This window comes from Nicotiana tabacum, chromosome 12, assembly GCF_000715075.1.
Source record: "Nicotiana tabacum cultivar K326 chromosome 12, ASM71507v2, whole genome shotgun sequence".
In the NCBI taxonomy this organism is placed as follows: Eukaryota; Viridiplantae; Streptophyta; class Magnoliopsida; order Solanales; family Solanaceae; genus Nicotiana; species Nicotiana tabacum.
In genome coordinates, this window is record NC_134091.1 from 54,347,707 (window position 1) to 54,419,795 (window position 72,089).

Below are 72,089 nucleotides of genomic sequence, written 5' to 3' on the forward strand. Positions count from 1 at the left end.
TCATAATTTGAGAGTTATGCAGAGGAATTGATTTATACTTAGCCTAATTAACAGAAGTAAAATTTAAGGACAAGTGAAAACATGTAGAAAAGTAAGCCCCGCACCAACATTCTTTATCATATGCCAGTAATTCTTCACATATCTCCTTATTCCCAAGTTTTGCCATGTTTGCAATTTCTTTCTTGAACTTTACTTCATATGAAGACTTTGCACGTTTACAAAATTACATTCTTCTTTCTTTTCCTCTCCAATTTTTGGTCCAATTAGACCAAATATGTCTAACACATATTCTGTGCTCTGCATTAGGTAAGTTCCTTAAGGGTTGGAACCAGACCCTATAAAATAAGAAAATAATAATTTTATTCAATAATAAAATGCAAAAAAATTATACTATTAAATAGGAATAGAATACCTTTTGCATGTCTGACATAATTGTTAAGCTCACTCCATCTCTTAAGTCCAAGTCTGAAATCAAAGTTTCAATGAACCATGTCCAAGAGTGTTTTGTCTCCTGGTCAACAACAGTCCAAGCTATAGGAAATGTTTGATTATTCTAATTTTTACCAACAACTACTAGTAACTTACCTTTATATAACTCCTTCAAGAAACATCCATCAAATCCAATAATTTTTCTACAACCTTATAGCCATCCCCTTTTAAGAGCATCAAAACACACATAAAAATACTCAAACAAATTATTTCTAGGTATTGTATCCTTATGTATTGTGATCCAACAAGAACTCCCAGGATTTGTGCTTTCAATGATATCAACATGGTCACACAACCTGAAAAATTCCAATTTCCAGTCCCCCATGAACTGCTTGAGTACTATACAATTAGCTCTATAATAGATAGTCCCTCCCACATATAACCTCTCGTGGTCCCTAGCCCACTCCTTAAGTGTCCAAAGCTGAATATTTGGTTGGGATATAATCCTATCTTTGTATTTGTGCAATGTACTTGGAAGTGCACAACTTGTTTTTGTTTTTGGTAGTGCACTTGTGAATTGGTTGGTATTTCTTCACAATGAAGTCACCAGAATCTTTGTTAGTGCTTGCATATAACTCCCATGCACATAGAATGTTACTATTACACTTTACTCTAATCGTGTACTTCTCATTAGGCTTACGTTTGAGCTGCACTTTGTACTCTATAGCATAAGATTGTACTGATTCCCTAAATTGCAAAACATTCTTAAAGATCATACCAAGATCAAATATAGTTATTTTACAATCTGGGTAAAAACTTAATTTCTTACTTTTCCTTGTAGCTAGTAAGTCAACACCATTTTTCATCCTGAACATCCAAACTCATCTCTACTATCATCACTTCCAATATCTGATGTAGTAGTCCTCATTCCTCCCTAATCTTCCAACATACTTGTCTCTTTTGTTTGGCATATCCATGTCATCATACCCTTTGTCTGCTCCAGCCTTTCCTAACTCAACCTCTAGTGTTGGAGTAGGATTCTTCCCCTGTTTGTTTGGCTTTTGATGATTATTTCTTATTCTTTCTTGCCTTAACTCTCTACACTCGCCATCTAGCTCACTATCATCTTCCTCAAATATAACATCTAATTAAGATCCACTACTCTCTAGATCTAAAGGCAAACTAGTGTTGTCATCTCCTAGATTAGTGTTTTCTTCCTCTCCAGTCAAATATATGTTGTTTTCTGCCTATTCAATGTAAAGTTGGTTGTCTACAATAATTTGTTGAACATTAATATTTTCTAAGCCATCTATTGTTGTTGTAGACCCCTTATTTATTGAATTGTTACCAACTTAGCCGATTCGCTTTTGGGATGATATTTGACCGTGCCAAGTTAAAAAGCCAAATGGGACCCCCTCTTCCACTAAATCAACATGCCCAATAAAACAAATTAAGAAAAGTACCATGTTTAAAGTGAGATATAATATTTAAAATCTGGTTGTTATTTTCCAACAAAACAAAAACATTGAAACTATGGTTAAATACATAGAATCATAACTACTACAGCTGGTAAACCAACGAAATATACATAAAAGTCATACAAGCCCAAAATATTGCACTAATTGATAGGATATGTCTACAAGCCTCTACTGATGGATATACTGTGATCGGAATAGGACCTCGATCTACTCATATCATATATACATATATACACAATATGTGCATAAAGCTCTAGACCCGGCAACTCTAAAGGGCATGGATCTTACTGATCAAGCTGAACTCGGGCAACACCTAATGAGGAGGACTAACCGTCTGTCTGTCTGAACCTGCACGCATGAAATGCAGCGCCCCCAGAAAAGGGACGTCAGTACGAATTAATGTACTGATTATGTAAGGCAATATACTGAAAGCTAAAACTGAACTGATAATATAATAACTGAAAGTAACTGGGAGTCAAAGATAATATGAAGATATGCTTACCTGTTGATACTGACTCAACTTTCTCAATATAGTAAGTAAAATAGTTGTCCTGTCCTATAAGGCTCAGTATTGCTCTGCCGTAGTAGGCTCGCTCATAGGCGCTCGGCCATACTAGGCTCTGTATCTCGGCCAACTAGGTTCGCTCATAGGCGCTCGGCCATACTAGGCTCGGTATATAACTTACAATTTGATCAGAGGTTTCCCAAAAGGGGCCTACCCATCGATTATAGCTCGATGGTAATGAAAATACTGTAATACTGTATATATAGGCTCTCTACTCTCTTGACTGGAAGAAGACGATACTCAATTAAATATGAAGTCCCGATAAGTAGAATACTGTAATTTATGAGACTAGGATAATGTATATAAATTCGGGAGTATGAACTTATCTTTATGCCTCGTTATCAAACACATGTAATTACGAAATCATACCAAAATGAAGGAAAGGCTTAAACTTAACATACCTGAGCCGGTTCTCTTGACAATCCCTCTAATACACGTCAATTGCGACAACATGTAATCAGCAAGATCGGAGTAGGGAAGAATTCGTATGATATTCTTGAGAAATATTGCACCGTACCTCCTTAAAATTTCAACACCTCACGTTGCTAAGATGCTAAGAGATCTTGTTTTGAATTTTGTTTCAAGAACATTACGTTATTAAGATGCAAACCTTTTGTTTTAATTTGTTGAAGCCTTCATCTCTCGCGTTATAGAGACATCAACATCTCACTTACTTACTTAGGAAGATTCTCTTATAATTTTGTGGGTTGTGGTCCCCACTTATCTCGGACCGTATTTTATCCCAAATTGTCAAATTTCAACGAAACTTATTTTCTTCAATTTTCTTACCCTCTCACCTTCACGAATTTACTTATCCCTTATTTGAAATAGTATAATACTTATAATCCCAAAATAATCTCATTCCCAAGCTTACGTCGATTAACTTACGACGAAATTTAACGTACAAAAATACGGGATGTAACATCTCATTTTCGAGCTTTCATCAATTTATTTATGGCGTACTTTCACGTACAAAAAATGTGGGGTGTAACATTATTCCCCCGTTTGGAACATTTGTCCTCGAATGTTTACTGATGCACTTATCATTCTCATAACCCATATCTCTTGCGAATACTTTAATATTCTCCTTGCCATTTAGGCAACTGTTCTTTGAATAAATTCAAAGGCCATGGCATTCCCCCCTTTAGTCCTCTTTCTCATACCATGACTTTTCTCCAGCTCTTAGCCAATATCTAGGCCTCACTTTATGAATATATACAAAATTATGTCAAGATGTCCCTCTAGGCGTCATTAGCTTTACTACATCTAAGTAGGACATACTATACCATACTCTTACTTCGATTTATTGTTACTGAGGTCTGCGACCAAACTCCAAGTTACTCTCATTGCTTATCCTATATGCATAAAGCTAAGTCTTTTAATACTTCCTCATTACTGTTCATCTTAAGAATGACGACCTAATCTCAGCTCATACTTTGTGACTTTTGTCCATCCATTATGATTCGCCTCAATATTGATCTACAATATACCACTGATAACTTGAAACTTCTTACGTAATACATTGTCACTAGAGCTTATGTTGTATCGAGGAATATTTGAAGTGATTTTCCTAATCCACTTAGGGGCGATATAGTACTTCAATAATCGTATTTTATAGTATCCCAATGTGATTCACCTTATGTGGGTATTTTAATTCCGTACAATCCATGAAATCCTCTTCAAATCATTACTCAATCTAAGGCTCGACCGTCATCCTTTATCTATCACAATTACACCTTTATTCTACTACCAGGGCAACATTCCATCTCTTCCAAATGCTACTAGTCTTAGATTCCTTTGAGTTCATTCAGGCTATATTGAGCTTTCTATAACTTAGAGAATCCATCAGCTATCTTGTTTTCATGGGCTTAATCTCGAGGACTCATCCGTTCCTCGTTACCTTCTCACTCACCCTTTTTTGTCCTTACTCTTATCTTCCTAAAACCTTGTCGCTCTATCATACTTTAGCTTGCGACCCATACATATCCATTTATACTACTCGCAGCCTTCCTTCAGCTTCCTTGCACCATAGATTTCCTTGTGTTATTCTGAAACATCAAGCAAGACATCGTATCGTCTCCAACTCTTCTTTACTCTCTTGAATAGATCTCTCGGTGCCTAGAAATCATAGGCTGGAAGATATGCCACTAATGACACCGCTATCATTCCTGGATACTGAATCCCAACGCTTCTAGCCCTCTATCTAAAGTATGGATTATTCACAACCTTCTGCACCTGAGTATCTCGTACGTTGTTCATCTTTACCTTGCTTACCTTAAAATATCACATCGTATCTTCTATCTCTTTCATAACTGCACTTTTACATAGGTATGATTTACATCCACAAGTTGAAACTTTATTATAATACTTGCACCTCTAGCGCATACGCAATCCGGTGGGAGCTTCATACTGACTTCTTATGAGGTTGACACTTTTCTAATTGGCTTTATTGTAGAGTCGTTATAAAATAATGGTTGTTGTGCTATCTCTCTTGCACCTCTGATATTAAGATTGATTCCACTATGTTCTCAATCATGATTTCTATAATTCTCTGGGTCTAATAATCACATTCCTGATTTACTTATTTGATTAAACTCTTTAGTTTCCTCTTCCTTATGATCAACCTTCGTGTCTTAAGCTATCTTCCGATCTGCGGCTCCTGGTATTAGTTATTACTTTAGCCTTTTATGGGCGCTATGGAATATCCATGATAAAATCTTCTAACAATTCAATCTTTTGTCTATGCCCTGGGCTCAATTCTTACTTTTAACTTATACCGGAGTCTTCTACGGCTGTGTGAATGTCAACATATATGCTCCATGGATAATACTCCAAACTCTTAAGTGTGTTCATAACGTAACTAACTCTGGATTATTAATCAAATAATTCTTTTCGTTCCTTCTCAACTTTCTTTAAATGCAAGCAATTGCTTTTCCTAGTTGTCCTGCCACTTGTTGCATACATACTTAACTTATCTTAGTGCCCATACATATTGGAATTCCATACAACTCATATAATCTTGAATATCACTTCTGATTTTTTACTTCCCGTCCATTAGGCATGGTAGGTGTCACTTTCTTATGGAGTGCATATAACGTTGTTGTGAGACTGTTGTTATAAGATCACTTCCTCTTTAGGTCACTGAGCTTAGGTTGAAGCCTTCCTCATTACTTCCTCAGCTAGTGGGCCGGTTCAGTCCCGAGACAGCGGGCCAAACGGGCTAAACGGGCCAGGACCGTTTGGCCCGATTTTAGTAGGCCTAGGCCGGTCTCATGGGTCGGTCCTATGATTTAGGCCCGGACCATTTAGCCCGCCACGGACCGGGCCCTTAGCGGGCCAAACGGTCCCAACGGTAATATTTTTAAAAAAAATTAAAATATAGCCGTTGGCCTGTCAAAAATAGCCGTTGGCTATTTATAAAATAGCCATTTACCCTCCCCCTTCCCCACTTTATTTTAATCCTAAATTTTTTATAATTACACTTTTTCCCTATTTTTAACTATAAATACCCCCTCATTCTTTCATTTTTTCTTACAAAATCATCAATCTCTCTCTAATTTTCTTCTATTATTGCTACTATTGCTTACTTTATTGTTACAATTTGTGAAACAATTGTGAAGTTGGTGAATTGAAGTCTTCAACGATAATTAATTTTCAACAAGTTGTTCGTCAATTCGGTAAACTCGTTCCAACTCTTAAGTTTTAATATTATAATTTTATTTATTTTATTTATTTTCTATTACTTTATTAATTAAGATAACTTCCTTAAAAAAACGTTTTGGTAAAAATAATGGAAAATCCAAGAGTGACGAATCTAGTGCTCAATTTATTCCTCCTCCACTGTCTCGGGCTCCCCGAATCAAACTTTATATCCGTCCTATACCTGTTATTCTTGATAGCGATAATAGTTTATTATAATTTACTGAAAGTCAATTTTGTCATAATATTAGAGCTGGTGAACAATTAGACTATGAATTAATGAATGCTCTTTATTCTAATCCAACTATTGATGAAAATGATGACGAGGAAATAGATTTTGATGAAACTCAACCGGATGATGATACACCAACTAGTCCTGCTTCTGATGTTAACCCAACTAGTGATAACCCTGATAATCCAAATGATGACCCATCTGATACTCCTGTTACTACCCCTACTTTTTCTAGACAACCTAGCAAACAGACGGAAACATCTCCCGTTTGGCCATTTTTTACTCAACTAATTCCAGAAAATAAGGCTAAGTGTAAAACTTGTGGCACGGAGTTAGTTTTTAAATATTTTGGATCGGGAGAGGGGGGGGGGGAGGGAGGAGAAATCCGGTTAAGCACATAATGAAACACCCTCAAGATATAGTGAGATATCTTCGTCTGAAAGCTTTGGCCGAGGGGAAAAGTCTACCTACACCTAGTCAGGTTGACCCTAGTACCGGTTCAAATTAATTTCAACCGGGAATTAACACTGTTACCGGTGGTATTTTATATTATGATCCAAAAAAAGATCGGGAAGAATTGGCAAAAATGGTAACTATTATGTGTTTACCCTATAGTTTTCCTTCTGACCCTAACTTTGTGCATTATATTAGAAATTTTTTTAATCCTACTTATAAAGGTTTTCCTCGCACAACCGTAAAGAGCGATATTTATAAATATAAACATGAATATGAACAATATTTGAGCTATTTATTTACTCATATAAATTATCGTGTTGCTATTACAACTGATATTGGTAGAAGTGGTAACGACTGTGATTACCTTACTGTTACCAGTCATTGGATTGATGAGGATTGGATAATGCAAAAGCACATTATTTCTTATAGAATAATTAATTCACGTCACACAAGGCAGTTTATTGCTAGCATAGTTACAGATATTTGTAGATATTTTTGCATTAGTGATAAAATAATATCAATTTCAATGGATAATGCTACTAGTAACACAAATGCTATAGCCTTGCTTACCACTACGCTAAATCCTGCATTTAGTGATATTTTTCATGTTAGATGTATTTGTCATATTTACCATTTAATTGTGGGTGATGGTATGAGAATTTTAAATATTGAAATTGAAAAGGTTAAAATGGCTCTTAACTGGATTTTTTTATTCAACCCGTAGAAGTAGACTTAGAGAATATTTTAAAAGATGCGATGAATTTGGCCTAAGAGAAAGAAAGGTTCCTAAACCTTGTCCAACTAGATGGAATTACATGTATGAAATTTTGGTTGTTGCATATGAATATAGAAACCCCATAAACTCAATATTTAATGCACATGTAAGTGATGATGATGAGCACCTTACAAATGGGGATTGGGCTAATGTTAAAATACTTGTAGATTTTTTAAAAAAATTTTATATTGCTACAAATGAATTTTCTGGGCAATATTATCCTACTATTTCTAACTGTTTAGTTTATATTGCAGAAGTTGCAAATTTGTTTGCTCATTTTTCAGAGGGTGGGGAAATTTATAAACTTGCTATTGATTCTATGAGAAAAAAGTAAAAAAAATATTTTTTTCCCTATTCCCCCTATTTATGTTGTTTCTGTTTTGTTAAATCCTTATATGAAATTAGGATGTCCTCATTTTTGGTATGAAACTATTTATAATGGTTTAGCACTTGAAAATGAGGAATTGTCTCAACTTCCGGAAGCAATAGCCTCAATTAGAATAAATGCTCAAACTATTTTTAATACTTATCAAATTGCATTAAATCATGCTAGACCAAATATTCCAACTCCTTCTTCTTCTGATTCTCAATCATCTAAAAGAACTACGGGAGTAAGAGCACTTAGTGCTTGGGTGGGGTTTAGGGATTCTTAAGGTTCTAGTAGTAGTGATTTTTCACAACTAAATGAGCTTGAAGTTTATTTGTCGCAGGGAATTGAGGAAGTGAATCCCGACGACTCCTTTAATCTTTTGGAATGGTGGAAGGACAAAGAAAAACACTTTTCGATTCTTTCAAGGATGGCCCGAGATATTTTAACTATTCAAGCTTCAACAGCGGCATCAGAGAGCGTTTTCAGTCAAGCAAGTCTTCAACTCGGTGATTATAGAGCGTCTATGAGGGAGAGATTGGAAAAATCAGTACTTTTCAGAGATTGGATTCGGTCGGAAAAAAGAAATTTTGGACTTGCTGAATCACAACCAGATGAAGACGAAGCTTACGAAGAAATGCTAGTTGAACTTGCGGAGGATGTTGCTTCGCCCGGAAGTGGCGATGACCAAGCTACTTTTCCGCCACCACCAACAGAAATTCCTCCGGACCTTGATAGATTTATGAAGTTTGTAAGAGATACCATGTAACTTGTATGAACAAAAATTAGTATGTATTATGTAACTGATATTTTGGCACATCTTTGATTAGTTTCTTTTTCTTCTCAATGGTGGTATTAGCACCTTGTTGTGCTCATTCCATAGGGGGATGAAGACTAAGAAAGATATTGCCATATTTTTAATGCTATAATAAAATTACGAGGCATATCTCTTTACAATATTTTTGTCTTTAGACTTAGATATTATTTTTAACATCCTTTTATCTCTAATTTTTATTTAATTTTTAAAAAAAAATTGTTGGGCCCACTTAGCCCATTTAGTCCACGGGCCGGGACCGTTTAGCCCGGGATCAAATGGTCCCGGTCCCGATCTCGGTCCGGTCCCTGCAAAAAGACTGTTTAACCCGGGACCGTTTGGACCGGACCACTTAGCCCGTTTAATCCCGGGACCGGCCCGCTTGCCACCATTAATTCTTTCTTTACCATTCCATACTGATTTCTATTGCTCTGGGGTTTAACTTTTCCTTTTGGTAATCACGTTAGTGTCACAAACTTATTTCTCGAAAAGAGGATATGACTTTATGGCCTATACTCTTTTGTTGTCTTAAGGCCTATCACCTCTCGTCTTTTCCTTCACCTGACTATGGACATTGTAATAACGTCATCTTTTTTATCTAGAGTTGTCATCCATGTATCACATCTTACTCATAATGCTTCCTTATCTCTCTTATCATTTCCCTGCTAATATTTCTGCCTATCCCTTTCTTGTGAAAACTTTAACAAGACATTCTTTTACATTTAGCTCCCATTGCTTCATTCATCGGCTCTTCGGGTTGCTCAACATCCTCGCTCTACTAGGGACGGGAGCCACACTAAGGTAATATTTATCCCTTCCAAGCTTTCAGTGCCTATCTTCTGAATTTTTTTGATCATGCTAGTATTCACATCTAATTATAATATTCTAGAGTACACCATCTGGGTGTCTCATAAGGAGATCTATTAGCACATTTGTAATATCATTCGTAAATGTCAACTAACACAAACAATCCATTCACCATTTTGGATTACTCTAACCCCAGCCGGATCCTGATGTCCCGTCCTTTTCTTAAACTACACATGTTAGCCCCCATAGGGTATAACTGAGATGGGTGGGGCCAATTATACATACCTCTGTTACAATTGAAGGTAACTCAAAATGCTTATATTTCTCTGCTTGAATTTTAAATACTGATAATCTTCATTAACTGGGCACCTCGTACCCTTCTTAATCCTGTTTCTTTTACTTGTTCAAACTTGTACCTATCTTCTGAATCTCTCATTGTTTTTTTTTAACCATAAGAGTGGATATTCTTACCTTAAGGCTCCTTATCAAAAGGCTTACACACATGTTCGGCTGAAAACTTTACATTTACTCATCATAAGCATGATACAAAATCGAGTTCCTCTAACTCAATTCTTCCACATCTATCTCTCGTACCAATCTTCTTTCTGGATATAGGTATCGTTGTATTACGAATAAGATAGAGTTTAGGAAATTGCGTTCTTACAATTGAGCTCTACCACACGATCTAGAGTAAGAAGAGAGAGTGACAGTCCTAAATGCCATGTGGCCTCCTGCTTATAAGTGTGGTGCACAACACACCCATAAACAAGACTGTACTAGACACGGCTTGTAGATTCCCTAGGACAGAACTGCTCTGATACCACTTTTTGTCACGCCCCGAACTAGGGGGCGAGACCGGCACCCAGTTCCTCACCTATCCTTGCGTACTAACTTGCGACAAAGGGACTCTGAACATATAATGTCATACTTTGGCCATGGGCCACATTGTAAGACAATTGCGAATGCTGACTAAATATCAACATAATGCTAGGCCGACAAGGCCGTCATAACTACTACAACTGGCAAACCAACAAAATATACATAAAAGGCCTACAATCCCAAAATACTGCACTAAGTGACACGATATGTCTACAAGCCTCTACTGATAGATATACTGTTATCGGAATAGGGCCCCGACCTACTCATATCAAATATACATATATACACAATATGTATATAAAGCTCTAGATCCGGCAACTCCGAAGGGCATGGAGCTTACAGATCCAGCTGAACTAGAGCAACACCTAATGAGGAGGTCTACCCGTCTGTCTGTCAGGACCTGTAGGCATGAAATGCAGCGTCCCCAAAAAAAAGGGACGTCAGTACGAAATAATGTACCGAGTATGTAAGGCAACAGAACTGAAAGCTGAAACTGAAATGATAATATAATAACTGAAAGTAACTGGGAGTCAAAGATAATCTGAAGATATGCTTACCTGGTGATACTGACTCAACTCTCTCAATATAGTAAGTAAAATAGATGTCCGGCCTTATAAGGCTCGGTATGTGTAACTGCTTTGTAGTAGTAGGCTCGCTCATAGGCGCTCGTCCATACTAGGTTTTGTATCTCGGCTATTCTGGTCTCGCTCATAGGCGCTTGGCCACAGTAGGCTTGGTATATAACTTACCATCTGATCAGAGGTTGCCCAATAGAGGCCCGCCCATCGATTATAGCTCGATGGTAATGAAAATACTGTAATACTATATATTTAAGCTCTCTGCTCTCTTGATTGAAAGAAGACAATACTCAATTAAATATGAAATCTCGATAAGGAGAACAGTGTAATTTATGAGACTAGGATAATGTATATAAATTCGGGAGTATGAACTTCTCTTTATGCCTCGTTATCAAACACATATAATTACGAGATCATACCAAAATGAAGGAAGGGCTTAGCCTAAATATACCTGAGCCGGTTCTCTTGACAATCCCTCTAATACACGTCAATTGCGACAACATGTAATCAGCAAGATCGGAGTAGGGAAGAATATGTATGATATTCTTGAGAAATATTGCACCGTACCCCCTTAAAATTTCAACACCTCGCGTTGCTAAGATGCTAAGAGATCTTGTTTTGAATTTTGTTTCAAGAACATTACGTTATTAAGATGCAAACCTTTTGTTTTAATTTGTTGAAGCCTTCATCTCTCACGTTATAGAGACATCAACATCTCACTTACTTACTTAGGAAGATCTCTTATAATTTTGTGGGTTGTGGGCCCCACTTATGCATGACTTGGCCACCAATAATTCCTCCAATTTTGACACCTTTCAATGTGACTTAAGAGTCACTTAAATGATTATATGTTGCTGCCACGTTGGGGCTTCTTAAGCTTATCCACTCATTTTCTTAATTAACTAGTTAATTCCCCACTAATACAATAATTATCCAATTATTCATATAATTAAGAATTATCTCAAATTACTTAAAATACTACTCACTTTTAACATACTTTGTACACCTTACTATTATGGTCATGTGGTACCTTGTATGACACTAGTCCATAAATACCGGGTATTATAGCTCGGACCGTATTTTATCCCAAATTGTCAAATTTCAACGAAACTTATTTTCTGCGATTTTCTTACCCTCTCACCTTCACGCATTTACTTATACCTTGATTGAAATAGCATAATACTTATAATCCCAAAATAATCTCATTCCCGAGCTTGCATCGATTAACTTACCACAAAACATTAACGTACAAAAATGCGGGATGTAACATCTCATTTCTGATCTTTCATCAATTTATTTATGACGTACTTTCACGTACAAAAAATATGGGGTGTAACAGTACTCGCTCAATACCTCTCGGTCATAGAGTAGTTATGCCCAAATTGGCTTTCTCAAGTCCAATTGGGTAGCAATCCAAACAATTGATACGAGTTCAAGTCAGATTTTTCTTCTCTCTAGTTCAAACCCTTTAATTAAACTAGCCAAATCCTTAACTATCTCAATTCCTTGTTAGCCAAGCTTTTCTAGACTAGGTTCATCTTTTTCAAGTAAGAACTATGTCAAATAAGCATGAATCAATATTTGCAACTATTAATTTAAGAAATAATGCGTAAACAAGGCTAAATAATAAATACCCAATCATAATCAAGTATTAAAATTAATAACCCATAAGGTTTACAGACTAGGGTTGGGTCATAACCCTAGATAAAATCTAGCTACTTATGCTAGAAAGCAAAGAGACCATAGTAGAAGAAGTAATTAATGCCATAAATTATAATTAAATGATAAAACTAATGATTCTTCAATATTTGTCACTACTTTTCCAAATGGGTAAAATATAACAGTTACAACTCTTTTGCATACAAAACTTGCCCTAAAAAAGTATTTCTCGTCTATTTATAGTGCTAAGAAATTCGCTGACAAAAATGCCCTTTGGGAGGTTTTGCGGTCGTACAATGCCATGTACGGTCTGCATTTTGCTTCTTCTCATGAGGTTGGAGGAATTCTGTAGCCGCACAATTCTATCTGTGTCTACACTTCAGCTTTTGCAGCCGTACTTTTTGATTGCGGATCGCACCTTGACGAGGCTTCGCACTTGATCTTTTTGCACCTTCTTTGAACTTTTCAAATCTTATCAATGCGACCAGCTTTTGCGTCTGCACAATTTGGTGTGCAGATCGCACTTTTAAAAGCTCCTATGAGGCTTCAGGTTTCTTTCCGTGGCCGCATATTGATTTCTGTGGTCCACACTTTCTTCTACGGTTGCAGAATTACTTGTGCGGACATCACTTTGGCCTGTAGTTCTCCTTCTTGCCTTTTTGAGCTGTAATACTCCTTTTTGAGTTAGATTTCTTCGTTTATCTCCAATCCTCCAACTTGCCTACAATTAACATGATTTTATTAGTTTTGGGAACAAAAATCAATACTTTCAGACTAAAACTAAAGCAAGAAGGTACTAATAAGTAGTTAAAATCCACACTTATCTACTTTCCCAAACTTAAGTCTTTGCCTGTCCTCAAGCAAATAGATTAGTTCCCACCTCCTCTAAGTCAAAGGTCATTTTAAAGAGTCAATTATAAGTCATTCATACTCAGTTGGGACCAACAATTACCCACAATTCTCATATATTTTCAACAAGGTGACAAAATATATGTTACGTGCATATAACTCTAGTGTGACATTTGAGCTTCAAGAATTGACTTCACTCATCAAGGACTCTTGTTATATCATGTAAATCATGGTGAACTCCAAACTTTTCCTCTTCTACTTTTCATTTGCCATGCTCACTTCAAGAATTAACACTCAATTTCTAGAGCAATGAATAATTCACTCTTCTCTCACAAAGGAATGTCACAAGTACGGCTTCAAGTACCATAGGCTTGTCCCTCATGTAGATCTCTACTAATGTAAGCTCAATCGGTTCAAAATCAAGTAGAACTTCATTCGGGTTGTAATGAAGGATTTTGGATTAGGGTAGGATACCGCATGGGATAAGTGATTACGCCCTTCCTTAAGCATTCGACTCTTTTTATTTCTTGGCTCACATTTACTAACCCTTAGAGGAATTTCTCTTTTTTAGGGGGCTAGAGAGACTTGCCATCATAATTTATTGTTCATTTCATTACTTTTCTCCCTTGATTCTCATACTACTTTTTGAATCCATCAACCCTTGCACTTATTTACTTTTCCATTTTTCTTTTTGTTCTTTTCTTTTCTTGCCTTCTCTTTTCGTAGAGATTTCTTTTATCTTTTTGTGCCTTAATACCTTTTTAAATTTCCTCATATCTCCCCCAAACTTATTCTTTAAGCCACTTATTTCACAAGAGTGTTAAGGAAAGTCCGAGTGTAAGGAGAGGGTCACAGGCAAAATGGGTAAAGGCCCATAACATGGATACCAACAGAGAAAGGCTAAAGGCTCAATGGGGTTGACTAGGGATAACAAACATCGGGCGGCAATAGAAAGCTCAAACTGACCAAGGAAAGCCTACAATCATCTTCCAAGCCAAGAAAAGCTAAAATTTTACCTTGAAACACATTCGAGGCAAGTTCTAGACTATCCACTCAAGTACTTGGACTAGCAACAAAAATCACCTCACCTCTCATGCAACTAGACCATAAAAGAGGAAAGAGTCTAAATTCTACAACGATCACAATCAAGTTAAAGATTACTATGGTCCATTCAACCACTCAATGATTATCAAAGTCAGCTCAAGAATCTCAAAGTCACTAACTAGAGTTATTTTCTTCCAAAATATCTTGTTTCAAACCACAAGCATGCAGTTAAGTGTGTTGGTGCTAAATGAAGCATGAATAACTCTTTTTAGAGAATTATTTGATTAGGAATTTTATTCATTACTACTACTATTATTATTACCTAAACACAAAACAGACTCATTCCCTTAAGAAAGTTGTCACACCATCCATCCTCGGGAAGGGTCTTCCCGATTCATACAAAAGACCACCTTTGGAAGAACCGTAGCATTAAGAAAACTAAAGGCTTATTATCTACACTACTAAGAAAGACATAAAAGCGACTAACATAAAAAGAAACTACTAACATAAACAAAATTAAAGTGAACAAATAAAGAAGCTAATGAAAGTAATACTACTAAAGATAGATCAAATAAAATAAAACAGAATCGTCCAATTATTACATTCCAAGGTATCCAACTATATCAAATAAGCTCCACCCCTCGAATAAAAATAAGTATTATCCCCAATGATTAACAAAATAAGAGCAAAAGTAGAGAGGGCGAAGAAACTCCCCGGGTATCCTCTATCATCATTGTGTCCCCGGTAGCATCAGTTCCTGTTAGTTCAGCCAATTGAATATTATCATCAAGTCTGGGGGTGGCTGGAGAAGTTAACATCACACGCACTACGTCAGTGGTAAGCCATGGCTCCTTATACTGGCCAACGGGAGCATCCTGTGTAGATGGATCTGGATCGGGCTGGGATGGGTCAACCGGCATATCAAAAGGCAAATCTCCGGCTGTAGCTAGCCGGGTCACCTCAGCCCGAAGCTAATCCACTTACTTCTTGTTGGCCCGGGACTTCTTCATCTTCTTCACCTGCTTGGTCAACCCCTCAATAATAGCACCATGTTGTACTAATGTGTCCATAATCACCTTCTAGTGGTCCAAGATCTTGCCCAGCTTCTCATCAATGTCAGAGGGCTCCCGGGGTGCCTGTGTAGATGACTGCCCTACAACAACAATGGAGATCTCAGATACCTTTGAAGTAGCCTCCTGCAACCAGTTGTTGAGACTCACCAATGTCTAGGATACTCGCAGAGCAGAAAGTGGGCATGTAAGCATGGGCACTGTCCTCGAAATCGGACTAGGAACTACCGTAGGAGTTGTGGAAGGTGGCTCAGGCATAGCAACTGCTGCACTGGTAGAAGACTCAGTTGATGTGGATGGAATATCATATGGACCAGAAACTACCACTACCGGCTCATCACACTGGCTAGTAGTAGTAAACATTTGAGCACTCCTCATCGTGTTCCTCGGATCCTGTAGCTTGTACCACTCAAATGGCCATGTCGGCTTTACCTTTATGTCAAATGGTCTGGGCTCTACCTTTGCATCTGTCATATACTCAGTAATGGTGTTGGGGTAGGGTAAGCAGTGTTACTCTACTATGCCACCATGAATATGTTGGCCGATATCATGGCACCTACATTGATCGGGTACCCCGACCATGATAGATGCCACCAAAATAGCTCGAGGAACAATTAGGTTGTTCTCATTTTGGCATGGGTCAAGACTACTACAAACAAAGGTTTGCACCCCTTGGCCTTGAAACTCAATGTGCTACGGAGAATAGGAACCCCAACAGGAATCCAGGGAGGAATGGGTCCCGGTGCTTAAAATCTCTGCAAGCTGTGGTCTGGCCTCTTCTTTCAGATCCAACTTCTATAAGTACTCTCTTGGCTCCACATCTTCAAATCCCAAGTACGCGTTCAGAGTGTGCCGATCAAATTTCACCTTTTGGTTGCGCACTTTGATGACCTTTATCCCTTTGAGAATATGTGAAGTGTTTGCATAAAAATCTCGGACAAGGTGCTCCTTGACATCCACTAACTTCTCTATAAATAGCATCCATCATTTCTTCTTTGTAAACTGATCCAAAACTGCGGGATTTTATTTGTCAAGATCTTTCAATAAAAAATGTCGCTCATGAGTTAAAGATCTCAACTTCCACTACATCCGGAAGTCAGAGAAAGCATTACAACTCACAAATCTATTCTGCCAAGCCTCCTTCTTATTTGTTCTTGCTGCACCTACTTGTGTACATGTTCACCCTATCCCATCATCAGGGGCGTCATCAAAACCAAACCTTGCAGTTGCTGCCTCGAACTCCTAGCTAGCACTTTCTACCCCTAGGAAGTGTTGTGAGATGTAGAAAGCACATCCAGAGGCTCAGATCGCCCATGTGTCCTGGATTGTTCCTCAGTATGCTCCTCCGGAATAGACTCATGGTTTCCCTTGGATTCTTCCCAAGACGAGGCATAAGAGCTAGACTCGGAGAGGTCTCTACCTCTCCCTTTACATATCGTTGCTTTCTTTGATATTATATTTTGCACACTTGGGGGCAAGGCACCTCTGCCTTGACCCGTTGCAGCTTCTCATCTTCCCTTGGCAGATTCACCTCGACCTCGTGATCGTACCATTATCTGTATCAATACAAAGAGAATTGTCAGTTGCAAATCATGATTAAACATAGTTAACACTCTTGTAAGTGAGTAAGAACAACATAGAAACAGTGGGGTTACAATTGAACAAACATACTACAGAAATAGGAAAGTGCGGTCCGCATATTTTGAAGTGTGGCCCGTAGAGTGGAAGTGCATAATGTACAATTCCAAGTGCGATCGCACTTTCTGCACAGATGTGCAAGGGCCTCAAATGCATACTCTCTGATGGATAGTGCGGAGGTCAAGTACGGCTGCAGAATTCATCTGCGGCCCGCACTTTAGAGATTCAGAGGGCAAGCCTCAGATAGACAGTGCGGACCTAAGTGCGACCTCTCTAGAAATTATGCGGTTTGCACAATTAAAGTGTGACCATAGAAACACTATCCAACCAACAGTTGCCCTACTTAGCAAAATTCATACCGCACAAATTCAAGTGCGGCTGCACTTTTCAAAATCAGTCGAGCAAGTCCTAAAATTTTCTTAGGTTTTGCAAAAACTTGATCAAATCTACTTGGCAATCTGGTATACATGTAGAAAGGAGTTAAACCAACCCACTCTAGCATGTTTTAACAATTACCCATTACAAAACTACCCCACATGGATACACAGATGAGTGGAATATAATAACAGATGCCCTAAAAAAAGCTAAAAAGGAAAAATAAAATCAAAAAATTAAAATGAAACAAAATCAACATGAAATGAAGCATACTAGATGATGTAAATGTGCAAAGATCCTGTGAGTGCAAATTGGTGTATGTGTTTGAAAATGCTAGATCCTTAGGTAGACTCTCATAGTAACAGTACTTTCTCAAAACTGTGAAGAGTATAAACTGAGGCCTAAAGTTCTATTTATACATAGCAAATTTTAGAGGGAAAAGGGTCGGGTGCGGCCGCACAATTTCAAGTGCAGGCCGCACTCTACTACCTGGCCTTCAGTAGTCTGCTACTCTTGCGCGGTCTGCACAATTTCAAGTGCAGACGCACAATTGTCCTTTTGATCGCACATTTGCCCTGCACTGACAGGGAAAAGATCAGAGACCCCGTCATTTGACATCCAAATTAGCTCCAGGAAGTGCAGTTCAAAGATGAAATCTGCGGCCACACAAGGTCTTCTGTGGGGGCAACATTTTTTTCGTGGCCACACAAAGGAAAAGTACAGTCCGCATTTTTTGCTTTACTTATACAACTTTGTCCACCCTTCTTTCATCTAACACTCATCCTGCAACACACTTCAAATCAAGTTAAAAACAACAAAGAACATCTAACTACAAAAAAAGAAAAAGGAAAAAAACTTGGGTTTCCTCCCAAGAAGGATCTTATTTAATGTTGTGGCACGATGCAATGTCATAGCATCCTCAAGTGAAGTAAATAACCGCCACCACATGGCTCTCTCCAACATTTCCCAAGTAGTACTTCACCCGATGACCATTGACTCAGAATATTTCATTGTTCTTATTTTTCAAATCCAATGCACCGAATGAAGTCACATCAATAATCTCAAATAGACCACTCCACTTGGACTTAAGCTTCCCGAGAAATATCCTCAACCTTGAGTTAAACAACAATACAAGATCACCGACCTTGAACACTTTGTTCCAAATGTACTTGTCATGAAGGTATTTCATCTTTTCTTTGTACAAGGACGAACTCTAATACACATGGTACCAGAACTCATCCAATTCATTCAAGTATGCAATCCACAAGTTAGCGGCTACATCCCAATCAATATTCAATTTCTTTAAGGCCCACATCACTTTGTGATCTAGTTCCACCAGAAGATGACAAGCTTTCCTGAACATTAACCGGTAGGGAGACATTTAGATAGGTGTTTTGTAAGCCGTCCTATAAGCCCATAACGCATCATAAAGCTTCTTGGACCAATCAGTCCGATTTACATTCACCGTTTTAGACAAGATATTCTTTATCTCCCGGTTGGAGTCTTCCACTTGACCACTAGCTTGTGGATGATATGGGTCGTGACCTTGTGAGTAATACCATACTTTCTAAGTAAAGTGTCAAAAGCCTTGTTACCAAAATGTGACCCTCCATTGCTTATGATTGCACGTGGAGTACCAAATCTTGTAAAAATATTCTTCTTCAAGAAAGCCACTACACTTCTGGTATCATTGTTGGGTATGACGACAGCCTCAACCCATTTGGACACATAATCCACCATGGCTAAAATGTAAGGGTTTCCACAAGAACTCATAAAAGGGCCCATAAAGTCAAAGCCCAAATGTAAAAAATATCAATCTCCAAGATGGTTGTGAGAGGCATCTCATTTTTCTTAGAAATTCCACCGGCCCTTTGACATTTATCACATATTTTCACTAATTCATTTACATCTTTGTAAAAAGTAGGTTAATAGGAACCACACCTTAGAACTTTGGCTATTGTTATTGCTCCACCATGATAACCACCATATGGCGAAGAATGACAAACTCCAAGAATATTACCTTGCTCTTCTTCTGGTACACACCTTCTAATTACCCCATCCGTACAAATCCAGAAAAGGTATGGCTCATCCCAATTGTAATCTTGACAATCTCTTTTGAGCTTCTTTCTTTGGTTTGAAGAGAACTCATCTGGAATGATACCAATCACAAGAAAGTTTGCCAAGTCCATAAATCATGGTACCTCTTTCATTGATAGTGCCAAAAGTTGCTCATCGGGAAAAGAGTTATTGATTTCAAGGCCATCATGTGGCCTCCCCTCATCCTCCAAACGAGACAAGTGGTCCGCCACATGGTTTTCACTACCTTTCTTGTCTTGAATGTCAATATCAAATTCTTGCAACAAAAGCACCCATATCATCAATCGAGCTTTAGATTCCTTTTTGCTCATAAGATAGTGAAGCGCCCCATGATTCGTGTGGATAATAATTTTGGTACCCATCAAGTACGAGCGAAACTTCTTAATTGCAAACATAATAACAATGATCTCTTTCTCCGTAACAATATAATTGACATAGGCACTATTCATAGTCTTACTAGCATAGTAAACCGAATGAAAAACTTTATTGATACGTTGCCCTAAAACATCCCCAACTGCTACATCACTTGCATCACAAGTGAGCTCAAATGGAAAACTCCAATTTAGAGCGGTAATGATAGGAGTAGTTTCAACTTGAGCTTCAATTGTTCAAAAGCCCTCATAAAATCATCATTGAAATGGAACTTGGTATCCTTTTCAAGGAGCTTACACAAATGGTTCACCACTTTAGAGAAATCTTTGATAAAGCACTGGTAGAAACCCGCATGGCCTAAGAAACTCCGCACACCCTTCACCGATGTTGGGGTGGGAGCTTAAAAATCACCTCAATATTCACCTTGTCAACTTCAATTCCATTATTTGAGATCTTATGGCCAAGGACAATGCCTTCCTCAACCATGAAATGACATTTCTCCCAACTGAGCACCAAATTGGTCTCTTCACATCTAGCTAACACTTTGTCCAAATTTGCAAGGCAATTATCAAAAGAAGCCCCAACCACCGAGAAGTCATCCATGAAGACTTCACGGTAGTCCTCTACCATGTCTATAATAATAGCCGTCATACATCATTGAAAAGTCGTAGGTACATTGCACAAACCAAAAGACATCCTCTTGAAAGCAAAAGTACCATAAGGACATGTAAAGGTTCTTTTATCTTGATGTTCCGGAGCAATAAGAATTTGGTTGTAGTGCGAGTACACATCAAGAAAATAATAGAAAGCACGGCCGACTAATCTATCTAGAATTTGATCCATAAAAGGAAGTGGAACATGATCCTTCCTTGTGACCTTGTTGAGCTTACGATAATCCATACAAACTCTCCAACTGGTCACCGTTCTTATGGGAATCAACTCATTCTTATCATTGGTAACAACTGTCATGACCCCTTCTTTGGGACACATTGAACCAGAGAGGTTCATGAACTATCGTAAATGGGGTAGACAACCCTGCCATCCAACCACTTGATAATCTTCTTCTTGACTACTTCTTGTATAGCCTCATTGAGTCTTATTTGATGTTCAATGGACGGTTTAGAACCATCCTCCAACTTTATCTTATGCATGCAAAATGTGGGGCTTATACCCCAAATATCCGCCAAAGTCCACCCAATAGCCTTCTTCCTCTTTTGCAATACCGCCAATATGGAATCAACGTGCACGTTAGTCAAACAAGAGGAAAGAATAACCAGTAAAGTAGAACAAGGGCCAAGGAATTCATACCAAAGATGTGGAGGCAATGGCTTCAACTCCAAAGTAGGTGGCTCTTTAATATAAAACTTTGTAGGAGGAGTAATCCTATTCTCAAGATCCAAAGATAATTTCAGGGGTGCATAGATGTGCCCCATTTCTTGCAAAGAGTTCACACACTCCATGAAACCATCCATCTCATCATCATCAAAGTTGAGCAAAATAATTTTCAACATATCACCAACATTGATTGTTGCACTTGTATAATCAACAATAACATTGGTCACCAAATCCACAAAAGAACACAACTTATTGTTATTTGGTTGTCGTATAGACTTACACACATGGAATACCACATTTTCATCACCAACCCGGAAAGTGAGTTCTATGGCTTCCACTGCACAAAGAGCCTTACCCGTGGCAAGGAAAAGTCTCCCAAGAATAATAGGCACTTCATAATCAGCCTCACAATCTAGAATAACAAAGTCCGCTGGAATAATGAACTTATCAACCCGAACCAAAACATCCTCAATCACTCCTAACGGCCTCTTCATGGTACGGTCGGTCATTTTCAATCTCATAGATGTGGGTATTGATTTTTCAATTCCTAAAGTTTTAAACATCGAATAGAGAATCAAATTGATACACGCCCCAAGATCACAAAGAGCTTTAGCAAAATCATCACTCCCAATTATACAATAAATTGTGAAAAGCACCGGGATCCTCCAACCTAGGATCCATGGAATGAACAATTGCATTCATTTGATGAGTGACTTTGATAGTTTCAAAATTCATCGACCGCTTCTTGGTCACAAGATCTTTAATAAACTTGGTATAACTGGGCATTTGTTCCAAAGCTTCTACCGATGACATATTAATAGATAGACTTTACATATTTGAATGAACTTCTTGAATATATTCTAACCATTTTGCTTGGAAGCCTTTGAGGATAGGGAGGTGGAGGATTAGGTAATGGTGCCTTAGCCTTTTGTACTACCGGCTATGATATGCCAATGATGTGCTCCCTAGACGGGTTCACCTCCTTTTGAGTCTCTTCCACACTATCATCAATGTCAATCCTAGCCTCATCACTTGCTTGAGCATCATTGTTTGGGATTTCATCCTCTTGCATCACATGGTCATCATCCACAAGTCGCCTTTCACTTGAGGTAAGTGTATTCCCGCCTCTTCCACTTCTTATGATAACCGCCATAGCATGCCTTGTATTGTTACCACCTTTTGGGTTTACCACTGTATCACTTGGTAGTGCACCCTTAGTACGAGTACTAAGATCTTGAGATATTTGCCCCATTTGAACTTCAAGATTACAGATTAATATGGTATATGGGGCAAGTTGGGTATCCGAATCAACATTCTTCTCCATCATTTGCTTGGACATATTCTCAGTATGGACCATCTCATTGTTTGAAGAACTTGAACCATGGGAAGGATAAGTAGGTTGGTTACTAAGTTGTTTATACATTGGGGGCCTTTGAAAACCCGACCACCGATTTCCTTGATTGTTATTATTTTTCCAACCGCCTTGATTGTTGCCTCCCCAATTTCCTTGGTTTTCTCTACTCTAATTTCTTTGGTTGTTGTTGTTGTGCTAATTCCCTTGATTGTTAGAATTTTCTCAACCGCCTTGGTTATTTTGTGGTCGCCATTGTTGTTGATTGGAGCCTTGGAAATTGTTCCTTTGCCCTTAGTAATTGTTCACAAATTGTACATCTTCCTCTTGCTCATGATAAGAATCATCTTGATCAAAACTACCATCATCTTGTGCATAAATCTCCACTCGGGTTTGAAATATTGGACCCTTGATCCTCTTCTTGTTGACCAACACATTTACCCCTTCCATAGCATGAACTTGCTTAGGATCTTGAACTTGATTAAGTTGGGCCTTGGCAAGTTGAGTCATAGTTGTTGTCAATTCGGCAATGACTTGCCCATGGTCTTGAAACTCTTTATGGAGGTGAATCATGTTAGGATCACCTTGTGGAATATTAGCTCGGGATTGCCAAGCTGAAGACGTTTCTGCCATCTCATCAAGAATCTCACATGCCTCCGCATAAAGTGTTGTCATAAAATTGTCTCCGACCACATATTTGTTTGTAGTATTAATATTACAATATAAAGTTTGTTAGATCATGTTGCCAGTCATATCATTGTTCTGCCACTCCTTCACCATTGTCCGATACTACTCCCAAATTTCATGTAAAGTTTCATTGGGCGCTTGCTTGAAATCTAATATTTCATCCCTAAGAGTAGCCATATACCCGAGAGAGAAAGACTTAGCAATAAACTAAACTTTTCCGCCAATTCATCCCAAGTATAGATATGATTAGGCAAGCATTCCAACCAATCTAAAGCTTTACCACGTAGCGAAAAGGGAAAAAGCTTTAGCCTCAAAATATCTTCCAAAATATTTGTTTGCTCGCTCCCCCAACATGTATCCACAAAGCCCTTCAAATATTTATAAGCATTTTGATTTGGTGCACCGGTAAAAAAGCCCTGTTGCTCTAGCAAAGTGAGCATCACATTAGTAATTTAAAATTTTCCCGCCCTAATGCGACGGGGGACTATTGCACTTGCATAATATTCGTTGGGAAAAATTTGGTGTTATGCCGCTTGTGATTGTGGTGGTGGAGGTGGGGGCACGTTGTCTTGTTGACCACGGCCTCGGCGATTCGGTTGTGGCACTTAAGGCACATCATCTAGTTGTTCCTCCTCGCCGTCCAACTCACCCAATGGCATATTTTTGAGCTCATTGTTCGCCATTTTGTACCTACGATTGCTGTAACAAATTAGTAACACGGAAGGAAAAGAATATATTTCAATAACACACTCAAATATATAGCTAACACCCCTAAAACTTTTCTAGCAACGACGCCAAAAATTGATCCATATCCAATCCACACTCAATAATGAGTGAAAACGGTCGATGCAATTATAATACCCAATTAGAGTCGGGGTCGAATTCCTCAGGGAGTTTATGAAGGTTGTTAAGGTAAATACTTGAAAAGAACACGTGAAACAACTCAATTACGCTTCCAAACAAAGGGTGATTGTTTTCCAAATTAACACTAAGAGATTTAAGCTAATTAAAAGTAACTAGAAAGAGAATAATTATTTTTGGTATTTTTAATCAATTGGGAAAAAGCCTAGGGATGTAACCTTTACCTAGGTACAAACCTAATGGGTAAACTAAGTTAATACTTATTTTGTGGATCAGGGTGTATTATAACTCTCAATTCGTAAGTACTCACTCAATACCTCTCGGTCATAGAGTGGTTATGCCCAAATTGGATTTCTCAAGTCCAATTAGGTAGCAAACCAAACAATTGATATGAGTCCAAGTCGGGTTTTTCCCATTTCTAATTCAAACCCTTTAATTAAACTAGTCAAAACCTTAAACTAGCTCAATTCCTTGATAGCCAAGCTTTTCTAGACTAGGTTCCTCTTTCTCAAGTAAGAACTAAGTCAAATAGGCATGAATCAATGTTTGCAACCATTAATTCTAGAAATAATGCATAAACAAGGCTAAATAATAAATACCCAATCATAAACAAATATTAAAATTAATAACCGATAAGATTTACACACTAGGGTTGGGTCACAACCCTAGATAAATCTAGCTACTCATGCTAGAAAGCAAAGTAGAAGAAGTAATTAAAGCCATAGACTTTAATTAAATGATAAAACTAATGATTCTTTACCAATATTTGTCACTACTTTTCAAAAAGGATAAAATATAACCGGTACGACTCTTTTGAATACAAAACTTACCCTAAGAAAGTGTTTTCCGTCTATTTATAGTGCCCAAAAATTTACTGACAAAAATACCTTCGGGAGGTTCTGCGACCACACAACTCCATGTGCGGTCTGCACTTTGCTTCTTCTCATGAGGTTGGAGGAATTCTGCAGCCGCACAATTTCATATGCGACTGCACTTCAGCTTTTGCGGTCGCAGTTTTTAACTGTGGACTGCACTTTGACGAGGCTTCAGACTTTATCTTTTTGCACCCTCTCTAAATTTTCAAATCTTGTCAGTGCGACCAGTTTTTGCGGCCGCAAAATTTGGCGTGCGGACCGCACTTATAAAATCTCCTCTAAGGCTTCAGGTTTCTTTCTATAACCGCATATTGATTTCTGCGGTCTGCACTTTCTTCTGCGGCCGCTGAATTACTTCTGCGGACCGCACTTTGGCCTACATTTCTCCTTCTTGCCTTTTTGAGCTGGAATACTCCTTTTTTAGTTAGATTTCTTAGTTTAGCTCCAATCCTCCAACTTGCCTACAATTCATATGATTTCGTTAGCTTTGGGAACAAAAATCAATGCTTTCGGACTAAAACTAAAGCAATAAGGTACTAATAAGTGGTTAAAATTCACATTTATCAGCAAGCACTTTCACTGTTAAAATGACTGAAATATCCTTAAAATTGTTAACACTAAAAATGAGATTATTACTACAACATCCTTAATGTAAAATTAACTCAAATACAGACTAATTTATGTCTTAATTAACTCTAAATTAAACTAATTAGATAAAATTATTTTTAATAAATATAAACCGAATGCCAATAGAATTGCAACATGCTTTTGTTCTGAATATTCAACTACTAAATAAAATTATTTGTTTCTAGAGTGAAATGAAAAAAAACATAATAGAAGTATAGATTAATGTCAATAAAACTAATGCCTCACCCTTTGTGTCGTTTCTTTCTTTTTCCTCTGCTAGTTCTCGCATTTGTCTAATGTCAGGTAATTAAGGGTCTTATTAATTACTTATCACAGATAAAATAAAGCTACCTAATTTATTATAATAATGTGAAGAAAGATAACTCAACGTCAAAATGGAAGACGAGAAAAAAATGATGTTATGGCTTAATTAGTAAAGTAAGGGTATTTTGAAATTTATAAAAAGTAGCAGGGATAATAAGGTCAATTATTTGGTCAAATATAAAAAGTTTTTAAGCCAAAAAGAAATAAGTTAGATATCACAGCTTGTGTCTTTTGGCTTAATTCAGTTTAAAAGTACTTGGCTTAAAAGTTATTTTTAGGTTTCTCAAACACTCAAACAAGGCAAAATGTGTTTTTAAATTGGTTTGACCAACTTTTAAGCCAATCCAAACACCCTCATATAGTGTCAAAATAAAAAATAGTGCCAAGTTGAATGAGCTGTCTGTGTTTTTGGCCTTTTCTTTTTTATCAATAAATTATTTTTAGATTCGAAATTCTTCATTTTTTTCTCCCAATTTTTCACTCTTTCTGTGAGGCAAAACCTCACCATACTACACTACAATTCGACACAAGAGAAGATGATCGGACGCTTTATATCTTCGGGATAGGAATTGGCGGTCTTTTATAAGAGAACTTTAATCTAATACTCATTATGGATCAACTCATGTTTCCACTCTATTTTCATTACGAAAGTATCTCACGTCAGGATCTGTTGCTTAAACCGAATCATGCCAACGTTATTGAAGTTCCTGAATCATATAAAATAATAGTAGTACCAAAGACATCACTTCTATCAAAAAGGAAAAATTGGCTACGGAGACTCAAAAGTATTCATATATTGTGTTTCAAATTATCAATTAGAATAACGTATTATATAATTAAAAAAACAATGGATACTATCAACATACTCCCATACAGCACGTGTCTAAGGACTAACGTTAATTCAGTCATTGGTTTAGTCAAACTGTTCTCTTTTTTTTTTTTTGTCCTGTTCCAATAGTCAAAATATCTTACGTGAGCTAAACGTTTCTATTTAAGGCAAGATAAAATTAGTACTCCATCTGCTTCTAATTAGATGAAATATTTTACTTTTTAGTCTGTTTTAAAATAAAACTCTTTATTTTACCTATTTTATCCTTAATGAGAAATTTTTATAATTACATAAATGTCATGGCCCCACAAACTCATAAGTTTTTAAGACCACAAGTATTAAAAGTCTTTGATATCCCATTTTGAAATTGGTTTATTCAGCAGCAGCAAATGCTAGTTACAATATAGGTTCCAGCGAAGCCAATTTAGTCATTAGTAAAGCCGAAGTCAACGGAGGTACTACTGTGAAGAAATTGAAACCTCGAGCTCGAGGACGTAGTTTTCCAATAAAAAGATCGACTTGTCATATAACTATTGTAATGAAAGATATATCTTTAGATGATGAATATGTAGAGATGTATTCGTTAAAAAAAAGGAGATGGAAAAAAATTCTACAGCTATGCCGTATCGTGATATGTATAATAGTGGGGATTATGGGACAAAAAATAAATCCACTTAGTTTCGGACCGGGTACAACCCAAGGTCAGTCATTCCATTTGGTTTTCACAACAAAAAAATTATTCTTTTTTCTTAAACTCAATGTCGAGTCAAATTATCTCGTATAAATTGATACTGAGTGAGTATTCTATCTATTACTTACATCATAGATAGAATATTTAAATATTCTTGATTTAATATTTATGGGGAAACTTTCCACATTGTAAATTTTTTGAAGGCATTTAAATGAAATTTAAGAAAAAAGAAATTACAAATAGGCTGCATTTTACACACTTCTTCAAATTTGCTCCCGCTGCGTTTTCTGAGTTTGTCTACTTCTCAGATTATCCCAATTCCGACGCTCTTTTACTTTTTCTCCGTCACCTCTCCGGCTAGGTGATGTACTGATTTATCACGCTTTTTTGCTCACAGTTCGCTTAATGGTTTTACCTTTGCTTCTGCATGTGATTTTTCCAGTGCTTTTCTATACATTGGTTTTGTGTGTGTGCGCGTGTGTGTGTTTAGAAGCTTGTTTGAAATGACCTTTGGTGCAGTAGTTGCCATCGGCATCCCGATAAAGTATTTAAGGGCGTAGGAACCCCTTGATTTTACTCCCTCCGTCTCATTTCATGTAACTGGAAAAAAAAACACTTTTGAAACTTGTAGTATGGCTATAGAACGTTTGAAACTTTTTGTTATATACATTCATAACATGTGTATATGGCTATCAAAGCTTGTCATTAAGGGTGAAGAAAAAGTTCAGGTTAAATTGTTTCCAAATTTCGAAAGGGGTCATTCTTTTTTAAACAAGTTGAAAAGGAAATAGGGTCACGTAAACTGGAATGAAGAGGGTAACTAAAAAGAGAAATATAAGAAGAAATGCTTGTGATCTGGGAGTACTTTTTCTTTTAAACTAATGTCTCCCATATTCTTGATTTTTAAAAACTAACATTAGTCTTTTTGCCTCTATTGTACAGATATTTATGTTGGCTGTTTGAAAGTGAATGGATGAAACAGTGATTAGTCGTTGTATGTGGTTATCCAGCTGAAACAAGATTGACTGCATTGTTTATTTTGGGTTTTTTGTTTCTTGGAAATTGAATTTGATTGGATGGGGAAAGCTGGAATGCAGGATTGGGATCTAATGTATGATTTATGTTGTCTAAATAAAAAGAAGAAGAAGCATGATAGGGAAGGTACTGGGCTTGGTGATCATAAAGCACTGGAAAGATGTGTTCTTGTGGATCAAGATAATGCCAAGTTATCAACAAAGGAGGCTGACGTGGGAGCTGCCTATAATCGGGAGAATTCTAGTTGTAGTGATGTTGAAGCTGACCCACAATATATGACTTTCTTGGCTAATGCTAAGCCAGATGGAACGTCATATGTTCTTAAAGCTAGTGATCAGAATGGGTTGCCCGTGTTCCTGAAGTATGAGAAAGGGGACGGATCTGATGATGAGCACGAATATGATGGAGTTGAAAAGGATCAGAATAGCGTTAGGGAAAAGTACAAATTAGGGAGTTCAAAAGCTCTAAACACTTCTGCGAGAAAGAATAGAAATACCTCCGTAGTTGAGAAGCAGAATATGAAAGATGAGATTTTGAGTCAGAAGCAAAGGAGGGAAGATAGGGATTTAGTTAACAGAAAGCACAGTACTGATGTGAAGATTGTACCTGGTAAGGAGCAGAAGACACAGAATGGTAGCAAATTCATGGACGTGAGAGTAAAGACAGAACCAAATGAAGATTCTGATTGTAAGATTTATTTGCTTCTCGCAAGAAAACCTATTAACGAAGATTGCTTTCTCAAATCTTCATTTGGAAATAATTGTTATTTGGTTTATGAAGCTCTCAAGGAGGAGATCCCCCAAAGTGAAGTAGAAATTGTTCAGAACGTTGATGCAGAGTTAGGCATGGGCAGTAGCTCTAACCCCTTTGTATTTCCAGTGGAACATTGCGAGAATGTACTATTTCAATGCTTCTGCTACTTTCACTAGTTATTTTGGTCCCTCTCCTCCTCCCTCTTCTTCCTTTCTTTTATGTTACCTCTTAGTTTTGTTTCTGCATGATAACTCTTGTTACATTGGCGTCTAATTTTGTGTATCAAGCTGGAGGATCCCAGTCAGCCTATCAGCAACCCAAATGCGTCAATTATGAATTCTGGCTACAGGAAGGAGGTTCTGAATTTATTGATGAGACCCTATGATGATGAGGAGTATAAGAAGCTTTGGAAAGATATTAAGATGCCATGTAGCTCAATAAATAGACGTGGAACATCCCTTCTATCACTCCATAAAGGTAGGTTAACAACCTTAAGTTTGTTTCCAGCACTGCAGCATCCCTTTGCATTTTGAATGCTTCTCTGCGTGTTTGAATTTTTCTCAGGCCATGCCTTGGTTTCAAACTTTATGTAGTCACCTTTAAGATAGTATCCAATTCAATAGAATTCCTGCTTTCTCACTTTAGAGAATTTAAGAATAGTTCCTTGTCGTCTTCTTTCGCCTCAAAATGGACTGAACTTGCTAGCAAATGTTTACCCATCTGATTGAGAAAAAGTTACTTCTTCTTTGTTATTAGTCATCTCAGGGTGCTCTGAACCTCCCAAAAAGGGGGGGAAATGAAGAAAAAGTTCAGAACCCAAACAATCAAATAAAAGTGGGCGGAGTATATGGTAAATGATAGAAGCAATGTCGTCTCTAGTCTAGGCAGTTAAAGGGAGAAAAAAATGATGGAACAACTGCAAACAATGCAACTGTTTTAGAACTTTTAGAACAAGTGGAAACGTCTCATCTTGCTTTTCTTTTAAATTATCTTGAGCTTTTTGTATGCAAAAGTAACTCAAGTTCTGAACCTTTTGCTTAAAGATAGGCATAGGCCGCTTTTAATGTTATCTTCGTTCTCTTTCCGTTTTCATGTAGCTTGTAGAAGAATATGTTCTCCTTTTGTTTTCTCTACACTTTGATACTTCGTCTCATGTTTATCATTTGACTTCCACTAGGTGTGGAAGAGCAGAGTTGTTTTCATAGTGGTTCCAGAAGAAAAAGAACAAGAAAGATCAATGTTACCCTTTTAAATTGATTCAAAATTTCATATAAACGAGGCATGACTAATGTAACTTTTAATACAGTATTATATTTACACCTAGAGAAACGCCAATGGAAACAATAGTCATGTAAGGCAAGTGACCTTAAAAGTCATGTAAAACAGTGGACGAGTTGCGATTCCTAGGAAAGGAACTAGGAAAACATTTCTAGGAAGGAATAACTGTTTTCGGCGTCTGAAAACCCACACTGCAGACAGAACTTGCCAAATATTCTTGAGGTCATCGATAATCAAAATAGTATCTCATTCTAACTTATTTGTTCTCCTTTCGTTTTTGAGATGAAAGTGTTCACTGTCAAAAGTCAAAACAAATTAACTCTAAGTCTCTAATATTTCACATGGTTCCCTCATCTCAACATGCATGCCTTATATGAGCTTGTTTTAGAGAATCACTCTAACGGGTAAATTGATGAAGAAACATCTTTTCTCTAGTTTTCTTCAGCTGAATGAATCAAGGCGAAGGAGAACAAATAAAATGGATAAGTATACTAATTAGCAGGTGTTTGCCTGCCTTTTGTTGAGGGGTGTGCAGATGTTAACTGTATGCATCTGATTTACAATAAGTGAGACTTGTCTGCTAATTAAAATGTACATAATAATATTTTTAACTTAACAATAAAAATTCATTAACTATGCTTGTCAGTGATCTGGAACAAAATCTGCTTTGAGCCTTTGACTGGAGTCCTCGGTTGAGGAGTCACCTAACTTATAGTACTAGAGCTTAATGTAATATGCATACTCCACTTAATCGTTAGACTTATGAAGCTGTTCTAATATTTTACACATATAAGGCTGCTTATGCATGAAAGTTAATGCCTATCCTGTTTTGGCGACTTCACCCTCCTTAGCTGCTTCCCCTTGCTTGGTTTGGTATTTAACATTTTCATGTGCTTTCCTTTTAGCAACTCTTGCCAAGCCTCCAGAGTTGATGAGATATCCCTTCAAGACAATTTTGAAACTCCTTAAAGTTCTACTTTGTAGTAATCTCTCAATGGTTTCTATCACCTTACTTATTACCTGTTACGTCCACATAATGGGTACATTTGGTATTACTAAATTGACATCATATAACCTAGCTATGTACTTCTTGCTGTAGGGGGATTTCATGGTAGAGATAGAAAAGAAATCATAACTTAGATTGAGTGTTAGGATCTTATATTATTTTTAAGCTTTTGTCCGCTTCTTTTACTTGTTTAGGCTAGGGTTTAAGTTTATAGCCTGTTCAGCTTAAAGTAGGAGCATTTTGGGTATTTTAGATATATTTGCTGTTAATGGCCACAATTAGGTTTTCTGGTTTGCTTTTTGGAGTTATTGTATGTTTTAGAAGAGAAAAAACTGCAATTTGCAGATTCTATTTATTTCTCTTGGCTTCTTGATTTAATTGAAATGAAAATTGAAAAAGGAAATCTAGATACAAAAGTTGTACATACCATATGAAGAATAGTAGACAAAGTGACATTCTTTACAAAGAGCAAACAATGAAATATCCTAACAATCTATCATACCAGGAATCTCATACGTGCTCCAAAGCATGTACAAAAAAGGAAAAGGTCTCCCGAAGTTGTGTACGGAAACTGGTTGTTTCTTACGTATATGCTTTCGCTGTTCCTATTAAAAAAACATATATTCCTTCACCGTGATCGATACGAAAGCATGTTTTGGAATCCTAAAGTTGGTTGCTACTCCATGACCGGAAAAGTCACTTTACAGAAAAACAGATATTTTGAACTTTAATGGATATAGCCTGCGAGTGGCAGCCCTAGAGCAAGAAGTGAAGAACTTGCGAAGAAAGCAAACGTAGCATGGGATAAGGATGAGGATTCAAAGGCACTATAGTTGCACAAGTTTTTCACTCTGCAAGGTTTTTTATTTCTTTCCACCGATCCGAGAAGTTTTTTCTTTTCTTATCACTGTGCAGGTTCAAATACCAAAATTAGCATACATTTACAGGAAAAGGAGAGACTTGAACTTTAGTGGATCTAGTCCAGCAGGTGGAAGCTTTAGTGTACAAAGTGCAGAAACCTATGAAGGAATCAAATGTACTATGGAATAATATGTCAAGGACAACAATTTAGCTAAGTTGCTCCGACATGGCAGTTTAGGTGCCGCACCTGTGTTGACACGACACTAGTATGGGTGTGGGTATGGGATCCGTACCGGATATGATCAAACAATTTGGCTACTTTGACCACGACGGACGGAAAAATTTGAGACAAGATACAATTTGATTCCCGAAATCAGAACGAAAACTACGGTAAATTTGAAGAAAATAGCATACCTTATCTAGGAATTTTTTTTTTCTTCAGGAAATCAATCTTTTACTTATCTTCAACTTGAGAATAAAATTTACAAGCTATACAAGTATTCCACAAAATTTCTCATATTATAGAGAATTTTTATGTTTTTTGAATTATTTTGGACTTCTCGAGGAAGAGGAGGAGAAAGAGACATGGGAAATAGCTCATTTGACGCTGATGTGGACCATGTAGAAAAACAAAAAGGCATTTAAGGGAGTTGAAAACTCTTTCCAACAAAGTGCAACACTTTCTTATCTTCTGAACACTTTGGAGAGCATTTGATATTTTAGTAAGTATTGATGACAGGATGCTATTTGATTTTATGTAAGATTTTCTACTATTTTGTAAAGTAAACAAGTATTATGTGGGAATTTATCTTACTATGTTAACAAATTATATCCTCATTAAAAAGAAGTTGGGAAGTCTACTTGTAAAGGGAAGAAAAAGGGATACAGAAACTTGTTTGGAAATCCTAATGATCAAGGAAAACAATCATAAATCAAGTAAGGATGCAGTGGGATTGCACAACAGAGATGGGTAATTAGGGATTGCTTGTACGTAATTCAGGTTGGTTTTATATAACTTTAGATTAGTTTAAGCTTTTGTAAGCTGTTTTGTTTTGTTTAGCATTTGTGTTATGTTACAAGCCTTTTCAATTTAAATTGGGGTATTTTGGGAAGTATATTAGTCTTTAAAACACGAGATTAGGGTTCCCAATTAGATTTCGGCAGTTTTGTTTTAGAAGAGAAGAAAGTAAAGTTTGTTTGCTTGTTTAGTTGAATTTCTCTCTAGTTTCTAGTTTCTACTTCCATATTGGCTATTGATATTGCTAGTTCTGATATTTGCTGCGCCAGTTCGTATCCCAAGTCAGTCCTGTGATTTTCATATCAACAATGAATTTCCAATATATTTTCATTGTAAAAATGCAGGTGTCAATCGGGAAATCAAAAGGACCAATCATGACAAAGATAAAAAGTTGAACATTATGCGTGGGTTTATCTTTTGGTTAGAGGTGAGGGCTACCTCTTCTTGGATGTCCTTGGTAAAGAACAGTAACAATTTTTCTTTTTCTCTCTCCCCTTTCATCTGTCTTTTGTATTTTGCTTCATTTTATTGTTGCAAGCTTGCAGGTAAACTGATCTATTTAAGAAACTAGACGTTTAATTTTCTCTTAGCATGGGAAGTGTCTATTAGCGTGGAAATACAGCAAATTTCATATACAACAACTATTACTATGTGGCACTCCTAGTACTACGTGTTAGCTATATGAATTCTCACAATAATTGATTGGGATATTAAACTCATATATATATGTTTCCAATAAGTAGGTAAAATATGTTAATGAGCCAAAAGAATTATGAAGCTAAGGAACTGTAAGATGGAAAAGAATGTACTCGCAATCGGTCTTGATGATAGAATAATCTGCAAAGATATCCTTTTCAAAGCAAATTTTGTGGTGTAAGCGAAAACAAGGACCTTCCTCATCAGAGGGAGTGTTACCAAAAGCGATCATGTGCTTAAAATCTTAGATATACCAACAATTTTCTTTACTTTTGACAAAAGAAATTGGTAATCCTCAAAGAGTTGAGGGAACTTTGTCTTATCTAGAATGCAACTTATTGCAGCTTCCTACTTGTTTATGATGTTATAGATTGGGTATTGCAGGTCTTTAATATGACCAGAATTAGTAAATATAACAAGAATCTATACCTTGTAAATGTGGAAAATTTCCAAATCCAAATAATTGTGTAATTAGGAGATTTATAGGCTCTAATCACATGTTTTCCTTTTTTAGATTACTTGTAAAACATTAGCTCGTCTAGATTATGATAGCTCTTGAGTTATTGGTGAACCCTTACTTTCTCATGAGATGTACAGAAGAAACGAGAGCTGTCTACGTAGTCCTGAGCAGAAGTCCATGCCCAGGACCAAAGTGCCCTATAAGTTGCAGATAAGGATCATTCATTGCTCAATGTTGCATCATGAATAAAAACAAATACATTTAAGTTATATCCACTGAGAGTGTAAAGAAGTCTTGCACCGTCAGTGGTAATTAACCTATTATAGTAGGTTACATACCATTTATTTTTTATCACGAATCAATGCTTCTTAAATAGAGTTACCTTTTAAATGACCTGAGTTTGTAAATATCTTTTTTATGTGTTTAGTACATAGACCTTATTGCATGAAAAAGGAGGTAAGGTAATGATGGAAAAAGAAAGATTAGCTTCTAGGACCAAGATAGTATAGTAGTTAATGACCAGCATCCAGAAAGGAGAGGGACCTTACAAATCCATGATTTCCCTACCAAAGATTGACTTCAATGAATGCTCCCTTTCTTTCAGTGTGTAAGGTGTTCCTTGCAGTTACCATACATGTGGATCTCCTCTCACCCAGTCCTTAATGGAAAACACGGTATATAGTACCCTTTTTCCCACCAAACCACTTGCCTCTCGAATCAATGGTTGTTGTTGTCCTATCAGCCATTTTGCCTCTAAATTATGAAGTGCTGCATTTTGACCTCAAAAAACCATGAAAAACTACTCGACTTGCTCAAATTTACTTTTTGGACTCCAAATTTTCAAGGATGACTGATCTAATCTCTATGTCCATGTATCATTGCCAAAGTTCTGATGTCTATATGAGGTTTGAGCCAATAGGAGTTTTGATAGTTACAAATATGGACCAATAGAACGAGAACACGGACCAAGGGAGTATCGTGGCCCCATCTCAAATAATAGCATGAAATTATCACACTCATTATTATCTTTTACATTTTTACTCATTCTGCAAGAAGCTACTGACTTACACTAAAAGTACATTTTGTTTCAATTATCTCCAGCATCTAACTCGGGAAGATGCGTTCATGCCTTGGGAGGATACAGAATGTCTTCGAACAATGCCTGGATCTTCCTAGAAGTCGTTACTTTTTCCCATTCATCAATACCCCCGTGTGCCATAAAACAAGTGATAGAAGAAGAAAATCAAAGGTTACTATTTCAATTACTAGTGGAGGACAATTTTGCTGTGCATTATCTTTTTGGGATAAGTGTTGAAGACAGACAGAGAGAAGATCATATACATACATAGGAGAGAAGGTGAAATTTTCATTTACATTCTTAAAACTTGGTTCTGCTACTCATTGTTTCAATATGGTCAACATTGTTACCTGAATTTACTGGTTTACATCTTCCATTTGGCCATTGTAATTGAACCCAACTCTTGGTTTCCCCATGCTGAAGTTAAGAACTTTTGCATTCATGTTGTATTGGATTTCTCCAGTATATAGAAGCTTTCTTATGTAGTGCTCTATGTCTGAACCGATCAGGCGAAGCGTGTATTCCGTCAATGGAGCTCCCTGGTCCAGAGTGAAACATTGGAGTTAGCATCTCAATTTGGTAAAAACATTGAATTTTTAGAATTTACGCTTTAGTAGTACTCTATCACTTCTTTTATAACATACAATAAGGAAGTTCCTATCAACGACTTTCTTTTATTGCGAATTTCTTACTAAAATAATGCGACATTGCTTTTCCCAAAGAAGTATCTTGTCTAAACTGTAACTCTTCTGGAGTCTTGCTAAATCCGTAATTGTTACATAATGCAGCAAAGTTTAGGTTAAGGCACAAGAAATAGAGAGGAAGAAGAAGACGATACAAATCTGTGGCTCAACAAGAAGATAGCCTAAGACAGTATCGAGTGGATAAGATATGTTTTTGAAATAATTTTCCAAATACAGCGTAAAGTATAGGAGTCAATATTTCATTGTTAAGAATAAAGAGTCAACTCTTGGAAAAGTAACGGTGTTTATAGGAAAAAGTTTCAAATTAGAAAAACGGCAATAAATGAAGAAAATTTACCTCATAGTAAACATGTTCTTGAAAATTGAGTTTTAATTGTTTTGATTAAAACTCTGAAATATTTATCATTATTAACACGAGAAGTTTCATTAAATATTCCCAAAAATAACAAAGACGTGAAACAGAAAAAGTATTAAAATTGAGTTTAACTTGTATACACTCAGATCACTTAAAAATAAATACCGTATATGTTAATTATTCATAAAAAGAGTGATTAGTACGTAACCTACAAAATAAAATAATTTACCTGCTATAACATGTTAAAATACAGTAATAATGTAGAAGAATTTACACTATCACTATGAGTATATATAAGTAAGTCCATTAAAATTTGTAAAAAGGATATTCTCTTTTCAAAAAGGAGAAAGTACCTCATAATGATCAACGAGTTCTTGGAAGTAAGAGTAGACCTTGGTGCAAGTATCATCAGTCCAAACAAATTCATCAGTAGGGTCAAGGATAAGTGTAAGTTTATCCATTTGTGTTTGGTCAAAAGCAAAAGTTTCAGGATCAATATAAGCTGCATATATTCTAACATGTCTAGTAGCAGAACTTAGCCACTGTCCTCCATATTCTCTGCTCATGTTCTTGCTCTTCACATTTATCTGTGGTTCCACTGGCCTTGGCTGTTTCATTGCTTGTTCTTCTTGTTTTTCTTCTTTCTTTTCTTCATCTTTTTCTACTTTTACTTCTTCAACTTCTGTTTGCTGTGCTGAAACTGATAAAAAGTTTCTTCTTTTGAGTTGTTTGTTTCCCTTTGTTGTCCAATAACCTAACATGCTGAAATGAGTTGAAGCCATGTATGTTGAAGTTGCTGCCATGGCTAAGGGCTTTTTTTTCTTTCTTTTGGGACCTTTTATTATTGTGCTTTGTTTTCTGTGATTTTTATATATGGCGTTTTCTTGAATGTTGGTATTAGGAATTAGGATATTGATATGTTCTCATTTTTGTGTGGATAAGAAATGCTTATTTGCACGTTGGGTTTTTTTTCTTTTGGTTCTGTGGCTGTATTTAATATGGAGATAACAGGTGAAGTACAAGTTCCACTATTTTGTACTTTCCTTGCAGCTTCAGATTCTTTATTTACGCTGTTTGAACTTCGAAGGTTTGGTTCGTGAGTAATATAAAAGCGTTTACGTTAAAACCATGAAAATTAAGTATGGGAATTTACTTGGGTTTCTTGAGAATTGTAGTCTGTCTGAGACAATTATATTCCTCTGCCGATATGCTGTTATTAGTTGCTTTTTTCTTCTTTATTTTGAGATAACTTCTCCCGTATCTACTCAAAATTTCGTAGTTATATGATTTGGAATTCACACTTATAGTTAATAATTTCACTTATATAGGCAACACCAAAATCTATGGACAAATTGAAGTTAAAACCTAGACTCGGTGTTTGCTAAGAATTTTATACGTTTCTGGAAAACATAGATATCGAGAACCAGCTTGATATCTATGTGATGAAAAATAAACAATAACACATTTGGCAAAATTAGCTAGCGTTCTTAATGGGAGTATTCTATTGAGTTCATCACCGCATTAAAAAAAAAACAATATATATGTATGCTTTATTATCAATCTGTCATCTTTTAGCAAGTAAAAAGGAGATAGAAGCCAAGCTTTGTAAGCATAAATATAATCTCAGCTGATTGATTCAAAAGGTTCATTGTTGCCTTGATTTAAAAAAACAAAAATTAAATTGACTTGGAAATTGCTAACATTGAAAAGTAAAAGAACTGAAAGCAAAACCATCCAATGAGAGATTTGCATCAAAATTTCATTGCCTTTAATTTTTTATCACAACAGTTTCTCACATTCTCTCGCACACAACACACTTGGCGATACAAAATATTGCCTAATCCTAAGACCTATACCTAAGTAATTAACTAAAAACCTAAAGTTTGAAAACAAAAAAAATTGCTCTGCACTAGCAGAACAGTACAATAAATCTAATTACAAAACTTCATTTACAAACACTAAGACTCCTCCGATACATAGCTTGCAGCCATATCACTAGGGCTATCCATGAAGGGGGATGAATCTACAGATCTATTCCTATTTATCAGTTTCATGGGTTTAATAAGCTCATCGAGATCATCTAGTTGCATCTCTGCAGAACTACTTTCGCAAAGTGGTGGTTCCTCACTTCTCTGGTCACTAGTCAGTTCCTCTTCATCACTGCCATCTAGGCTAATAAAATCAACAAACTTCCCCTTCTTAAAGAATATGTCGTTGTTCCCCCAAGCAGAAGCTTTCTCCGATCCAGCTGTAATGTGCTCACTACTGTCTATGTGCGGAGAGCCAAAATAACGACCTCGACCATTCTTCATCTCGCTGGAAGCTTTCCTTTTCACACCCTTCCTTTTGTTTTTCGGATGGTGAAGCTTGCATTTCGAACCTTGGCGACAGTTGCCAGTTGCTTCAAAATCGGGGCAGACATAGGTGTGTTTCTTCCGACACTGCATGTTTAGAAACATGATCCGTATCAAAAGTTTCAAGATTAGTAGGGTCGTGTGTTTGGGATGATCCACATATCTATTGTGCAGAAAATATACTAACAATAATGAGCTAGTTGCATTCAGACCAACAGAGGGGGAGGGAGGAAGCAGAAAAAGAGGTCAAAACATTTGGTAAAAATCATGTCAGGCAGTAAAAAATAGTCAAATCAAGGAGCCATTTCAAAAAAGAATGACAAGAAAGGATCGGGAAGGGTCCACCCAACTATTTCATTCCGGGGGGGAGGTGCGGAGACTAGCCTCGTTACATCTTAAACAAGTTAGGGATAGGGACTAGCAAAGTTCTAACCCTAGGATAGGACCTTGTCTAGGAACCAATCAAACATAAAACTGGGTAAAGAATATAAACTTCAGAAGATCTTCTTTGCTTGAGCATCCAGACACTGCTTGTAACTTAAATTATTTCTACGTGGCACCTGGCATAAATTGGCTGTGAGCTACTATTAAAGAGCTTATCTAAGTCGAATTTCAATTCTTTGAGATGTGTATCATACAGTTGGTAATGATTCATTTGGAAGCAGCAAACTGAAAACAAAGAATACCTCATTGCCATCAGCACAATAGCCCCTGAGAAAACCTTCACAAATAGAGGCATTTGAATTCACATTTACGTGTCTATATGGACAATTCTCATTTGAGCATATTCCTGCCCAAAAAAATACAAGTTAGTGTTCTCACATTTCTTTAGATTAAACTGAATTAAAATATAATAACACCCATAAATGTAATAGCACCAACCTTGCAGAAAATAGGAGCAGTCTTGCATTCTTTCAGGAATAACCTAATAATATATGAGGTGAAAACAAGTAAAAAGGCAAAAACTAATCATGCTGCAACCACATCAATTATAGGGTTTGAGAAGTATCATACCTCATGAGTCAATTTACAATTAGTGTCAGAGCAAGAACCATTCAGAAATTTAGTGCAGACAGCGATTTTAGATGGATCATGAATGTAAGGACATTTTCCATTATCCTTGTTACATTTGCCAAACCTTGTAAAAAACTGGCAATACTGTTTTTTTCTTGCCAGCCGAATTCTAGCAGTGTGCAAACTCCAGCGTACTTTCTCACTCGCTAAGATGCGTACTCGTCTCTTTGGGTTTCGAACCAGCTTATTACCATTGCCAACCCGCACATACCTACAAGCAGTTTCGAGCATTTATATTATTTGTTTACAAGTAAAGGCAAAGGTTTATTCACAGTAAGCATTTTTATTATCTTATTTCATCTCTTGGAAGCAAGACCATAGTTTTTTAAATAATTCTTTTCCTATTGGCCTTACTTTTGGAGTACTCCTATTTTTTCCGGATTATATAAAATCCAATAGAAAAGATTATGATATGAAGCAACACGCTTAAGTACCAAGAATTACTAACTGCTCATGATTTCTGAAAGCAATATGTGATTTCAAAATAAAGTTATGCAAATAAATATCACAGTTATACCCAAAAAAAAAATACTAACTCAACGCCTGAAGATTAACCAGCACTAGGTACATCATTGATAATGAATTGACAACAATAGTATTTATACGTACTCATCATTCCCAATTAATAATCTTTTGGGGATGTAAGATTTCTTCGCCTCAGGAACAACTGACACCGATGGTTCCTCATCTGTCCATAAAATATGAAGAAATTTACGAGGTCAAGTTGCAAATAATGTCAAGAGACAGTTACAAGAAACAAATAAAAAAAATCACCGAAACCACTCTTAAAATTAAAAGAAAAGAAACGCCCTTCTCAAAGTTAATAACTAATGTTTAAAAATAGCAGAGTAACTTCTTTTCTAGAAATTATAGGCTCTGATAAGTCTACATTAAAACAAATGTGAATGTGGATTATTTCATCATTTTATTCTTTCTCTAAACTAATAGTCCACTATCATCTTTCTTCAGTTGGAACTGGAAAAGTTAGATGCCTATTAAGTTGACCTCTTGCTGATTTTCTCGCTGCCTCAACGGAAACCAGAATCTTCTAGCTAATCCATGCCATGATCGTTTCAGAATCATGTATCCACAATCATTTTACTAAAACAAGTCCACTGACATGCGATAGCTCAAATGGAAAAATAGTTTTTCATCATTTCTGCCCATTAATTAGCACAACTGAAAAGGCTTAATCCTGCACGCAGAACGCATGCCCATCAACATTTTGTATTCATCTGAGCAATTCAACTCTTCTATGAGCTACACATCAGCATTGTACCAACTCTTCTATCAGATTCTTCCATGAGCAACCAGGTTCTCTAATAGCTTAGATCCAGTTAGGACATGACTAAGTTGAAACATTTTAGTAGTAACTTTAAGTTCAACAACTATCTTAGAACATGAATATCTGCTTCTTCCTTTTTTATGAAGTAAGTGATTTCATTAAAGAGCCATCAAGAAGCAAAAGATTACACGGATACAGCTTTTAAATCACAAAAAGGGATTCATAGCTACTGTGTCTAGACTAAAGAGCTAACAAAATCCAGGAAGTGCTCTAAGTTATTTACAGAGGTCAACTTGGACCGGCTAAATAGACTAACTAGACGTCTAGTCTAGAATTGTTGGAAGTTGAAATTCCATCAAAGCATCTACTGTTTCTTTCGGTCCATAAACACCAAAAAATACAACCGGAGATCATCTACTAAGTTGTTGTTGTTGTTTGTCAACTGTCCATAAACTCCAGCTTTCATGGGCATCCTTGTCGGTAAAAGGCATGACCCAAGAAAGGCAAAAAAAAAAAAAAAAAAAAAAAAAGCAGAACGTACTCCGAAGATCTGTGGCAACTGGACAGTGCAGTAACAGGTGGTTGATACTTTCTTTGTTCAGTGACATGAATATCTACTTTTCTGCATGTACTTCTTTGTTCAAACTTCATTGTAAGGGCATATTTTGTAGCGAAATAAACAAAGGCATTTCACCAATCCTCTATATGGGTGATGGAAGCTTTAGCTTAGCCAAACACCATCTAAGACCTGCTGCTCATTGCTTTGACTATCACAACCAAAACCAAAGCATCCTCTAAAATCATATTGCAGGTACGGAACTAGAAGATGATAACTTAAAGGAACTTAATTCTCAGAGCAACACATATAGGACAAAAGTGGCAAATTCGAATCATAATTGAAAAAAAACTAAATTAAAAAAAAAAAAGTGGGAAGGAGAAAAGAATTCAGCAAAATCAGGAGAAGACCACCTGAAATTCTCTGTAGTGTCTTCCCAGAAGGGTCCATCTTATACCGCTCGCAACCAATACGGAATATCCTTTCTCCTGTAAAAAGTTAGAAGACCATCATAGTGCTCAATTAAAAAAGAGTACAACATTCTGAAAAGGTACATAAAGAGGACATAACTTTTTTTGGTAAATATTAAAAGGGCATAACTGATACATAGGCGTCCAATAACTTTGTACAATATTTCGAGAAACTTGAAAGAAAATGAATACGCCACACCAGGGTAGAGAACTGGCCTACCTGGGAGCAGCTTTACACTATAAAACTTACGAGAGACATTATTTCCATTCATTGAGCCAGCATTAGAATCATCTTGTCCCCTTTTCCTTTTGTCAACAGCAGCAACTGCTAGTGCAGCTTCCTGCGAAAAGGCTTTCACTTTACAAAATGTCTTACACATCCACTTGCAAATTTTACAACCCCAAATAAACCTGGGTGCAGCTGGACGAACCTCAGCAGCCTTCTTTGACCTTTGCTCCAAAGATTTTGACCACTTGAGACTAGAGCCAGAGACACTTAACACCTTAGATCTTCGTAAAGATAGTCCATGAATTGATCTTGTGTATATTGTCTCCCGCTTTCTTGAGAGCAGCATTTTCCGTCTAAAAGAAAATATACTTTAGGTATGAAGTTTGACGCCAAAAAGAAATGAACGAGCATGAAATGATTCCCCACCTGCTAATAGATATGGAACTGTCACTTGGAGAGGAATTCTGGAAACTCCTCCGATAGCTAGCTCTTTTCCACGGAAACAAGTAAGGCCAAAGCTTCTCATATTCTACAGCGCTGCCACATTTCCTTGATGACTGAGTATCACCTAATTTCCAGACCAATGAGGACTTTGACCATTTAGAGGTCTTGGCTAAACCTGCAAAGGGTAATTTATTTAAACCTTGTCTGATTAGTAAAAATTTTGACATTAACTTACAAAAATGGTGGTGTTCTAGGCCAAAACAAGTAGATAATCTGCTTGAATAAAAAAGGGTGAACCAGTCTTGAAGTAGCTTTGTTTTGAAAGCCAAATATGATGAGCTGTTTTTTAAAAACACATCCTTACCACTCAAGCTTTTCATAACTCTTCGGGTCGGAACTACATTCTTTGCCGCGGAAACTCTCTGCTTCATATGATTACTGCTAGATGCACGAATCAGTTGATTCTTTCTCCTCTTATAGTAGCCATCGGATGATGTCTGGGTCTTATCAGAAGCTGCAACTAACTGATTTGATCTTTGCTTCACATAAACTATCTCCTTTCCAGAAGTGCCTTCATCTAATATATTCTGGCTTTCGGAATTGCCTCCCAAACCAATTTGACATTCAGGAAGTGCAGAAGATGTTGAAGGATGCTCAGAAGGCTTCAGCGCCAACATATTGTCTGTAACTGCCAAAGGATTTGAGGTAGCAATACTACCAGTTCCAGGATGATCTACCACTGGAAAAGAGGCAGACTTCAATGTAATGCAACTAAATGATTCGCTTTGTGGAGGGGTTTTGGTCCTCTCTGAAGGAGCATTTACTTCTGGATTTCCCCTGCAGCTGGGTGAATCAGTTATCAATGTCTTATTCTCATGTTTTCTCTTCAGGTCATTCACAGCAGAAGAGTTCAACCGGAAAACTGAAGAACTTGGAGCATGGAATCCTTGGGAAAGGGAACCAACAGGAGGAGGCTTTCTGACAAGACTGTTACCCTTGCGAATGTAAGAGCCGGCTTTCCCAATGTCCTTAGGTAAATGGCTTTGTGGAGGTAGAGAGTTCATTTGGGAACCTCGTCCAACAACTGAGAAAGAGCTATTACCAGTTCTATGCCATGTCAGTGGCTTCTTCGAAGTGGGCACATTCCTTGAAGTGAGAAAATTCGATGGGCGAACAGAGAGAACCCTAGGACCAGCAGCACTTTGCTGGTTTGCACGCAAATTTGGTTTCCAACTCAGTGAAGTCACATTTTGGGTAGATGTTACAGTATTCTGTGATGATAATGGCACAGTATTTAGATTAATCAAAGGAACGGCACCAACTTTATGATCTGAACTTCTACCAAACCTAGAAGTATCTGATGATGTATTATCAAACTCAGAAGTATCTGAAGATGTTTTCACCGAAGAAAAAACATGGTCATCAGCAGTAATGGAATTTTCATCAACATTTTGGGCTTTTTCAATAACAATTTCATTGGACATTGATGACTTAGCAATAGGTTCCTCCAAGAATGAGTTGTTAGGTAAGTCTTCAGGAAATGACATGAGCGCCGACATATCAGACACAGACTCCATACCTTTGGCACTTACTTTCATTGCGGACACACAATTTGAATCAGAAAATAAAGAGTGATTATTTGCCAACAAAGGCAGACATGCCTTGTCAAGCACATAATTATGGCTTTCACAACCTTCTGGGGCCAACTTTTGATCTACTCCAAGGGAGGAACCTTTGTCCTCACTTATTCCATAAGCCATTCTTAGCGTCCCAACAGATATAACTGAAGTTGTAGTATCTTGTCCAGCAGCTCCCAGCTGAGAATTGTGAGCAATGACCTGCTCAACATTCGAAAAGTGATCCATCAAGCCATCTTCAAATGGCTCAGCCTGACTTACATCCTCCTCAGCGGTACTGCTCTCAAGCAATATGACTGATGGACGAGATGGTGGACCATCATCCAAATCAGACAATGTATTTCGAGATTCTAATTTCATTGCAGAAACATCATCGATCAAAGGCGCTGTAATTGGTATGCTAGAAGCTCCCTCGTGGGTGGTAACACACAAAACAGATTTAACCAGTCCCGGCGAAGAAACCTCCGTTTTCTTGGGACTCTTGATAGAACATGAACTGGAACCATCTTTAAAACAATCCTGAAGTGAAAGCTCCACTTCTGAAGGCCCCTCATGTGAAGGGCCCCCCTTTAATGAGTCACTCCCATTACCAGGAACTGTAACTTCCTCTTCTATAGAGGCATGATCTCCTCTCAAACAACTGAAACTTTTACGTTGGCCTAGCAAAGAACTACCTGCATTTTCCTCTGGCTCACTCACCTTCGTAGTGGGCAAAACAGACTCGTCTTCCGTAGTCTTTCTCTTCCTTGTGACATTAGGTAAAGAGTCATCATCCGCAATAATCCTAATATCATCTGCAACAGAAACCACAGCATTAACGGATCCCTTAGTATGGCTCACCTCAGGTGACAATGTAACTCCATCAACACATGATTTTGTTATACTACATACAAAACTACCGGCTGTTGGATCACTATTACTCGAGCACTCTGCACTTAGCAAGTCACTGACAACCACAACTCTCCCAGCCTTAGAAGAATTAAAACTATTGTCATTTCCATCCAAGAAACTCTCTTTAAGTCCTCTCTCAATATTAGTCAGCAAAGGTACAATCTTGGGGTCACTAGATGGCTCCACGGAACCTGCTTCAAACAATCCTATAACAGCAACTGCATTTTCCTTCCCATCAGAAAACCCCAAGTCAGAGACAGAAGAGATATATGTATCTTTAGTTGACGAAGATACTTCATCCTTATGAATTGTGCTCCCGTCTAGGCTTGACAAGACAACATCACCATTTCTTTCTACACAAACCATGGCCTCAGAAGGTTCTTTAATAAGACCATCTTCCGACACTCGGTGCTCATCCTGAGAATGCCCTCCAACATTATCAGCGTTATCCGCACTGCAACTAGTAGGTTTGTTTTGTATTTCGATCATACATGTCTCAGAATTCAACATGGAAGGGCCATTCAGAACTGATCTACTGGTACAATCAGCAAAGTCATTAATTTCAGAGTCCACATTGCTTGAAGAAACCAAGACTTTAGCTGCACCAGCTTTCTTCCCCTCAGAATTAGACTGCTGGACAGACTCATCTTCACTGACAGCAGCCAGTTTTGAAGGTTTTTCTAATTTGCTAACTACTTCATCCACAGGCAGCTTCATACTGACATCCTCGAATGTAGTCATATCATCAGATCTAGTTCTCTCTACCAATTCTACAACACTTTTAAGCTGCTGACGGACAGAACATGCTCTGTTCAGTAAATCAGTGGCATTATCAGGGTCAACACCAACTTTTTTAGGGGCCGTGACATACTTCTTCGTGGCTTTACTCATATTGACATCCTCGAGTGTAGTCATATCATCAGATCTAGTTTTCTCTACCAATTCTACAACACTTTTAAGCTGCTGACGGACAAAAGATGCTTTGTTCAGTGAATCGGTGGAATTACCAAGGTCAACACCGACGTTTTTAGGGGTCGTGACTTTCTTCTTCTTGGCCTTCTTCATATTGACATCCTCGAGTGTAGACATATCATCAGATCTAGCTCTCTCTACCAATTCTACAACACTTTTAAGCTGCTGACGGACAAAAGATGCTTTGTTCAGTGAATCAGTGGCATTACAAGGGTTAACACCAACTATTTTAGGGGACGCGACTTTCTTTTTCGTGACTTTCTTCTTCTTTCTAATCTTGCGTTGAGGTGCTCCACCCTTTCCAACATGATTACCACCCTGATCCAAAATCATGATCTCTGGAGATCCCTTGCTTTCTTGGGTTACAATTAAATCATTTGTCCCATTGGAACTCAGCAATGCACTTCTCACAACAGGAACTGTAACTTTATCTGGCAAACATTTAGATTCCTTGTTGGAATTCAAAGTACCATCAGATGCATGTTCACCAGTAGAATCTTTAATTTTATCTGCCAAATGTTTCGACTCCATGTTAGAATCCGAAGTGCTATTAGATGTCCGACCCGCAGAAACCGTAACTTTATCTGCCAAACATTTAGACTCCTTATTAGAACTCGAACGACGACCAGAATCAATTGCTGAACCATCACCTTTACCCAAATCGTACCCGACTTTCTTCATTGGAGAATCAGAGAGATTCACTTTTCTAATCTTCTTACATCTAGGTGTTTCGCTTCTGTCTGAGTCATTGGCTGGGCTTGACACCGGGGCCATAATAGCCTTCGCCACAAGTGCATTAGATTTAAATGAAACATCAAGCTCCATCGAACTTCCTTCTCTTCCATCTCTTCCCTCAACCCTTCTCTCCAATCTCTCAAACACATCTTTCTGCTTTCCCCTTACCCCACATCCACCAACACTACTCGAGTCACTGTCCTGATTTCTACTACTCCTGTTGTTATTAGCTTTCCCACATTGAATCCTGAGCAATGCACTCTTCTTCTGCGGAGGAGATCTATAAATTTCCTCCTTGTCCACTCTTAACCTATTGCTAAACCTAACATCACCACCACCATAATCATAACCACTATTATCTAATGACACTCGCCTCGAAGAAGAACCAACCAAAACCTCATCATCAACATTACGACCATATTCCCATCTCTCACCTTCATACCTATCATCATGATGCAACTCATAATTCTCGGCACTCGATCTAAATTCCCTCACAACAATATCCTCTTCCATTCTACGCCTCTCAAGACGGTATCTTTCGTCATCATCATAATCGAATTCCACGCCTCTCAGACGATTCTCCCTCACAAAATCATCGACAATAAACCTAGGAGAATTAGGAGGATGGGGGTTATGATAACGGTCGTTATAAGGAAAATTTGGGTGTTGCGGATGAGCAGGATGGTAGGGGGATTGATCTAGGATTAGATTAGAGGAAACCCTAGGGGGAGAGCGGCAATCGAAGAATTTAGGATTTTCTTGTGGGGGGCTATGAGGAGGGAACGAGAATTGGGATTGGCGGTGGAAGGGAGGGGAGGGGGGAGGGATGTGGTGGTGATGATGAGGGATATTAGTGGTGGCGGCGGAGGAGGAGGGAGGTGGTGGAAGAAATTAGGGTCATGCGAAAAGTTTGGAGGGCGTTCGACGTACCTGTGGTGATGGTGATGGTGGTAGGGAGGAAGATCCATGAAGAACGTGGAGTCTTACCGGAAAATAACGAACTGGCAAAGGCAACGGCGGTGGCGACGCGGCGGCGGCCGTAGGTGATTTTGAATTATTGAGGAGTTGGCTTTGTATGAAAAGGGAAAAGCTTACTTCTCAAAGAGTCAAAGAGAACCACAACAACTAGATCAGTTTGACTTTAGAATAGAGTCGCGGCGGCCCCATGTGTGGATATTCTTTTATCTTCCCGCCCAAGTGGACTTTGTTTTTCTTTTTTCGAAAAAGGGCTATATATATCCTTTAGCAGGCGTTTGAACATAAATTCAAAAAAATAAAAAAGAATTTCACTAAAATTTGATTTGAAGATAAAATTGTGTTTGATTATAATTTTTGCAATATTTATGAATATACTTTTTTTTAAATCATAAAACATGATTTATACCCCATAATTTATAAAAAAATATCAAAACCACCCCGACTTGATCATCCTATTTGAATCAAACAAACATGTTGATCGTTTAATTGTACAAACAATCTTTAATAGAAGTTGTAGTGTCTCTTTCGGGTAAAAGTATAAATTATAAATCTCAACAGTGGATATCAAAATATAGTCCAAGGCCACTCAATCAGATGGTGGGTAGTTGTAGGTATTACCTACGTTTAATAATTGATTGGGGTCCTTTTATAAATTTAAAAAATATAGGGTAAATTTGTAAAACTTAAAAATACCAATTTTTCAATTAAAAAACTGGTTTTGAGCAGTTTTTCAAATTCGAAAATGCATTTTCAAGTTGGATTTGAAAAAATGTAAAATTTTCATAACCAAACATTGTTTTGAAAATATTTTTTGAAAAAAGAAAAAAAATCTTATGTCCAAACGGACTCTTATTTATATCCCTCGTTATATTGTTCGATATTTTCTATCCCTGCCATTACTCTTTTTAGCATTTCTACCTGGGCCTCACATACACGTGATAGCTTTTTAAGTGGGAATTTTTACATTCCTATACACTATATGAAACTATATTACTCTCCCTACTCACGTTTTAATATAATTATATATTATATACCCAATTACCATTTATGTATATTTTTAAGGCAATTAATGATAGTAATTAGTATCCTAAAATAACTTTAACATATCTTCCACTCCCCCCACGTTTCTCTCTCCATATCCCCACCCCCACCCCCTTATCTTGCACTCAAACACGATTCTCTCTCCACAAACTTCAGAATCCCTCCATTAACGCCTATTTCCTCTCTTCTTCAAAAAGCATTCTAAATTTTTACTTTCTTCTTCAAAAAATCACCTCCATTAACGTCTGTGCTTTGCTTGATTTTCAATGAAGAAGAAAATAGCTTCAAGATCAGCCCTAAAAAAGATAAAGGAGCCGATATTCCTACATTTGATTTGGATTTTTTCTCAAAAAATTCACCCAAAAAGGTTTCAAAATCAGTTCATGCAAAAGAAGAGAACAAGCCTAAGCTTTCCCCTCGTGAAGCTAGGGCAGAAGCTCGTACAAAGCAAAAGCACGATATTGATGCTGGTGAATCGTCGATACCTGTCAAATCTGCAAAAAGGAAAGGCAAAGAGATTGATTTCGATGATGATTTCGTCGAAGAAGAAGTTGTCATTAAAGTTGCAAAAAAAGTTAGAGTGTCTCCTAATGTAAAGCCTTCAAAAAAGAAAAAAGTTCAAAAATCTTCTAAAAATGTTCCCCAACAGTCTTTGGTGAAGGTAAAAATTTAGTAGTTTCAATAATATATTTTTTTTAAAGCTAAAAAACTTTGTTCTCATTCTTATGAATCAACATAATTTTTGTTTTTGTAGTTGTAGAAAATTTGTCTACATTGTGTAGATTTATGGTTTCTAATTGTAGATACATTGTTATATAAACGTTTTGCCTAGTTTTAACTCTGTTTTAAAGATTGTAGATAAATTGTAATATAATTGTAATTATTTTATTTTCTATTTTTGACTCTGTTTAGCTGATTGTAGATAAATTGTATTATAAATGTAGTTATTTTGTTTTCTAGTTTTGAGCCTTGTTTTAATAACTTTCTTTTCTTTTTGCTGCAGAATGGACTATTTTTTGCACCTCCTAATATTGATTATGGGATCATTAGATTTCAGACATTATCCGACCCCACTATTCCTGGAAAAATTAAGGATTTACTGTCTGAAAATGGTTTAAAGCTTTTTAAGAAGATATGTTTTGGTTATTTTCTTTCCTTGCCCAGAAATGTATGCAAAATCAAGCAATTCATCTTCTCATGAAGTATGAATTAAATGCATCTGGTTTCGACTTTTTTTCAGCAGAGATAAAGGGCCAGAGGCTGAATTTTGGTTTGAGAGAGTTTGCCCTGATTAGTGGTCTGAGATGTTTTACGGAAGTGACATACTTTGGTTACACACCTACGTATGACAGTAAAATAATGAGAAGTTATTTTCCAAACAAGGAAAAAGTTCAGAAGTCATACTTAAAACAAATTGTAACCAGTCGTAATTGGGTGAACGACGAGGATGCAGTCAAGTTGTGTATTCTATATCTCATAGAATTCTTCCTTTGTCCTTCAGACAAAGACAATGCAGGGTTGATAGACCATTTTAGGTTCTATTTGGTGGACTCAGGACAGTATGCGAACTACGCATGGGGTAATGAATCTTATTATTTTTATGTCATTCGAGGCTTTGCACTAGCTATGCAAATATGGTTATATGAGTGTTGCTCTACCGTCAACATTGATATAGCTACAAGGGTTGCTAATTCTATCCTTTGATAGTTTCAATAGGTCCAAACGACCTTAGAATCAGGATTTGATAGTTTCAATAGGTTCATATGGTAATATTTTTGGACTTGGGTGTATGGTCAGATTTGAATTTGGATGTTCTTAGGAGGTTTTGGCCCTATTTATCTAAAGTTGACAATTTGAAGAATTTGAGAATTCATAGGTTTGATCGAAAGTTTAATTTAATGTTGTTGGACTCCTATTATAGTTTAGAGACCTTGGTTGGGTTCATTTAATTGATTGGAACTTGTATGTAAAGTTTGGTTGTGATACGGAATGTTTAAGTATGATTTGTATGTGTTCAACAAAGATTGAAGGTTTGAAAGTTAAGAAAATGATTTTGATATTCGATTCTTAGTTTTGATGCTATTTGTAGTTTTTAAGACTTTGAATAAGTTTGAACAATGTATTCGAACTTATTGTTATGATTGAATGAGGTCCCTAGAGGCTCGGGTGTGTTTTGAAAGGATTCCAGAGAATTTTGATGTCTTGGTGCAGTTATGGTTCTGGTGTCACGCACCTACGCAATGTTTGATCGCAGGCATGCATCCGCTTATGCGAGATTAGTGTCGCTTTTGCGATGATTATGTGTTCTAGGGATTGTCGCCTCTACGTAAGAGGGAGCGTAGATGCGATTTTTCACCTGCAGAGTTTATGGTCGCATATGCGAGGATCCGTATGGAGTTGGAAGTTCGCATGTGCAGAGCTTGTTACGCAGATGTGAGAGCTCACTCGCAAGGAGTAGGTGCACCTGCAGAACCGCAGATGCGACTATTTTGTCATAGATACAATGTGTGGCCAGTTGGAAGATGCTCGCAGATACGGGGCTTTGACCGTAGAAGGGGTGTCGCAGATGCGACTATTTTGTTTGCAAATGTGGATTCACTAGCAAATACTATATTTACAAAGGGTTAGTTTATTTTATCATATTTTGAGATTGAGAGCTCTGGTTGGAGCGATTCTTGAGGCGATTTTTACCCACGCGAATTGGGTAAGTATTCCTAACTCGGATTTGATTATTGTTCATGATTCTATCTTCGATTTTTTGCTTTTGATTGATAAATCTAAGGAAGAAATTTGGGGGTTTTGCCTGCACTTTAAGATAGTGTATTTTGGAGCTTTGAGTACCTATTTAGACTCAGTTTTGGAAACTAATTATACATTTATACTTGATAGGTTATGGGTCATCAGATTTTGGTATTAGTTTTGGGTTTTGAGCACGCGGGCCAGGATGGACTTTTGTTGATTTTTGGGAATTTCTTCAAAGATCGAGGTTTTGTGGATTGGAATCGCTTCCTTCGACATTATTGACTTACTTGGATGATGTTCGGCTTGGATTTGCATGATTGGAGGGCTAGAGCAAGGTTTTGACGCGATTCGAGATTGAAGACTAGTACAAATTAGGTAACTATCTTGCCTGGGTTTGGATTGAGGGTATTTTTCTATTGGCTATGATATTTGTCATAAGTTGGGGGTGTCGTATATGCGAGGTGACGATCGTACATATGTGCACCGTGGTAATTCATGATCAGGGTAGACCTTAGATTATTATATGCTTGTATTGTTATCATGCATCTTTGATATTGTGTTTCCTCCACTTATACATGCTAGAAATTATGTCTACGTTATCTACTTATCTGTTTGAGAAATGATAGGATTATTTTTGCTATATTGAGCTATTTTCATTATCCGTAGTCATATTTTTCAGTCATGATATTCTATCACGTGTGTTATATCTATGCCTCTATGTACTATTTATATGTTATCTCATATGTTGTTGTGTGCTTGTTTGTGTGACACCGGTTTGAGCTGAATTGTGGCACGTTGGTATAGTCCGTGCGATATATTAATTGTGATACTATGAGATGTTGGCATATTGAGACTTGAGGTGATTTATGACTGATTTTAGGCCATGGAGCCATATTGAGCTGATTGATGACTAATCTTGTGCATAGAACCATGTTGATATTGATTGTGAAGTGGTGCTTACATCAACGCCCCATATTGGGCTGAGTGACATTGTTAGTTGAGTGTTAGTATTGATTGTGAGGTGACATTTGCGTTAGGCCCCATATTGGGCTGAGTGATTTTGATTTGACTTTGATTCGACCAGTGCTTGGGCTTAGGATTCGCCTCTCTGGAGTCGGGTGATAATCCATGTTACTTTAGGCCCATGAGTGCATGCACTTCATATGTGCTTAGTGAGAGGCTTTATGCCAAACACCCATATGGTGAAGAGTGTATATGTGCATGTGATTATTCAGGGGCTTTGAGCCAGACACTGCGAGCGTGTTGAGATTATGATTGAGGGGTATTTGTGATAGGCACTATGTATGTGCTGAGATTGTGTTTCCTTGATGATTTAACTGTGATGTCTTTTGTTTTTCGCATGTATATATGACGTGCAAGCATAAAGATGTATTTTCCTCATGTTAATTGATATTTGATGTTTTGAAACCATAGTTTACCTAGATTTCTGTGAAAAAGTTGATACCTTGACTGATATTGCTGAAAGCATGCCTATATCTCCTTTTGTTGTGTTAAAGTTGAGCATGTGATTATATGAGCTACTTTTATTTATATGCCATTATTCTGCTTTTATTGTTGTTGTTGGCTGTTGTAAAAGAACATCGGACTTTTTCAAACTCGTCACTGCTTTCAGCCCGAGATTAGACTTGCTACTTATTAAGTACATGGGGTCGGTTGTACTCATTCTACACTTCTACACCTTGTGTGCAGATATTGTTTCTAATACCAGTGGTTACTAGTGAGTTGTATCTAGATTTGTTTTGAGGTAGTATTTTTTTCCGTTCGCAGGCCTTGGCGTCCCCTCCTTTATCTTATGTTCTTATTGTTCAGTCTTCCAGACAGTATTGTATTTTGTTCAGGTTTTGTGTTTAGCACTATATAGAGCTCATGCACTCGGTGACACCAGATTTTGGGTGTTTTTTGGTTGTAGGGATGTGTGTGTGTGTGTGTATATATATATATATATATATATATATATATATATATATATATATATATATATATATATATATATATATATATATATATATGCTATTCCGTTGTTTGAGATCATTCCTTATTGTTGTTGAAGTTTATTTTTGCATATTAGTTGTTTAGCTTGTCTAGTAAGCGGTGTTAGGCACCATCACGACTCTGGTGGAATTTTGGGTCGTGACAAGTTGGTATTAAAGTACTAGGTTCATATAGGTCTCACGAGTCATGCTCATATTTAATAAAGTCTTGCGGATCGGTATAAAGATATTTGTCCTTATCTTTAAGAGGTTATAGGGCTTTAGGAACTTTCACTATCTTGATTCCTTATCGTGTGACTTTATCTCATCTTAAAGCATATATCTTCAGTTCTTTTTAGTCTTGATATCAGTTGGGTACCAGCGAATTGCGACGATGATACAAATATGGTGTAGGATATTTTTTCCCGTATTATGAGGGCAGACTACTACTGTCGTTTTGCAGAGGGTTGTCGCCTATTACAACCCCAGTGTTGGTGTTGCCCACGGGTTCGAGGCCTCATACAATGTATTGTGATAATTCATGTGCTGGTCTTGATGCGGCGTTAGTACAGAATGGTATGATGATTTCTTAAGCTTGTGGCAATAACAATCCCTATGAGAAGGATTATACGGTTCACGGTTTGGAGTTTGGCTTTTGTTCTAGCGGAGGAGAGGCATCCGGGCTATGGATGCTTAGGCTTTGGTCGATAGATTTATGGGATTGGGTATTTCTGAGTTTAGTAGAGTTCTCGCTTGTGTTGTTGCACAGTCATCTTTGTTTGAGCGCATTAAGGATCGTCAGTATAATGGTTTCCAATCGCTTGTCCTCAGGGACACTTATCGCGAGGTAGTGCTAAAGAGGTGGTCCTTAGTGTGGATGGTGTGTTGCGACTTCAGGATTGGATTTGCATTTCTAGTTTTGATGGTTTGAGGTAGATGATCCTTGAGGAGACTCGTGGTTATGGTATTCCGCTCGTCTAGGTGATACATAGATGTATCGTGATTCAAGGCGGCATCATTAGGGAAGAGGACGAAAAAGGACATTATTGGGAAATTTTCATGGTATTTGATTGTCAACAAGTGGAAGATGAGCATCAGAGACCAAGTGGATTACTTCGGAGATGGCTATACCGATGTGGAAGTGAGAACATATCATTATAGATTTTGTGGTAGGGTTGCCACAGATTTCGAGGAAGTTTGATGCTATTTGGGTCATTATGGACAATTGAGGTCATTTCATATTGGTGGTGACTTCTTACATTTTGACAATTCAAATTTGACGAGAAGGATTTCCTTAGTCTACTAAGGGTGTTATGAATGATTGATTATCTTCTTGGTGTATCATACCGTCTTGAGTTGGGATATGTTGATGGGCCTTCTAGCTGTTCATTGGTGGGATGAAATAGATTTTTGTAGCTGGTGGACGTGTGTGGACTCGGGAAGATTAATTAATTACATAGCAGTTGCACCCATGGCAGGTCATAGAAAGATAACGATATGAGGTCACTATGGTGGGCTATCTCCTGTGAGAAGGTTGAAGGTTGCAGGATTTCTTATGAGGTTCTTATTACCTTCTACCCGGTGGGATGTACTTGAGGAAGATGGCATATTTGTCACGAGATTTAATGTGCATTTGGGCTGATAATTTGGGATTCGTTATGGTTGGTGCATCATGAGCTTACAAGAAATTAAGCTAAGTAATAGTGTTGGTTCATGACAGTTAAAAAGAGCAGCCATTACGGGTTCTTGGGTTAGGTAATTGTGGCTTAGAGCCAAGGGAGGGAGTTTACCATCGACGATTAGGTGTCCTAGTCATATGTTGTTATGGATTTTGGACTAAGGAATGCTTGTGGATTAGATATAATTTAGGAGGATAACATCAAGGATGATTCGAGCAAGGAATTGCTGGGTGTGTGTTGTATTTCACCTTGGTGGTATATGGAGGTTGTGGAGGACTCAGATTCAATATTCTTTTGTAGAGGTAGTGTGCAAGGGAAAGGATTCGAGCGATTATTTTCTTTTTGGAGTATTCATATGCTAACAGAGCATTAATCGCATGGCTTGATTGACTATGTATTCGAGACTAGGACTGGGTGGATGACTCTCGAGAATTATGCTAGTGGGTTGAAGATTCAATATGATGCATCTAAGGATTTTCGGATGGGGTGTGACTAAATATTCAAGATTTCATGTTGGGATCACTCGGAATGAGATTTGATTGAATTCCATAGTGTACTGGAAGGTGTAGTATTGACGTGAAGGCGGGTCATGAGTAATTTAAAGAAGTGAGTCTATCTGGTAGCGGCTGGGATCAACATGATAATAGGGACGATTGGTTCCTTTGGTATAAAAAGTCTTTACTAGTGTTTTTGTGGTAATACTTTTGGGTTTGACAGTCTGTGTGACTTGGGTGATTTAGAGGGGTGTGTTTTGTCAAAGATGCATTGTGTGTTTACTGATACTTGACTAGTATTAAGAAATCACATGGTTGATAGCCATTAATGTTCATGTTTTGCTTCTTGGTGCGGAAAGTTATATGAGTAGCCCCTATGGGATGATTGTGTGTGTGCGTGATGTGTTTGTCATTTAAGTAAGAGAGTTAGGGATTAGGTATGGAGGTTTTGGTACTCTCGAATTTGGAGATTTTATTTCTGAGAGGCGAACTATCCCTCTAGTTGTAGACTATGAACGTGTGTTCAGGATTTGACAGCTGATTATATGTGTCATAGATAGGATCACTGTGGACTTTTGGAAGGCTATTGACCTATTTTGGAATGATCCGAATTAGTTTGGAGGCTCATTGGCAGGCCTAATGAAGATGTGTACTCTACATTGGATTGGATTCACTTATTCAGCGTAACATTTTCTATGGGTGTGTCATAGGGCGAAATGTATATTATTTATGTCGTGATCTATATCATGTGTTACCTTCTTATGCTATGATGGTTTATGAGACTACTTGATTATTCACACGCATGTTGTGGTTTTATTTTGGCCTTGTGGTGGTATTTGAGAGACATGGCTCTTGAGATGTTGATTTATTTACTGCACCTTAGTCGTGCTTGGCCTTTATCGTAACGCATTATGCTATCCGTCTCCCCATGGTTATGTTTATGCACTTTATATGCTTCCTGTTGTTACACATGTGTTTAATGAGTATGGGAATTATGGCTCGGTGAGTACACCTATGTGGAGATATGTGTAGATCAGGTTACACAGCGCGGCAAATATTATGTGTGGATTAGTTTGAACGTTGCAATGAGGTTATGCTAGATACGATTCCTTGTGATCGTTTTGTATGTTTTGTTTCTCCCATGTGGGATGGATTCATAACATTATGCTCTTATTATTGTATCTGTTAAACTTGATGGATAGTTCCCTTTTGGTTCTCTTTCCATTATTGATCATATTCGAGTGGTTGTTGTTGGCACGGATCGCGTCGTATGAGGTTCTTGATGGTATTTAATGTGGCATGTCGATCAAGCAACTTCTACTGGGTGAGAGGAAGTTATTGGACCTGGAATCAGTACAATCGGATTTTGTATAATGCATGTTTTGAAGAAGAATATCACTAATTAGCTCAGAATTTGGCAATGATTCTTGTCGAGCGAGAGAATTCTTTGACTTGTGGTATTGATTGGTGATTATGAGTTCCTACGTATTTCTTTCCTCGTCGTGGCATTCCGAAGGTTTGAAACAAAATTTTATTTGTCATGAGGTATATTATCGATACCGACTTTGGTATTGAGCAACTATTGTGATCAGAAGATTTTACTATAGGCATATGAGTGTGGGGTACATCATGTGGTTACATATTGGGAGTATACTTATGATTTGATACATCTTTTTGAAATTGATATAGAGTGTATATATATATATATATATATATATAAAATAATCGGATCTTAGAAGAAGTTTCGAAAGTTAGAATTTGGTTCTAAGGATTGTAAGTTAAGGTTGGATGAAGAATATTTTTAGTCAGGATTGTTTAATGGGACCATATGGATTAAGGTGAAGTGAGATCACCCCATGGGTATGTGTATGATGAGTTATTCAGTGATTTGGCAGAATGACTCTTGGAACGTTCGAGGATGAACATATATTTAAGTGTGGAAGAATATAACAACCCGACCGGTCGTTTTGAGCTTTAGTACTTTGTTCAGTGGTTTGAGACTTTGCATAGCCTCATTTGGAAGAGTTGACAAAGGTTTGACTTTTAAGTGAACAACCTCGGAATCGAAATTTGATAGTTTCAATAGGTTCGTATGGCATTTTTGTTCTTGGATGTATGTTCGGATTAGAATTTAGATGTTCCTAGGAGGTTTCGGCCATATTTGTCGAAAGTTGGCAATTTGAAGAATTAGAGAGTTCATAGGTTTGATTGGAAGTTGACTTTGGTGTTCTAGGAATCCTATTGTGGTGTCGAGAGCTTTTTTGGGTTAATTTAGTTGATTGAAACTTGTATGCTAAGTTTGGTTGTGATCCAGAATGTCTAAGTGTGATACAAACGTGTTCGACGACGTTTGAAGGTTTGAAAGTTAAAAGAATGATTTTTTATCTTCAATTCTTAGTTTTGATGATATTTGTTTTGTTTTTAGCCTTTGGATAAGTTTGGATAATATAGTCGGAATTGATGGTATGATTGGATGAGGTACCGAGAGGCTCGAGTGTGTTTCAGAAGGATTCCGACGCATTTTGATGTCTTGGTGCTGGTATCACGCACCTGGGCAAGGTTTGATCGCATGTGCGCATTTGCTTATGCGAGGTTGGTGTCGCTTCAGCGATGACTGGATGTTCTAAGGATTGTCGCTTATGCATAAGAGGGAGCGCAAATGTGAGTTCGCACCTGCAGTGTTTATGGACGCATATGTGAGGAGCGACTGGAGTTGGATGTCCGCATGTGCGAAGCTTGTTGCGTTGATGCGAGAGTGCACGTGCGAGGAGTAGGCACCTGCGGAGCCGCTGATGTGGCTGTTTTGTCGCAGATGCGACATGTGGCCTATTGGGGGATGATCGCAGATGCGAGACTTTGACCACAGAAACGGGTGCGACTATTTTGTCCGCAAATGCGGATTCACTGGCAGATATATTTTCGAAGGGTTAGTTCATTTTGTCATATTTTGTGATTGAGATCTCTGATTGGAGCGATTCTTGAGGCGATTTTTACCGACATTGTTCCTAAGCGAATTTCATTATTATTCATCATTCTATCTTCTATTTTTGGCTTTTGATTGATGAATCTAAGGAAGAAAATTTAGGATTTTTATCTACACTTTAAGAGAGAATATTTTGGGAATTTAAGTATCGATTTGGATTCAGTTTTGAAAACTAATTATATATTTGAACTCTGCAGGTTATAGGTCAAATTTTGATATTGGTTTCGGGTTTCGGGAACGCGGGCTCGGGTGGAATTTTGTTGACTTTTGGGATTTCTTTAAATATCGAGGCTTTATGGATTGGAATCGCTTCCTACGATATTGTTGACTTTCTTGGAAGATGTTTGGCTTGGATTTGCACGATTATAGGGATAAAGTGAGGTTTGTACGCGATTCGAGGTTGAAGACTAGCCTGAATGAGGTAAGTATCTTGCCTAGGCTTGGATTGAAGGTATTTTCCCGTTGTCTATGATATTTATTATATGTTGGGTGTGGCGTATATGCGAGGTGACGAGTGTATATGCATGCATTGTGGTAATTCACAATCCGAGTTGACGTTAGGTTATTATATGCCTTATTTTGCTATCATGCTTCTTTGATACCGTGTTTACTCCACTTGTATGATGGTGTGAGCTATTATCCATTCTAAAATTCATGTATAATTTATCTACTTATCTGTTTGAGATATGATAGGGCTATTTTTGCTATGTTGAGCTATTTGCCTTAGCCGTAGTCATATTTTTCAGTCATGATATTCTATTTGCGTGTTATATCTTTATTTCTGTGTACTCTTGATATGTTATCTCACATATTATTGGTGTCCTTGTTTGTGTGATACGGGTTTGAGCTGAGTTGTAGCACATTGGTATGTTTCGTACGGTATATTGATTGTGATAATGTGAGATGTTGGCATATTGAGACTGAGGAGATTGATGACTGATTTTGGGCCATGGAGCCATATTGAGCTGATTGATGACTGATCTTGAGCCACAAAACCATGTTTATATTGATTGTGAGGTGGTGTTTGCGTCAAGGCCCCATATTGGGTTGAGTGACATTGATGGTTGAGTGTCGGTATTGATTGTGGGGTGATGCTTGCACCAAGGCCCCATATTGGGCTGAGTGATTTTAATTGTTGAGTGCATGAACTTGATATATGCTTAGTAACAGACTTTATGCCAGCCACCCATACAATCCTGAGCGTATGTGTTAATGTGATGATTCAAGGGCTTTGAGCCTAGTACCGCGAGCGTTCTGAGAGTATGATTGAGCGATATTGGTGCTAGACACTATGTATGTACTAAGATTGTATTTGCTTGATGATTTAACTGTGATGTCGTTGATTTTGGCATGTATATTTGATGTGCATGCATAAAGATGTATTTTCCTCATGCTAATTGATATTTGATATCTCTATTTGATATTTAGAGCTTGAAATCTTAGTTTACCTTGATAAATCTCTGTCTAAGTGATTTCTGTGGAACAGTGATGCCTTGACTGATATTCCTGAAAGGCCTGCCTATTTCTCCTCTTGTTGTGCTAAGGTTGAGCCTGCGATTATCTAAACTGCTTTTCTTTATATGCCATTATTCTATTGTTATTGTTGTTGGCTGTTGTAAGTGAGCATCGGACTTTGTCAAGCTCGTTATTGCTTTCACTCCGAGGTTAGGCTTATTACTTACTGAGTACATGGGGTCGGTTGTACTCATTCTACACTTTGCACTTTGTGTGTAGATCGAGGTATTGCTGATAGTAGTGGTTCCCAGTTAGTTGTATCAGGATTTGCTTGGAGATTTCAAAACTGTTGTTCCACTTGCAGGCCTTAAAGTCCCATCCTTTATCTCATATTCTTACTCTTCAGTCTTCCAGACAATATTGTATTTTGTTCAGACTTTGTATTTAGCACTCTATAGACTCATGCACTCGGTGACACCAGATTTTGGGTGATTTTCGGTTGTATCGTTATTTCACTTCAGTCATATATATATATGTTATTCTGTTGTTTGAGGTTATTCCTTATTGTTGTAGAAGTTTATTTTTGAATATTAGTTGTTGGCTTGCCTAGCAAAGTGGTGTTAGGCGCTATCACGGCTCCAGTAGAATTTTAGGTCGTGATAGTGAACAAAAAATGTCTCTAAACTATCTCAAATACTTGTGAGATCCATACTTCCATTAGTTTCTGTTAGAAAACTCAAGGGCGGAGCTAGCCCATCGAGTATGGGTTCGGCCGAACCCAATCGCTTTGGTCCAATCCATGAAGTTGTCTTAAAAAACTCATTGAATATATATAAATTATTTATTTAGAACCCAGTAACTTAAAAGGACTAGAACCCCGAATCCATATGCTTCAAATCATGGCTCTGCCTCTGAGAAAACTAACGACTTCAGCTCGAAAACTTGACTCGTATGACTTCTCCAAAATTGCCCCTATTCTGTCTCCTCCTTGATCGTCTTCCCACCCAACAAAAATTGGTTTTGTTTAATTACACGATGGAGGTTTACATGTGAAGCCACCAGAGTCGGGTACTTATATGACCTTACTTAAATAGAAAAAGTTTATTGGCTTTGTTCTGTGACGTTTGGCTATAAATGTGTAATTTTAGTGCATTTCTTACCTTACATTTTAGTGTTTTAATGATTAACTGTGTGACGTTTGAGCTTAATTGTGTCATTTTTATGTGTAGGGTCGTTGGAGGATGGAAATCCGTAAAGGTTGCACACAAGGGGGTCAAAGATACACAAAAAGGCAAAAATTGGACAAGTTCCAAAACTAGGCGCCAGGCCAGGCGACGCCTGGTCCTGGGCGCGGTCCATCAGGGGACACATTGGGCAAGTCGAGCTCTAGGACGTGCTGCACACCAAGCCTCGTGAGCTCTGAGGCCTGGTCCTTTTCCAGTTTGCGCATTAAGCATTTTTTACTTGGATTTGGGCTTGGGGACTCCGACCCTAACCTATAAATACCCCCCTAAACGTAATTATTGAGGGGTTGGTCAATTTTGACGGCGAAAAAGGCAATGAAACACACACGGAGCATGAAATTTATCAATTATTCCTTCTTTCATCTAGTATTCACAGTTTTGATGTTTAAGAACAATATTGTGATTATTAGCATGACTATGAGTGGCTAGTTCTTCTCGTTCTGGGGTTATGGGTGCAACATGAATGTTGACCTTTAAAGTTTAAATTGACGATTTTGATTTTATCATATTGTATTGTTTATTTACTCATGTGCTTAATTATTTTGCTGCATAGCTAACATTGAAATATTATTTACGAATCTAGAGTTGAACTCGAAAGTGGGAACTCTAGATTGCATATAGGATTACATAGAGCAAGTTCTTGAACCTGGGCCTCGGGGAACGGATTCGCGGTTAGGATAGACATATACCTAATTGCCTTACTTGGTTGAAATACATAAAGTATAAATGCATTCTTTTTAATCTTAATTCCATAGACATATAGGTGCTAAGTTAACCTGGATAGGCGAGTGAGAACTCGACAAATTCTTACGAGTAACATCAACCCTGCTGTCACGCCCCAAAACCGAGGAGCGCGACCGACGCTCAACAGAGTGAACCCGACTGAGCAAGCATGTTAGATTTTATTCTACCCAAACTCATCCACTAATGTAGATAATACATATTTTTATTAATTAGACAAAAAGGGTGTGCATGTCTACTATACCAATTCATTACCAATAGTTTCATCACTTTTAAAGTCTCAAATGGACAAATAATATAGCCACAACATAACATATTTTGACTTTCCCCGCACTAATACACAACCCACACTATGTCTATGGAGCCTCTATAAATAAAGAAGAGTACAATGATAATGCCGGCAACAAGGCCCCATCTATACCTCAACCATAATACATAAAGAACAAAAGATATAATTGGCACTAATGGCCGTAATTATAAGATCATTCTTAGCACGTTGGTCATATTCAGTATTTCATGCTCACCTTATCAATTTCAAATATCATTATCATCTTCAACAATAAATACAATTCAAATCAAGGTGTGTAGTACACATGTGAGCAATTTAGAGTCTAAGGCACATAGAGATATTTCACAAAATTTGGCATAATAGCCTTCATTTGAACTTGACTTAAAGTCGAAACATTATTAATGCAGATCCCATATTTTAACACATCCTCAATTGGTAACATAACATGAATAAAGCATTTGGGATGCTTGTTGAACATATATGTCACGACCCAAAATCCAACTAGTCGTAATGGCACCTAACCCAACCCGCTAGGTAAGCCAACTTTCAACTATCCAATTCCAATAACAATTAATAAAGAAATTAAAGTAAATAATTATCTTAACCTTATACATTCCCCAAGAACTGGTAGTACAAATCATGAGCTTCTAAGAATAGAGTATACAAAGCGAAAATAAAATAAATATATAGTCTGTTTATATAATACATAAATACCGCTTTTATAAATCTAAGGCTACCCTAAACAAAAGGCAGCTACAGCAGGAACGCAAGTACATCTTCAAGTCCCGCAACCATCGAGCACAACAACAACATCAGCCAACATCTGCACGCAATGTGCAGAAGTGTAGTATCAGTACAACCGACCCCATGTACTGAGTAAGTAACAAACCTAGCCGTAGGTTGAAAATAGTGACGAGCTTCCACCAAGGTCGGGTCCAAAACTAATAGTCCACAACAATCCATAACAACATAAAGCAAATAATATCAGAAATAACTCAGGGATAAAATACTCAGCCAAATAATAATTTCAAAAATTATAGTTCTTCCTTTCAAATATCTCAGTGAAAACCCAAATCGTTTGCCGAAGTTTCCAATAATATAAATAGTTTGAAAACAATAAATTTCTCCCAAAATCTTGTCAATAATAAATAAGATGTTTCATTTTCCTTCCGGATAACCCGTGTAAAAACAAATGCATCACTATGCCCATCTGTCAAAAATATGTGAGAAATCATGAATGATGTGATGTTGTACAGCATGAGGAAAAATACATCTCTATGCATGTATGTCATGTGTGCATGACAATGCGATGCAATTCAGTGATGAAATCATAAATAGCCCCTCGGGCAGAACAATACTCATATACATCCCCTCGAGCAACCTCACAGTCACTCGTGCCACTCGGGCATACCTCACAATCACTCTTGCCACTCGAGCATACCTCACAATCACTCATGCCTCCCAGTCACTCAGCACTCGGCACTCGCATTCAGTAGGTACCTGTGCTCACTGGGGGTGTGTACAACCTCCGGAGGGGCTCCTTCAGCCCAAGCGCTATAATCTGCACGGACAACTCACGTGCGATAATAATAAAGTATGCTGCAGGCGGGCAGCCTCGATCCACACTCATCCTCACAAATCAGGCCCTCGGCCTCACTCAGTCATAAAGTATGCTGCAGGCGGACAACCCCGATCCACACTCATCCTCACAAATCAAGCCACTCGGGCATTTCAGTAAAACAGGGCATTCGGCCCAAAACATTTATATGTATCAAAATAGAGTCATAAAACTGAGTTATGATATGCAATGAAATGAATATGACTGAGTATGAATTTTTAATTTAACACAATAATTCACAGCAATATGACCTCTGTGGGTCCCAATAATATTGGCACATAGCCTCAACATGATTTTTAATATGCTTTTCAGCTCAATTTCTTTGACACATAAAATAGCATGGATAATGCCAAGATTATTTAACTATAAAATTCCACAGAAATAATTATGTCACAATTTCTATAGTGCACGCCCACACGCCCGTCACCTAGCATGTGAGTCACCTCCCAACAATTCACAAAATACATATATTCAGGGTTCATACCCTCAACTCCAAGATTAGAAGAGTTACTTACCTCGATCAAGCTGAATCCAATATCGAGCAAGCTAAACAATACTCCAGAAATCCCATTATGTGTGTATCAACTTCCAAACGGCTCGAATCTAGTCACAATTAATTTGATTCAGTCCACAAAATTTATAGGAATTAATTCCATATCAAAATACTAATATTTTCACAAAATCCAAAATTATGCCCCAAAAATCACCCGTGGAGCCCACGTCTCGAAATCCGATGAAACTCACAAAATACGATAACCCATCCAATTACAAGTTCAACCATACTAATTTCACTCAAATCCGACTCCAAATCGGTATTCAAACTTGAAAAGTTCGTTTTGTGACATTATAGAAATTTCCTTCTATTTCTCTTGAAGATTCAAAAATCTTACACCAAAACTGAAGATGAATTCATGGAATATAATCACATCCGCTGAGCTCGTATTCATCCTCTTAACACACAAGTCAACTTTTTCAACCAGATTCAGATTCAAATCTCCACCCATACACCCCATCGGCAGAAAAGAAACTCTCCACTCACATCATAAGAAATACTCCTACATAGATTATTCCGCAGTGGATAATCCACCTGCTTAGCCTCAATATGGTATCTTTTTATATCTTTTCGCAGTCACAATTACTATGCAATCACTTAATCAATCTGCATCCAAACTCATTACCCAGACATAAGAATTTAATTTACCCCAAAAGTTTAACAATATGAAAGATCCTCCAAACATTCATACTCGAGACTGTACATTACATTAAAACAAAAATCAAGCACCCAATGGCCATTTCTTTACATTTCAAGGGAACACTTCTCGTGATATTCAAATCGTCTTAATACATCTTGCATTTACATCATACTCATCACAAAGCCATTCTGCCGTTCATCGATCCACAACTTTCACTCGTAGGGATATTATCGGACATATGAGTCCAAATGTACAGGTTACAACTGAAGCTACCGAGCCTAAGCTGCGGTCTAAACTTAGCCTCAAGTCCTCCAGACTGGCCCATTACCTAAACACATAATACACCTCTTGAACCTCGTTTGAAAAAATCACAAGCCGGCGATGCACAGCTGATACCAAGCGCTTAGATGCGCATACAAATACATGGAAGGAATTCAAAGAGTTATGTCTCAAGCTGAATCAATCTCGCACGAAAAGGAAAGAAAGATGGGAAGTATATATCCTAAATGCCCTGTAGCCTCTCGAAGATAAGTATGGACGTTATCATACCGATCCGCAAGACTCTACTAGACACTTGCTCATGATTTGTAGAACCTATGAACCTAGTGCTCTGATACCACCTTGTCACGACCCAAAATCCAACTAGTCGTGATGGCACCTAACCTAACCCGCTAGGTAAGCCAACTTTCAACTATCCAACTCCAATAACAATTAATAAAGAAATTTAAGTAAATAATTATCTTAACCGTATACATTCCCCAAGAATTGGTAGTACAAATCATGAGCTTCTAAGAATAGAGTATACAAAGCGGAAATAAAATAAATACATAGTCTGTTTGAATAATACATAAACAGAGCTTTTATAAATCTAAGGCTACCCTGAACAAAAGGCAGCTACAACAGGAATGCAGGTACATCTTCAAGTCCCGCAACCATCGAGCACAACAACAACAATAGCCAGCATCTGCACGTAATGTGCAGAAGTGTAGTATCAATACAACCGACCCCATGTAGTGAGTAAGTAACAAACCTAGTCATAGGTTGAAAGTAGTGACGAGCTTACACCAAGTCGGGTCCAAAACCAATAGTCTACAACAATCCATAACAACATAAAGCAAATAATATCAGAAATAACTCAGGGATAAAATACTCAGCCAAATAATGATTTCAAAAATTATAGTTCTTCCTTTCAAATATCTCAATGAAAACTCAAATCGTTTGCCGAAGTTTTCAATAATATAAATAGTTTGAAAATAATAAATTTCTCCCAAAATCTTGTCAATAATAAATAAGATGTTTTATTTTCCTTCCGGAGAACCCGTGTAAAAACAAATGCATCACTATGCCCATCTGTCAAAAATATGTGAGAAATCATGAATTATGTGATGTTGTATAACATGAGGAAAAATACATCTCTATGCATGTATGTCATGTGTGCATATTTCACGCACATGCGGCTTCGCACCTGCGATCAAAATCTTCGTAGGTGCGATCACACCAGTAGGCAGCAGTTCCAGCATTTCCTTAAGTCCAAATTTGATTTGTTTACTGTCCGAAACTCACCCGAGGCCTCCGGGACCTCGACCAATTCTATCAACAAGTCCCATAACATAACACGGACCTACTCGAGGCCTCAAATAACACCTAACAACATCGAAACGATGAATTACTCCTCAATCCAAAATTATTGAACCTTGAAACTTCAAATTCTATAACTTACGTCAAAACACATCAAATCACGTCCGATTGACCTCAAATTTTACACACAAGTCACATTTCACATTACGGACCTATTCAAATTTCCAGAATCGGATTCCGATCCCGATATCAAAAAGTCAACTCCCCGGTCAAATTTCCCAAAAATTCAACTTTCGGCAATTTACGCCAAATTCCACTACGGACCTCCAAAAACTTTTCCGGACACTTTCCTAAGTCCAAAATCACCATACGGAGCTATTGGAATCATCAGAATTAAATTTCAAGGTCGTTTACGCATAAGTCGATATCCGATCATTATTTTTAACTTAAGATTTAACCCTTGGAACTAAGTGTTTCAATTCATTCCAAAACCTCACCGGACCTGAACCAATTACCCCGGCAATTCACACAACAACCGTAAAGTACAATTTGAGCAGTAAAGGGGGAAGCAAGGTTGTAATACTTAAAATGACTGGTCGGGTTGTTACAATATATCTTTCAACCCAATCTTACTCGGAATAGCCAATTTCATAATGAATCACTCGGGACTTACATAGTTCATATGAATATCATAGGATTCAATTCTAAGAGAAGAGTTTAGCCAACATACCTCACTTGAGCTTCTTTACACTCTAAATATTTCGGAATTTTTAGCAACTTCAATCTATTGTAGAAATATAACAAATTGAATCAAAATTAGGAAATTGATCATAGTTCTAGCTCATTTGAGCATTTTATCAAACACTAGGTGTGCATAAGGTTTCTAGGTCCTTTTATGGAGAATTCCATCATCCCAAAACCCAATCTTTACCATGCTTAATTCAACAATCTTCCTACACCCCTTGATATCTCATGCATGTAAAATAAATAACTCTCATGCCCAGCAACTATCTTGCTAATTACCCATTTTTAGATAATTTCGAAATTAGGGGTTAAGGTGTAGAATCTTACCTCTAGGATGAAGACCTAGTGAGTTTCCTTTTTTAATCTTCCAAAACTTGGGCAAGAATTGAAGAACAATTATTGAAGAACACCTTCTCACTCTAGGGCACTCTCTCTCACTCTAAAATGTCATATTATAGCTCAAAAATGGCCCAAAGAGTGTATTTAACGAAATAGTGTCGGGTTTTAAAAACCCAAAAATAGAGCTCTGGAACGGTTCTGCGGTCGCATATGCGACCACATAATGGTCGCATACTTGCTGGCAAAACTGATCAAAAATCTGTCTGTGTATGCGGTCACTATGCGGTCCGCATAACTATTATACGGTCGCATAATGCACCGCATAACAGTTATGCGGTCGCATAGTCGACCGCATAGATGCTGCCAGATTTGGCCCTCTCTTGCTCACTTCTGCGGCCATTATGCGGCACGCAGAGTGATTCTACGGTCGCATAATGGACCGCAGAATTACAATCCTCAAACACGTAAGCCTAGTCCGGCACCATGAAACATTATTTTCTTTGTAAATTTTACCGGGCTTTACACTTAAGTACTTTGAAATTTTCCGGGGTGTTACACCTGCCAATCAACAAACTAGATAAATCAATTGTTTAGTTTAAGCAGAGAACACAACAGGATTGTTAGCTAGCCTATAACCCTGGAATATCTTCTCCTATTGATTTTCATCCTTAATTGTCTATATGTTTCATTCAATGTCTAGTTTATTTAATTCCATGATAGTTTCTTTAGTTTTTAATAAATCACCCACACATTTTGAGAAAAATCTCTTGAATTGATAATTTGTTTGAGTTTGATTTAGTCAAGAATTAATCATAAGTCTCGATGGGAATGATACTCTACTCACTACTTTATTACTCGATGATCACGTATACTTGTGTGTGTGTTTGGTCGCAGCAAGTTTTTGGCGCCGTTGCCGGTGACTTAGAAATTAGCTACTTGTTTGAGTTAAGATTTTATACGTTATTCGTTCGAGTTTTAATTTTTAGTTTACTTTATTTGTGTTAACGAAGGCTCTTCTCTTGAATGCTGAGGTGTAGAAGTGCGAACAACCTCATTCCTCTTGATTCTGAAATAAAACGAACACTTTGCAGGCTAAGGAGGGAAGTCGAAGCTAGAACTAGAACAGAAGGAGAGTTGGACATCGTATTTCAACCACAACCACTAGAGTTGGCATGTAATGAAGAACGACCGGTGATAGAGGCCGCAAGGCCTAATCTTGATAATATGACTCAGGCTATTGTGAAACCTGATATCACGGGTCACTTTGAGCTCAAACAGTACATGGTACATTTGATTCAGCCCACATGGCAGTATGTGGGTCTATCTCATGAAGATCCGCAGTCATATATTCAGAACTTTTTGGAAATTACAGATACTTATAATTATCCGAACTGTTCCAAGGACTACGTTAGATTGACATTATTTCCCTTTTCCCTGCTGGGGGAAGCCAAAGAATGGTTGCAGAAGGAGCCCGCAAACTCGATCCACACTCGGGATGATCTACCATGAAAATTCTTAATCAATTTTTTCCCACTAAAAACACAAAGTCGCAGAGGAGCCGGATTCTTGGGTTTCACCAACGAGATGGTGAGACTCTTCGTCAAGCTTGGGAAAGATACAAGAAGCTACTTAGAGACTGTCCACATCATTGTGAGACTGATGAGGTGTTGGGTCACACTTTTGTTGATGGATTGGACGAGACATCGAAGATGAATCTTGACTCAACTTGTGGGGATAGTTGCATTACAAGGCTGTATAGTGAAATCCAGATCATGCTAAACAATTTCACTGCTAATGATAATAATTGGCAAGGAGACGGGAAACCACGAAGAGCACTTAAATAGAAGGCAGCAAATGTAATTGAGCTTGAAGATTTCTCAGCCATGAGGGTAGATATAGAGAGATTAGCAAATCGGATGAATAAAATGACAATGCACCAAGCACAACAGATGCAACATGTGCAACATATGTTTACTTGATGCGAGTTATGTGGTGAAGGTGACACGAGTGACATATGCCCGGCGAATCCTGCATCCATCTATTATGTGAGGCAACTAAGTAGAGGTCCGATAAATCAGCATGCACAATATGGGAACACATACAACCCAAATTGGACGAATCACCCTAACTTCTCCTGGGGTGGGAATCAAATGACTCAGAATCAGTATAGACCCCAAGGAAATTACAATCAACCTCAGAAGCCACCCCAACAAGTAGATGAGAGTACGAATGACCTGTTAAAGAAGTTGTTTCTTGACAATCAGTAATTCAAGACTGATTTTAGAAATCTTGAGATACAAGTTGGGCAATTAGTGGCAAATCAAACTACTAAGCCTGCAGGAGCACTTCCAAGTGATACTGAGAAAAATCCCGTTGAACAAGTACAAGAAATTAAAATAAGAAGTGGGAAATCATTGGAGGAGGTGCCACCTAAAAATTAGGTGCCTAAAGAAGTTTTTGAAAGATTGGTACCTCAACCGGAGGTAGAAGATAAAAAGAAAGATGATGAACACATGAAGGAGACTGTAACGACCCTAATTTCCCACCTTAGGATGTCGTAATGGCACCTAGTCTCTAAGACTAGGTAAGCCTACCATGTATGGAGAGATAGAGGAAATAATAATAAAACCTCAAATTTAAACCATTAAACTATCATAATAAATCTCAATAGCAAAGCTGACAAATAACTCCCAAAATCTAGTGGAACTGAGTCATAAGCTCTATAGAGTATTCTAAGACATCTACTACAAGACTGTCTAATAAAGGAAATAACATAAATAGGAAGATAACGGAAGGTAACTCCGAGGCCTGCGGACGTCGGGCGGGTTTACCTTGAAATCTCCTGAAAGTAGCTGACCAATCAATCTCTAGCGTCCAGCACGGGCATACGCACCTGGATCTGCACAAAAGATGTGCAGACGTGTAGTATGGGTACACCACAATGGTACCCAGTAAGTATCAAGCCAAACCTCGATAGAGTAGTGACGATACTAGGTCAAGACACCTACTAGAATAAGATAAACGAAACAAAATATATAACGGGAAATAATGGAAAGTGGAGAAACGAATGATAACAAAGCAACTTAGTAACGTAAACTAATGACAGAATTGTAAGCAACAAGACAACAAGGAGGAAGCAAATAATGAGAACCACAAATAATCAAACACGGACAAAACTGGTAAGACAAGGAAGAGTATAAGCAACAAGAACTGTTCAACCAATAACTCTTTTCAATATGAAATGCACAACAAGAATCACAACCGAGGTATCGCCCTCGTATTCACATTTCACAATTTCAATCACAATCTTTCCTTATATCATCGTG

The 72,089-nt window shown here is 37.5% G+C and overlaps 3 protein-coding genes across 3 annotated transcripts; 1 reads left to right on the forward strand and 2 right to left on the reverse strand.

Moving 5' to 3' along the window:
* Nucleotides 1–27,973: 27,973 nt before the first annotated feature.
* Nucleotides 27,974–36,261, forward strand: LOC107809026 (uncharacterized). The gene is made up of 6 exons (XM_016633610.2): nt 27,974–28,124; nt 28,706–29,485; nt 29,579–29,694; nt 29,839–30,028; nt 34,059–34,141; nt 35,972–36,261. Exons 2-6 carry the CDS (start codon nt 28,840–28,842, stop codon nt 36,044–36,046), a joined length of 1,110 nt encoding a protein of 369 aa, XP_016489096.1. The 5' UTR covers nt 27,974–28,124; nt 28,706–28,839; the 3' UTR covers nt 36,047–36,261.
* LOC107809027 (NAD(P)H-quinone oxidoreductase subunit M, chloroplastic) lies at nt 36,103–38,033 on the reverse strand. Its single transcript, XM_016633612.2, has 2 exons — nt 37,361–38,033; nt 36,103–36,487 (listed from the first exon to the last, which is right to left on the reverse strand). The coding sequence occupies exons 1-2, from the start codon at nt 37,808–37,810 to the stop codon at nt 36,305–36,307; spliced, it is 633 nt and encodes a 210-aa protein (XP_016489098.1). The 5' UTR covers nt 37,811–38,033; the 3' UTR covers nt 36,103–36,304.
* A 719-nt stretch (nt 38,034–38,752) lies between these two features.
* LOC107809023 (uncharacterized) lies at nt 38,753–48,755 on the reverse strand. The gene is given in 11 exon segments (XM_016633604.2): nt 38,753–39,448; nt 40,048–40,151; nt 40,244–40,286; nt 40,376–40,646; nt 41,045–41,123; nt 42,690–42,764; nt 42,997–43,087; nt 43,178–43,328; nt 43,402–43,594; nt 43,784–48,508; nt 48,511–48,755. Coding segments are annotated over 11 exon segments (6,327 nt in total). The 5' UTR covers nt 48,623–48,755; the 3' UTR covers nt 38,753–38,965.
* Between the last annotated feature and the right edge of the window lie 23,334 nt (nt 48,756–72,089).

Coding starts and splice junctions, on each gene's coding strand:
- LOC107809027 (XM_016633612.2), bottom strand. CDS start 37,810: ATGGCAGCAACTTCAACATACATGGCTTCAACTCATTTCAGCATGTTA. Junction 36,488..37,360: donor AACTCGTTGATCATTATGAG/GTACTTTCTCCT, acceptor ACTCTGGACCAG/GGAGCTCCATTGACGGAATA.
- LOC107809026 (XM_016633610.2), top strand. CDS start 28,840: ATGGGGAAAGCTGGAATGCAGGATTGGGATCTAATGTATGATTTATGT. Junction 29,486..29,578: donor ACCAAATGAAGATTCTGATT/GTAAGATTTATT, acceptor TGGTTTATGAAG/CTCTCAAGGAGGAGATCCCC. Junction 30,029..34,058: donor CCTTCTATCACTCCATAAAG/GTAGGTTAACAA, acceptor GTAAAAATGCAG/GTGTCAATCGGGAAATCAAA.